General features: G+C 62.9%; 1 protein-coding gene across 3 annotated transcripts; it reads right to left on the bottom strand.

Annotated features, from left to right (window-relative positions):
- Window positions 1-22,144: 22,144 nt before the first annotated feature.
- CTBP1 (C-terminal binding protein 1) lies at window positions 22,145-48,620 on the bottom strand. Of its 3 annotated transcripts, none has more exons than XM_047094195.1 (10): window positions 48,521-48,620; window positions 39,165-39,360; window positions 37,573-37,727; window positions 29,857-30,001; window positions 28,516-28,722; window positions 26,609-26,823; window positions 24,842-24,972; window positions 24,081-24,208; window positions 23,437-23,554; window positions 22,145-23,072 (listed from the first exon to the last, which is right to left on the bottom strand). In XM_047094195.1, the coding sequence occupies exons 2-10, from the start codon at window positions 39,169-39,171 to the stop codon at window positions 22,886-22,888; spliced, it is 1,293 nt and encodes a 430-aa protein (XP_046950151.1). In that variant the 5' UTR covers window positions 39,172-39,360; window positions 48,521-48,620; the 3' UTR covers window positions 22,145-22,885. The 3 variants fall into 3 exon arrangements, with proteins under 3 accessions (XP_046950151.1, XP_046950154.1, XP_046950152.1); XM_047094198.1 differs by having other exon boundaries at window positions 22,145-23,069; XM_047094196.1 differs by lacking the exon at window positions 48,521-48,620 and adding an exon at window positions 39,508-39,716.
- Between the last annotated feature and the right edge of the window lie 14,026 nt (window positions 48,621-62,646).

Raw genomic sequence — 62,646 nt, 5'->3', positions numbered from 1 at the left:
CCCAACCTGAGAAACAGTGAAGAAAGCTGAACAGAGGCTCAGAGACCCAGCAAACATGCCCGCTGTGCACGACCCAAGTCCCGGGAGAGAAGGGAGACGCGGGCAGAAGCAGGACTAGAGGAAGTAACAGCCAGACTTCCCCACGCTGATGAAGACAGCGACGTGGGCAGCCAAGAAGCCGCTGACTCTGGGGGGAGGGGGGAAAGGCGCAGCCAAGAGCTCTCTGACTCGGGGGGGGGGTGCGTCCAAGAGCCCACTGACCCTGGGGGGGGTGTTGAGAGCTGCACACCCAGGTGCGTCCTAATCAAACCGCCGCCGTGAGCCAGAGACAGGGAACCTCGAAGGCAGCAAGAGAGAAGTGCGTTCCACCTAGGAGGGGTCCCCAGGCGGGTTCCCAGCTGACTCCTTTCCAAACAGCAACTGCAGAGATCAGAGGCAGCAGGATGGCCCGCTCAAGGTGCTGAAAGAAAACGGTGGCAACCAAGGGGTCTACGCGTGAAGACTGCATTTCAAACATCAAGGAGAGGGGCGCCTGGGCGGCTCAGTGGGTCAAGCGTCCGACCTCGGATCAGGTCATGATCTCCGTGGTCCGTGAGTTTGAGCCCCGCGTCGGGCTCCGTGCTGACGGCTCAGAGCCCGGAGCCTGCTTTGGATTCTGTGTCTCCCTCTCTCTCTGCCCCTCCCCTGCTCGTGCTCTGTCTCTCTCTGTCACTCAAAAATAAATAAATGTTAATTTTTTTTTTTAATGAGGGAGAAATGAAGACATTCCTGGGTAAACAAAACCAGAATTCGTCACCGGGAAACCTGGCCTACAGAAATACTAGAGGAGTCAGACCAAAACGAAAGGGGTGCGGACTGTGGCTCATACGCGCGCCTGGACGGACGGCGGCCGAGGGCAGGACAGAAGACGGTATAATTATAGTCTATAGGGCTTCCCTTCCTCCTATCTGATTTCGCGGACAACTGCAGAGGGCAACGGTTAAAACAGCTACATGCCTTGATGGGCAAATGATGTGTACGCGTGTGATTTATACGACGATGATAGCACTAAGGGAGGAGGGAACAGCGCCGTGTACAAGCACAGTTTCTGGTGCACTATTGAGATTAAAGTGGTCAGGAATGGGTTTGTTATAAATTAAGATATCCATGATAGTTCCTAGGGAAACCACTAAGAAAATAAATTTTAAAAACACAGTGAAAGAGGGGCGCCTGAGGTTCAGTCGGTTGAGCATCCGACTTTTGATATCAGCTCAGGTCACGACCTCGGGACGGTGGGGTCAAGCCCCACGTTGGGCTCAGCGCAGAGCATGGCACCCGCTTGGGGTTCTCTCTCTCCCTCTTCTCCGCCCCTCCCTCGCTCACGTGCACGCACTCTCTCTCAAATAAAAAAAAATGAAATAAAATAAAAACTCAGTAAAAGAAATGATGAACTAAAATGGGCCCCTAAAAGACACCTGTTTAGTACAAAAGAAGTCCATATGAAAGGACGGCGGAACAAAAAAGATCTCATACCTATAGAAAACGGGTAAAACGCAGAGCAAGTCCTACCCTATGAGTTAAAGATTCAATACAAACTGAGTGTCGACTAAACCCTCCGGTGGAAAGGCGGCCGGTGGCAGAGTGCACGAGAGTGAGGCGCGGTCTCCCCGCCCGCGGCCTGCGGGACACAGGCGTCAGGCGCAGAGACGAGAACGGGTTGAAGCGTGAGGGTGGAAGGCCCCGTGCGAACGGCAAACACAAGGGCTGCAGAGACCTTAGGACGAAACTGCGACTGGGGACAGGGGACATTTTGGAACGACGAAGGGCAAATCCAAAGGGAGATAGACCCCTCACGAGCACACAGACGCAGCACGGAAAATCCACATATGGTTCTGCACCCCCCTCCCCGCCGGAACTTAACGACCAACGGCCTGCCGTTGACATAACAGGCGAGAAGCACACGTTTTGCGTGTCGTTAAACGTGCTACGCGCTGTTTTCTTACAACGTGAGCTCGAGAAAACGGGTTACGAAGAAAACCACAAGGAGAAGAAAATACGCGGACAGTGCCGTCCCGTATTTGTAAAAAGAATCCACGTAGAAGTGGCCGTACAGCGTGCGAACCTGTGTTGCTCGAGGGTCAAACGTAGTCGGAGACTTTCTGTTTCAATAGCTCGTTTTAATAATGGGCAGGGTAGCAAGACAGGAAACAGAAGAAGGAGAACAGTCAGAAGGAAAGAGAATGCTGGAATGACGCTGCGAACCGGCAGGATCTCGCGGACGTCTGTGGAACACGCCACCCGCTCTTAGGGGCCCAGGGGAGGGACGTCGCCACGATGGACTGTGTGATAAAACTAGTCTAACAAATTTCAAGCGATGGAAACCACGCACGTAGGTCCTCCCAGCAAAGTGGAATGAATTTGAAATCAGTAACAGGAAGAAAGTTGGCCTGAGCCTCTGTCCCGGAGCTCCCTGGGACGCGGTGCGACCGGGGACGTGGGTGCCGGAAGGAGCCCCAGCCGCCAGCCGGCAGGCAGCACCCGGGACCCCGTGTGGATTCCACTGCGGTTACCTTTCGGCACCTGACCCGGCACCCGAGACCCGGTGCCTCGGAAGCCAGAGAAGCCGCGCCAGGGGCAGGCCCGGGAGGCAGCCGGTCCCCGGTCCCCCCCCGGTGCCGCTGGGTGGCTGGCAGGCTGTGCCCAGAGTCACCGGAGGCCCCTTCACTCAGTGCCAGGGGTTCGCGCGGGGCGGGGCCCCTGCGCGTGGCCTGCACTTGCTCCCGGCGTGGCGGCGGGTCCCCCGGGCCGCACCCAGAGGGCGAGCCAGTGAGGCTGCCTGGTTGTTCCTGACCTGCCTCGCCAGTCACGGGGCCGCCCAGGTTCCCGGGAAGGTGACCAGACCCCACCTGCTCAGGGGAGTGGCGTGGCTCCACAGGACGTGGGGCCGGACGGCGGGGGGGGGGGTACCCTCGGGCCTTCGCAGCAGCTCACGGGGCAGGTGTGGGTGCCGAGCTCACACCCTGGGGCCGGGCGAGCCACGCCGGTGCCCCACAGGAGCCCCCGGGTCCCCGCAGGGACGTGCCGGCCCCGGGGGCTGCTGCGCCCACACCCAGGGGCTCAAGCGCCCCCGTTTGTTCACAGCCCCCGGTCCCCACGCAAGCCACCGATCAGCTGGGCTTCAAGTGACCTTGCCTTGTAACTAGCTGACGGGGCCCATGTTCGCCTGCTTCTGGGGAAACCGCTCCAGATTCGCCCCGGGTTGGGGGGCTGAGAGAGCAAGTGAAGGTTTGTCGGCAAGTTTTCCCAGAGGGCTGGGGCTGCCCCTCCGTGTCGGGTCCCCGTGCACGTGTGCCCCCCACAGCCCCGGCCTGGCTATGGGCGCAGGCCGCGCTGAGGGGTCTCCTCGCCGAAAGATCCCGCACTGGGGGCGGGGGGGGGTGTCCTGGGCCCTCGCCTGACACCCACCCAGGGCGCCTCTTCCCAGGGGCACACGGGCCACCTCTCCCACACTCGGCGGGACCCTGTCCCACACGCTGGGCTTCGGGGACTGGCTCTGAAATCCTCAGGGAAGGCCCGGAGGGTGGCAGGATGTCCCGTCCCGCCGGCCGAGGCCAAGCAGGGTGAGAGGCGTGTGCTGTGTGAGCTGCCCAGAGGGGCTGCCGAGGCCCCGTGCGCCCACCTGCCCAGCTCACATTCCCAGTGGAGGTTAGGAGGGTGCAGGGGCCCCCGAGACAGCGGCCCCTTCCCTCTGGGCCCATGGGCCTCGCACCGCACGGTCCCCTTTCCAGGTTTCCTGGGCTCCGATGGGGCAGCGGGAGCCCGGCACCAGGGAGGAGGCCCGGGGCCGTGGTGGGTGGGCAGGGGAGGAGGCACAGGGTGCGCAGGGTGGCGGGGGGCGGGGGGAGGCGGGCAGGCGGGCTGAGGAAGCCTGGAGCCGGAGTCTGGGCAAAGCTGTTTACCGGGCCCTCCCGTGGCTCCCCGTGTCCTGACCCCGTGCGGGCCACACCTCCTTGGGGCCTCAGTTTCTCCCTCTGCAGGGTGTGGGATGGGACCAGGCTCACCAGATGGCCCTCCGGCCCCCACATGCCTTAGCACTGAGGTCACCCCTCTCCTCATGACCCCACAGGCCAGCCAAGCCGCGGTGCTGCGAACGCAGCCCTGTCCAAGCTCTGAGTCAGGCCTCGCCGGTGGCCAGGCTGGCTGTGGACCTGGGGAGTGGGTTCGGACTCGGGGACGTCTGCCTTAGCCTTCAGTTTTCTTCCTCCCAGGGGGTTTGTGTTCTCTCTTCACAGCGCTGGGGACGCCGTTCGCTGACCCCGGACGGGAGGCCACACTCTGATAGGCTACAAGGCGAGGATCCACTTCCTCAGGAAAAGCACCTTCCAAGGACGCCCCTGGGGTCACTCAGCAGACGGTGCACAGCAAAAGGGGTGTCCAACAAAGGGGTGCACCCAGGCAAAGCAAGAGGCCCCGTGAGGTCCCGCACCCCTGGAGCAGAGAGAGTGCCCTCACCTGGCCCTTTCCCCAGGACCCCCCCGGTCCCTGTGGCCCCATCTCGGGTCTGGTGAGCGAGCGGGACCGCGAGGCCCTGGTGGCCCAGCCGCGGTTCTGGGCCCTCACCTGCCACGGTGCTGAGCACCACAGGGGGTCTAGCACAGCCTCCCGAGCGGGGCTCTAGGGGCCAAAGAGTCGGGGCTCCAGGCAGCCTGGGCTTTGAGCATGGGGGGCAGGGCCCACGGAAGGACAAGGCCCGTCCCAAGTCCTGCCCCTCTCGCCTGCCTCCGCCGTCCCCCCAAGACAGGGACTGGCTCTTTCTGGGGTCTGTGGTGTTGTGTCCGGTTAGGAAGGTGGTGCAGCTTTGCCCCCGCCAGGGTGGTAGGGAGTGAAGGGGTCCCAGGGAGGGGGCCCCTTACAGAGGCAAAGCCAGCCCCCGTGGGAAGGGGCTGTGTCACCCAGTCCGGCAGCTCTGTCTCTGTCCCCTGCCCAGGCTGTCCCCCGCCCTGGGAGCGTGGGAGGTGCAGGCCGAGGGTCAGACTCCTCGACAGAGCCGGTGAACCAGGGCTCTGCCCGCCCCCCAGCCCGGTGAGGCCAGCAGTCCCCACGGACCAGGGGAAGGCCTTCCTCTCCGTCTTCCAGGCCTGGAAATTCTGAGCAGGCGCTGGCGGCCCTGAGCCCTGCGGCTGGCCGCCCCGGCTCCAGCCTCGCTGGTGGCCTACTTTCCGCCCGGGCTCAGTGGAAATGTGGGTCAGCGTTTGCTCAGCTGGCCTGGGACCAGGACCAATGGAAGGAAATCACAGACTGGGGGCTGCTTGGCAGGGCCAGCCCCATAGCCACCGCCCCCCCCCCCGGCGGCACCCCTACCCCCTCACCACCTTCATGCTGCTCGGCAGGCGGGGGCGGAGGGGGCCGGGCCGTCCAGCCCCTCATCCGCACGCCTTCACTCCTGGGTCGGACCGGCGTGTGGGAGTTGGATGGCCTGTCAGGAAAGGAAGACCCTGCACTGTCCTGGGTCTGCTTCTCCCCCAGAGGCAGCTGGACTGAGCCCACCCCCTGGCGGACGCCCCTATAGACTGCACCCAGCGAGCTGACCTACAGGCCCCCCTCCCCCCCCCCCCCCCCCCCCCGCCCACCAGTGTCCGGAGCCTGGCGCCTTCACCCCGCCCCCGCTGTCCGTACCACCTCCCAGAGTCTGCAGCACCCCGGAGCTGCCCGTGGGTGGCCCTGATACTCCACAACACTCCAGGGGCCCTGCTCGCGAGGGGCCAGGTACCCCCAATTCAGGGGGGCACCCTGCAGTTGTGCCTGCCGCAGCCCCCACGTCAGGACCCTCCCTCCTGCGCAGACCATGGACAGCGCACCTGGCGGTGGGCCGGGCGACGTGCAGAGGTGGAGGCGTGCAGGGGTGGGCCGGGAGGTGTGCAGGGGAGAGCCCAGGATCCCCCGTGGTTACTGGGCGCTGCATTCCGCGAGCTGCCTGCCTCCCTGCCTCCTGGGATTCCCAAAGATCTTAAACCCCTAGAAAACCCCGGAGCCCCTGATCTCAACTACTCAAAGAAAGGATCAGCCCTCCCTTTCCCCCCGACCACCTGAAAGTGGGAGGGAGAGCAGGGGCGGGTGCGGTTGGAGGGCACTGCTCCGTGTACGGTGCCCCACGTGGTGCCCCACGTGTGGGTGTGTCTGCTGACCCTCTTCCCGGGGCTGATCTGGGCGGGAATCCCGCAGGAGGAGGGTGTGTGTCCTCAGGGTCACGTCAGGGGTCGTGCGTGTTGACCGTACATCGAGCCCCGGGCCACGAGTCCCCCGAGCCAGCCACCTGCAGGAGACGCCCAGCGGGGCACAGGCCCCTCGGGGGCAAGCCCTGGTCACCGTCTGAAATGAGGGAGGCCACGGCCTCGCTTCCGTGGCTTCTCGGCCGGCAACCCGGTCCTGCCTCCCTTCTCCCGTCTCTGGGCCCTTCCCGCCTCCAAGAGGAGGCGCTGGCCATCAGAACACCTGAGGCCCCAGATGTCGTGACCCCAGCCACCGGTCAGGGCCCATGGGTCTGGGAGCGTGACAGGTGGTGAGTGTTCCAGCTCAGCCCCTGAGTCAGGTGTCCAAGGGGGCAGCCCACCCTGGGGAAGCAGTGCCCGGACGGGAATACCCACCCTTGGGTTCAGCAGGGCCGGGCACCGTGTGGGTCCTCGGGAGGCTGGAGGGCCCCCAGCTAACCCACTCCCCTCCACCCAGACGGGCCCTCCGCCTTCTCCTCCCTGGTACCAGCAATGGAAGGAGGCCAGTGCTCTGGGCTCCGAGGGGCCGGGGGGATTCCAGCTCCTTTTCCCGCCTGCTGAGTGACCTCAGGGAGGTCCTTTGGCCTCGTGGGGCCTGGTAGCACAGGGTCTGCCGGTCTGTAAAGCGGCGTGGGGGGTCCGGCTTACCTCTCACCTCTGCTGTTACACCGGGGAAGTGTGCATGGCTGTGTTCTAGTAAAACGCTCCTGACCAAGACCTCAGGAGTGCGTGGGGAGCACACCAGGGGGGTCTAAGGCCTCCGGTCACCCACGCAGTCCGCCGAGGCCCCTGCCCATCCTTACCCCTCACCCTCACAAACCCGTGAGGCCCTGAAACCTTGTGGGCGGATGGGACAGGCGGGGTGGGGAGAGTTGCATGTTTACTGACACGAAGAACATGTTACTTCAAGAGAGAAAATATTAACAAGGCCTGGTGTTCTCATCTGCGATGTTGGAAGCAGAGGACAGTGAAATGTCATCCATGGGTCACGGAGAGAGAAGGACTCCACCCCCGGCCTCTCATACTAGCCCAGAAGCAGTCACTGTGAGCGTGAAAGTGTCAGTGCGTATGTCGTCCATATACCCTATTCAAGGAGAACACCAGGAAAAGACCAGAAAACTGACCTCGACTGAGAACAGAGGATACAAGACTGATGTCAAGACAGAGCTAAGAGGACAAGATCCTGAGTGCAAACGCTGGCACACGGTGACATATGCATTAAGTAAGCGAGCACGTATCAGGAAGGATCGAAGTTCAAGTCATCAACTGTGTGTGCCAACCGATAGGATCTAAACCCCTAAAGCCGAACCGAAGGGTGAAAGGAGGATCGAGGGTGCAGACACAGCAACTCTCCCTGGCTCCCTTCATCATCACATTTAGTAACGGCTGAAAGATGCAAACAGAGGTGGACGTGGGTAATGATCTCCTCCTTCCTCGGAGGGAAAACATAGTAAGTACTTGCCATGACACTATGTCCTCACACACACAGAAAACCCTGATGAATGAAAAAGTAGACCAATGAAAACGATCTTATGATAATCTAACAAAATTTAAAGTGAATAACAAAAAGTCACGTACGTACTCCCAATTTCAACCACGCAGAAACCAAGAAACACATTCCCAGGGAACCCTCAGATAAAACAGGAAATCGAATCTGAACATGCAACGTCTCGGGAAAGCTATGAAAATGTAAACACATCTCAGCAGAGCCCAGAGGCCCAGCGGACACATCACTCAGATGCTCAGAGGAAAGAATACAAGTGAGGGATCTTGTGCCCATTTTAGGAAATCACAATGAAAACAACAAAGTACATCTTAAAAAGTCAAAAGAGGCAATTACGGGGAGAAAAACAAATTAATTAAGTAGAACACAAATCAGTAAAAAGGAGAGATGATAAAGTGCTTTTTCTTCCCCCAATAGAAAATAAGCTAGAACCCGCTAGTGCTGCCTAAAAGCCTGATTGAGGATGACAGTCTCTGTCTAGAATATTCGTGTACGTTGAGATGTAGAAACCCACGTGCAACTGGGAGTGGGAAGGAGAGCCGGGGAGGGAGGCGGGAAGGACGGTGGAGGGGCGCGGCTAGAGCAAACAGGTGATTTTCTAGTGAATACCAATTATCAAAATAACTTAGAATAGGGGGAAACACGGATAGACGAATGTAAGACAGTGGAGAGGTGGTTTAAAAATGAAGAATGAAGGAAAGCACCCGGGACAGACGTTCACGGCTGAGTATGCGCTAACCGTAAGTCAGAGGAAAAGTCATTCCAGTGTTATTTTAACTTTTCCAAGACACATAAAAGGATGGAAAACTCTGTAATTCATCTCATAAAACCAGTATAATTTAATACAAAAACCTGATGTTAAAAAAAAAAGAAAACTACAGACACATATCACTTATAAATGATGAGAAAAAAAATCTAAATAAGAGAATAACAAAAAGAATCCAATAAATTATCTGCTGAATTATATACTGTAACTTAGCAGATCTAGGCCAGGCTTCTAAGGGTGGCTCAATGATTGAGTTAAATAATTTTACTGACAAAATAGCACAGAAAATTCACAGAACCAGATCGATAAGTACTGAAAGGAAATATGACAAAATTCAGCAATCATTAATACTATAGGGTATCAATCTATATAATAATCTATCATGATACTATTTAGAAACAAATTTTTTAATGTTTATTTACTTTTGAGGGAGAGACAGAGACAGAGAGAGTGTGAGCAGGGGAGGGGCAGAGAGAGAGGGAGACAGAATCCGAAACAGGCTCCAGGCTCCGAGGTGTCAGCACAGAGCCCGACGTGGGGCTCAAACTCACAGACCACAAGATTATGACCAGAGCCAAAGTCAGATGCTTAACTGACTGAGCCCCCCAGGTGCCCTATCATGATATTATTAAATCTGTATAATTCACTATAATATCATGATAATAATAATTATTATTCATAATAGAAAATAGAAAAAGACTTTGGGGGCACCTGGGGGGCTCAGTCGGTTAAGCGTCCAACTTCGGCTCAGGTCACGCTCTCACGGTTTGTGAGTTCGAGCCCCGCGTGGGGCTCTGTGCTGACTGGTCAGAGCCTGGAGCCTGCTTCGGATTCTGTGTCTCCCCCTCTGCCCCTGCCCTACTCACGCTCTGTCTCTCTCTCTCAAAATAAAGAAAAAACATTAAAAAAGAGAACGAAAAAGCCTTTGCACACGATAGTGGCTGAGATCAATCTGCATGGAAAACACAAAACTTTGAACAAATGCAGGTATGAACAGTGACTCTTGCCCCTGCCGTCACTATTCAACATTTTCTCGGAGGTTCTAGCAACTGCAGTGAGATAAGAAAATCAAATAAATGATGTAAGCATCAGAAAAAAATAGATGAGATACGACTGAGGGACGGCCCCTATGGTACCGTAGTTCAAAAACTTAAAAATCAATAAGAAAATCTGATACGAGATAAACATACGAAAGCAAGTGACTTCTCGCTTCTCGGCAATGAGCACCTAAGAACGGAAGCACGGGGACACTTGGTCCCAGCAGGAACTGTGGCCGAGGTGAAGGGCTGGAGCGATGCCTGCGTTGGGCGGTGGGCCACCCGCGGCTTCCACCTCCAGGCCGGGCGGCCCGGGCCCGCAGAGGCAGGGAGCGTGGGCCTGCGGCCGCCACCTTTCACAAGGCAGCATCTTGGGAGCCACCCACGTCTCCCCGCGTGCACGCTCGTGGTCCCCGCGTGGCGGGCTGTGGCCCAGGCACAGCAGGGAGGCGCTCTCGCCGCACCGGGGGGGGGGGGGGGCACCCTGTCGCACACAGGGCCAGCCTGGTGGGCAGCGGCGATCTGGGCCCGACGGAAAGTGTCCAGGAGCTGACGGGAGCAGAACCGCGCACGCTCAGTGCGGAGCGAGCCGTGAGCGGCGGGGTAGACGCGGCGAACCCCAGCGGCTCCGGGCTAACAGCCGGACACACGTGGGACGAAGCCACCTTGAAGTTTCCCCGGGAGGGTATGCGCGTGGGCCGAAAGAAGGACCCTGGTCCCCATCCTGGCTCTGCCTGTTGCCAGCCCTGTGGTTTCGGTGGTGACTTAGCCCCCGCCGTGCCTCGGGTTCCACATCCGTTACTTGAGAGTTGTTATGGCGAGGGATTTGACGTGTGGCAAGTGTCTGCTCAGCTGAGTGGCATTTGCAGGTATCAGAACATCCCCGAAAACCACCAAAACCCAACCTGTGTGCTATCGACACGGACAGTAAATCATCCGTGCCCCCAAACAGAGCCCAGAACTGGATTCCGGAGCACGTGAGGAGGTCCCGAGTGACAGAGCGGGCTTAACGTCACTGGGGACTGGGGACAACGGCGGCGTAAGTCATCAAGGAACGATGCCGGGAGCAGCAGGGCGAGGAGCGGCCTCCGGGACCCGGGGTGGGGCTCCTGGGGGCGGAGAGGGGGGTCCCAGGAGGGCCGGGGCCACGAGCCGCGGGACCCCGCCCGGGAGGAGGGGCCGGGCCTGAGAGGAAGCGGCCGGGCCACGCAGGCCGGGACCCCCGGGCCCGAACGGGAGGTTCTGGGCGGCCAGCTGGCCCCGCACCAGCATCCGTCCGGCTCCCATGACATATCACCCGCCTGCCGAGAATGTAAACCATGAGCTAACGGCTTGGGGAATGTGGTTTCCGCTGGCGGCCCCGCAGCTGACAGCTGTTCCCCATCAGGGCAGCGCCGGCCGCCTGGCGCTCGCTGCCCTTGTTTTCCAGCGGGAAGCCCGAGGCCGCCCAACTGCAGGCCAGGTGCGGACACCCCCTGTTGCCACCGCGCCACCCCTGCTTGAGACGGGCTCCGGCTCCAGACCCGCGGGGAAGGCGGGCAGGGCCGGGGCTGGGAGGGGGCCTTCTACCTGCGTGGACGTCACACCCCCGGGCCCGGGCTGGCACCTGCTGTGGAGGGGTGTGGGGACCCGCCCACTGGGGACCCTCGGCACCCCCCCCCCCGGGCAGGATGCAGCTCGAGTCCTTACCACTGACCGGGCCCCCCGGGGTGCTGCTTCACCCCCGGCCCAAGCATCCCAGCTCCCTGGTGGGTTGCAGCAGCCCATCTACAGGCCAGAACATTCTGGATGATTCAGAGGTTCCTGTGTGGCCCGGCCCCTCCCTGGTTCTCCATTTCCTTCTGTGCAAGCCCGGGGCTGAGCCCCCACCCCCGAGAGATCTGCCCCGGGAGGCTTCGTGGCTGCACCCTGCCCAGGGCCCCCCTGCCTCCCGTCCAGCTGGGACCCAGTCCCCGCTGGTGATTCCCCCGTTCCCCCAGCCCCCCCTTCACTTGGGGTGCGGTCTAGGCGCAAAGGGTGGGGCTCCCGCCGGGTGAGGGGCAGCACCGACTCAAGCCGGGGTGAGCAGGGGTCCCTGACTACCCCGCTGGACGTCCTGGCTTGGCCCTCTCCAGCCCAAAGCGGCCCCTCCACGGGCCCCAGCGAAGGCCCGGGCGGGGCTGTGTTCTTCCAACGGTGCTCAGCAGTCCAGGGGGCGTGCAGGGACAGGGCGTTTTGGGGGTCAGCCCTGCAAAGCCGCATGGGAGCTCGCGTCCCTTATAGGAGAGGTCGGAGGAAGGGCAGACCTCGTATTCCCAGGGGAGCTGCCCTGCCCTGTGACACCAGGGGAGGGTCTGCCACACGTGAGACCCACACATCTTCCATTCTGCCGGTGCTGCCCTCTCCATACAGGCCCCCACGGATGGAGCAAGGACATTTCTTGAAAAAAGGCCTTATCGAGATACAATTCACGTGACATGAAATTCACCTTTTCGAGTGTATAATTCGGTGGTTTTTAGTTTATTCACGAGGTTGTGCAACCATCACGTCTACTTCCAGAACATTCCACCACTCCCAAAGAGGTCCTGCCCCCGTTAGCGGCCCCTCCTGTCCCACGTGTCCCCCTCCCAGCCCCTGGCCACCACTCGGCCGCCTCCTGTGCCTGGGACTCTCCGGTTCCAGACGCGTCACGTAGACAGAGTCACGTGCTAGGTGGCCTGTGGTTCTGTCCTTTTACTTCACGTGTTTTCAAGCTTCATCCACGTTCACGAACATGCCGGTGCCGAGTTCCTTCCACGGCGGGACGGGAGCCCGTCGCACGAGCGGACGCCGTGTGTTTATCGGTCGTCGGGTGACGCCATCCGGGCCGTTGTGGGAGTAGCGGCCACGCCACATGGCTATGGTGGCCCGGTGGCCAGGAGGCGCCCCTCGCTGGGGTTTACACCTCCCCGAGTGCTCGTGATGTTGGCGCACGTCACGGGCCCGTTGCCCTTTGTGTGAATTATTCGGAAAAGCGTCTGTTCAGCTGCTTTGCTCGTTCTTCAACTCAGCCGTGGTTTTTTGTGGAACCGTTCTCGCTCTCGCGCGTGCCACCGCCCGGCCCTGCTCCTGCCCCTGGCCAGCCCCATCTCGTGCCCTGCCTCCCGCTGACCGAGACGTGGCCACGGCCATGAACTCCGGTTAGCTTCGGGAACACGTGGCTTCCTTGGTGCTCTTTTACTCCGGAACTTTCTTAGTTGTTTGTCCACGTTTGTTCAATAGTAACCTTATAATCAACTGACCTGGTTGCAGAGAAATTCTCAGGTGCTTTCCCGGGACTGTCTCGCTCAGATTAGCTCAGGACGAGGTGACATCACTGTGAGGCTCACTCCTCTTCCGGAAAGTGCCTTTCTGGAAGGTGCTAGAAGATGTCCCTCAGGAGCTTCTCAGGATGGTTCCAGGTACACAGGAAGTAGGCGAAGTTTGTGCCTAGATAATTTATAACTTTTACTTCTGTTATAAACACTGCCTTCTCTTTATCATCTCTTCTTGGAAACGGCTTGAATTTGAAAGATGTTGGTTTCTGAACGTAAATTTTGTGCACAGCTGTCTCCCTGCACTCACCTGTGGCTTCTGACTCTTTCTTTCTTTCTTTTAAAAATATATTTTTATGTTTGTTCATTTTTGAGAGAGAGAGAGAGAGCAAGCGAGCGTGAGCCCAAGCTGGGGAGGGGCAGAGAGAGAGGGAGACACAGAACCCGAAGTGTCTGAGTCGTCAGCACAGAGCCCGACGCGGGCCCCGAACCCACAAACCGCGAGATCGTGATCCGGGCCGAAGTCGGACGCTCAACCGACGGAGCCCCCCAGGCGCCCCCCTTTCTGGCTGTTTCTAGGCACAAAGTCACAGCTCAGCATGTGTCCTGGGCTCTCTCTGGGGCTCCTGGCCGGGTGAGGCCTGGCCCGATCCTGTGGCCGAGGCGGGTCCCCTGTCCCTGAGGAGACGCGGCCGGGCGCCCCCGTGCCCTCCGGTGCTGCCAGGCCGGGCTCTGGGCCTGGTCCCGGGGGGACACACAGACACGCCTCCGTACGTGGGGGACTGGGGCACCAAGCGCAGCTGTGGCCACAGGAGGCCTGGGGCCTGTGCTGGCATCACCTGGGAGGTGCCCCCAAATTGGCCCTCCTCGGAGCCGCACCCCAGGGCGCACCTCCCTGTCTTTACGAAATGTGCCCACGGGTGGGGAGGCTCCGGGCTCGGTGGCCAGCAGGGATTGGGGGTCTCCTAGGTTCCAGGCCCCAGGGGCCAGGACCTGGTCCGCGACCTCCTACCTTGAGCTCTCCCGGGGACACCCCAGCCAAGGAAGGTCTGGGAGCAAAGACAGTGGGGGCCGGGGCCAGGCCCTGCCCTGCTGACCAGCCCAGGCCCCCGGCATGCGGTTCTCGTTTGGGTGTGGTGGTTCTTCCTCCTGGATCCCCTGAGCCGGGGGTCAGCAGGGTGACCCTGGCCTGCCCACGGCCATCACAGGGCCCTGAGGACGCCTCACTCCCACGTCCCCGTGCCCCTCCACGTGAGCTGGGCAGCAGCCCAGCCTCGGCCGCCTCGCAGGGTGTGTTGGGCTGGGGGCTGGTCTGGCCAGGCCTTTGGAGCCAGAAAGAGCCCAGCCCGGGCGGGGACCAGCACTGGCCACCCACTTTCCCGTGGAGGGTCCCGGCTGCAGACCCCCCAGCGTATCCACGCCACCCAGGCCCTTGCACCCCTGGTCGGACCACCAGCCCCGTGCAGGGCTGCCACTTGGCCGGTGTGTGGCCCGTGGGTCAGGTGGCCGCCCCCGCCCCCACCGACTGCCGGCCACACTCACCCACCCATTCACTTTCGCCACCAAGAGTGACCACAGCAGTGACCACAGAGACCCGAGTGCCACCCCCGCCGACCCCGACACGGGGACCACAGCCGCTGTGCAGGGAGGTGGGTGGGGTGACAGAGCACAGGGGCTGACCCATAGCAGACACCCCAGCCCCGGGGTAGCCTCCACACCCCTCTGCACAGGGCGCTGGGCTCAGCCAGGACATGGGGACCCAGCGAGCCTCCTCGGGGAGAGGGTACCCTGGTGCCAGCAGGGCAGCAGGCCCCCCGAGCAGGAAGGGTCTTGCCCCTCCGGACCCCCAGTAGTGGCAATGAGGCCAGCACGCATTCACGGCGCCCTCGGAATAGGAGCCCCTCGGGGCTCGGCGCTTGGCCCAGCTCTGGGAGAGACGAGGGGGACGGGTCCTCTGGGGGGAGTGGGCCTGCCTAGGGGGTCTCCGTCAGGGGGCAGGAGAGCCCCCCCCCCCCGCATCCTGCCAAGCCCGACCTCGGGTACGTGTGTATGAGGGGCTGGAATCACTGCTGGGCGGGGGAGGGCAGGTGAAGTTGAAGGGTGCCAGGAGAGGCCAGGTGAGGGGCAGAGAGGTGCCTGGCGGGCAGCGAGGATGACGGCAGAGGCTGCCGTGGCCTGAGTGGCCACAGAGCTGGGGTGGGTGGGCCCTGAGCCGTAAGCACATCGGAGAGTGGACCAGACCTGCTACCTCGGGCTCTCCTAACGAGGCCCGTGGGGCCAGCGACGTGAGCGGCACCCGCGGCCTCGGGGCATGGCCCCGCCCCACCCCCACCAGCCCTGGTGGGGCCGGGGGCCAGGGACTGCAGCTTCCAGGACCAGCATTCCACTCCAAAGAAAGCCAGTGCCCACAAAGTGGCCTCGGCCAGGGGCCTGGCCACCTCTCTCCCCGCCGAGGCCACCAGGGCCTGCCCCCCTTCGCTGGTGAGCCGAGGGAGCTGAGGGCTACTTCCCCCTCGCTGGTCTTCCTGGCCAAGCCTGGCTGGGCCCAAGGACTATTTTTTCCTTAGCAATTTCCAGAATCTCCCATCTGTTAAAAACACTCCACTTTTATTGGAAAGCTGGCCCCCGGTCCAGAGCGTGGGCTGCTGCTGACGCCCCCGCAACCGGTTACCAGGCCCCCAGGGCAGCGACAGGGGCTGGTGCACGGAGCAGACGGCAGTGGCCCTGGGGGCAATGACTGCTCTCTTCCTTGATGGGGACACCAAGGCTGGAAACTTGCAGAAGGCAGGGATAGATGCTTCGGGGTCTAGCTCCCGGAACCCTTGAGTCCCACCAACAGGATGGAGTCTCTCCCTCCTCAAGGGCTGAGCCCGGCCCCCACCACGGGACCCCCTCTGCTTGCCCCCTGCCCACCCAGCCCCGGCCTTCCTGTGCCTGGGCGGGAGGGCGGGAGGGGGCAGGACCAGCTCCTGTTCTGGCTCCCACTGAGCTGTGGCACTGGGTGCGTGGTCAGCCCCGCGCCAGAGGCAGGTGAGGAGGAGGAGTGGGGAGGGACCACCTCCTGGGACAGGGCCATGAGGAGACAAGCGACAGGGGGCGGGGGTGGGGGGGGGTAGTTCCTTTCACATGGGGACACCGCGTTTATGTGGGTTTGGGGAGGACACCCTGGGACAGCCGGGTAGTACTGTCCACCTGGGGGAGGGGGCACTGGCTGGACAGGAGCCCAGAGTTGACCTGGCTGCCATGGAACTGCCTATGCCCTGGAGACACAGAATTAGCTGAGAGCCCAGGGCAGGCTCCTGGGTGAAGGAGACCCTGCGCTGGGGCAATTGGACATTCCTTGCCCTCCTGGCGGCTGTCCATCTAGTGGCAAAGAAAGATCATAAATGTGCATGTGAACAATTAAATAAACAATAAATGAGGAAACTGTATTTACAACTCGTGTTATAGATAAAAGTCTAATTTCCTCAATATATAAAGAGCTCTTGCAAATCGATAAGAAAAAGACCAGTTGTAACTTTCCAAATGGAAAATAGAGTTTGAACAGATAATTCATAGGACGTGCAGACACGAGCAGTGTGCAATCTCACGAGTACTAGGAGAAAAGCAAATACAATTGCACAAAGGCATGATATCTCACTTGCCGTGGATTATGAAGTGTAAGAACTCATAGTGCCTGGGTAGCTTTGGGGAAACAGCACTTTGTTAAGTGTTTATTTATTTTGAGAGAGAGAGAGAGAGAATGAGTGTGTGTGCAGGTGGGGGAGGGACAGGAAGAGAGGGAGAGAGAGAATCCTAAGCAGGCTCCAGGCTGTCAGCACAGAGCCCAACATGGGCTCAAACCCACGAACCATGAGATCATGACCCAAGCCGAAGTGAGACACTTAACCAAGCGGCTGAGGTGCCCCTTATCAGTTTTAACGTCTATTTATTTTTGAGAGAGAGAGAGAGAGAGACAGAGAGAGAGACAGAGCACAAGAAGAGAGAGAGGGAGACCCAGAATCGGAAGCAGGTTCCAGCCTGCTGAGCTGTCAGCATAGAGCCCAAAGTAGGGCTCGAACTCATGAACCGAGAGACCATGACCTGAGCCAAAGCTGGACGCTCAACCAACTGAGCCACCCGGGCACCCCGAAACAGGCATTCTTATACACTGTGGGGAGCTGGTTAATCTGTACAGCATGCAATTTGGGACCGTCTCCCCCGATTACACATGTTCACATCTTGACTTAGCAGTTCCACTCCCGGGAATCCACTTGAGAAAGAATCTGCTCCCCCAAGACCCCCGCCCAAGGACAGGCCACAGGCTGGGCCGCGGAAGGGGCGAGGAGGGCCTGGGTGAATGAGCAGTGACTGGTCCCCATAGTGGGATCCTGCACAGACCCCCCAGTGCTGCCCTTGGGGGCGGGGAGGGTGCCGGAAGCCCAGGCTCCTGTGCGTAAGAGCACGTGGAGAGGAGACCAGGGGCCATCGGCTGCTGGCGGCGGCTGCCCGGGGGTCTCGAGACGTCACCCCTGCGGCATTTCCGTGCCGAGGTGGGGGTGACTGTCAGAGACGTCTCAGTTGGGCGCACGAAGCCCCTCGGCTGCCCCCGGACGGCGGACCGTAGTGGCAGCGGGTGGGCAAGCTGGCCGGGCCGGAGTGGGCCTGCCGGGGCTGCCCCGTGGGGTGGCAGGGACTCCATGCCCGCGGCCCAGGCTTGTCTGCACGCTCTGTGCCGCGGGGAGTCTGCAGGGGCACGGGCATGGGGCGCCGGTCACGGCGACCCCGGGTCCTCCTCCGGGTGTTTGGCACGAGCCCTGGCCCCGAGGGCCACATGCCTCTCCTCATGCAGAGAGCACCGGCCGCCAGGGCACAGAGCCCGGAACAGCCCCGCAGCTGGCCCCAGTCTCAGCTTTTCTCCTTCATGTTGTTTTTTGCTAAAAAATCAATTCTGCAAACCCAGCTGGCGCTGGCCGGGAGCAGCTGGGGGCAGCGCGGCCGACACCGCGGCAGATGTGGACCCGGCCCTCCCCTTCCTGCCTCCTCTGGGCCTGAAGCGAGGGGAGGCAGGGGCAGGGGTGGGCGGCCCGCGTGAGGCCTGAGATCACCCCCTGCCCTGGCCCTGGCGCAGGCCACCCCCAGGACGACGTGCCCCCACGTCCTGCCAGAGGCCCAGCCGGCATCCACAGACCCCTCGCGGGGTGCCCACCCACCGTCTTGAGCCCCCAGGGCAGCACCCCAGCCCTCCCCTTCCAGCCGCACCAGACGGCAGCTGTGGCCGGCGGTCTGGATGGAGCCGACGACGTGTGGTCTGACCCCTCCCCCGCCGTCCCCCCACCCCACCTCCCCCACCCCGCCGGCCACCTCTACCCTCTGGCGGCAGAGCTCACCTCTAGCGGGGTGTGCCCTGTCCCTCAGCCCTTCCTAGACGGGAGCCCGTCCCGGGGTCCGGAAATCTGGGTTTTCTGCTGCTGGTTTGTCCTCAGCGGTCCTAACGGAGACGCCGCTCTCCGCGCCCTGGCCACGGGGAGCTGCCCTTCTGCCCCGGCAGCCGCGCCGTTTCACCCGCTACAGGTCCGTCCTTCTGCACGGACTTGGGCCCCCGGATCACATCTCGAGTGTGCACGCCCACGTGTGTGCACACAGCCGCCACACCCGCTCTGGGCTCTCTCTTCCTTGCAGACCCATCCGAGGTCACGGCAGCTCGCGCTCTGCTGTCACAGCGTCCCCGAGAAGACCCCTGTACGCTGAGGCCACACAGAGTGAGGCGCGTCCCCCACTCTCCGAAAGTTCCCGTTGTGCCACTTTACAAAAGGCCTCGTCAGCGCCTGTTCTCGCTAGCAGAAAGAAATGCAGAGAGAGCTCTCCGTGTTTACGAAAAAGGCCTTCACTGGATTAAGAGAGTTTTCCCAAAAGAAATGGTGGACACGAACTTTTGGAAGGCGGTGTTACAATCCCAAACCCCAGATCACTGCTGTCCCACAGACGTTTGGGGATAAGGTGGTTAAATTTGTCAAAAATAAACAGGAGGAGGGGCACCCGGGTGGCTCAGTCGGTTGAACATCTGGCTCTTGATTTTGGCTCAGGTCAGGGCCCCAGGGTCGTGGGTTTGAGCCCCGTGTCAGGCTCTGTGCTGAGTGCGGAGCTTGCCTGGGATTCGCTCTCTCCCTCTCCCTCTGCCCCGCCCCTGCTGGCACCCACTTTCTCCCTAAACAACAAAACAAGTAGGTGGAATTTTGGCCGGAACCGTAATGAACTTCTGCGCTAATTTGGAGAAGGCCTACTTTATGCTGTTAATCTCCCCCCACCCCCACGACACGATCTGTGGTGGTTCGGGGTTTCGGGGTTCGCCGGGGAGGCCGGTGTGCCTGTGCTTCAGGCTTGTGGCCGGCGAGCGCAGCAGGCGTCCTGGTTCTGGTCGGGGCAGGCCACGTGCTGCACCTCACGGAAACGGAACGGAAGGGCCCGGAACTGACCATCCGAGGCACGTGCCCTCTGCCTCCCGCCCCCAGGCCAGGCCCTGCCCCAGGGCCGCCGTGCCCGCCCCAGGCCCGTGCCCTCTGCAGCCCCCGCAGAACCCCTCCTCGGGCCTGCACCCCAGACCCTGCCAGGGAGTCATCCTCACTGCCCCTCCGCCCACACGCACAGCCCGGCACCAGCTAACTGGCAGCTGTTTCCTCCAAACGCATCCAGAAGGCCCCCCCACCTTCCCGCTGAGGGCTGGGCCACCTGTGCGCCCGCGGGACCAAGGCTCCTCTGGCGGCTGAGGGGGGGGGGGGGCCCGAGCGGATGCCGTGGGCTCGGGCAAGGGATCTACAGGACCTGGTGGGGGTGTGGGGAACGTGGGGTCTGGGGACCTTGGGCTCCTGGTCTGGGCCCTGGAGCCAATGAGGGGGGGGACAGCTAGGTAAGGCAGCAGTGTGCCTCTTCCGAGGTGGCCCGAGGAGGCCTCACAGGACGGGCCCTTGGGACAGAGATGGGCTGGGCGAGGCCAGGGGCAGTGGACCCAAGCACAGCGAGGCAGGGACCACCCACAGGGTTGGCCCTGAGAGCCTGGGCCACTGGCCACACCTCCAGTGACCTGTGCAGAGGTGGGGTGCTGTCCTCAGGGGCTGGCACCTACACCCTCCTGTGACCAGGGACAGGGCTAGAGGCAAGGAGATGGGGACAGGGGGCTCACTTTAAAGGCCGGTGACTAGACCCCTCGTCCGGATGCAAACACCACAGAGCGGTCTTGCCCACGTGCGCTCCGCATGAGGGCACCGTGAGCACACACGCCGCGGCTGGCCCCTCCTTGTGCTGTTGGGGGCTCGTATTCTGGTCCCTTCCATTGCTGCGGCGTGTTTCGTTGTGAAAGAGCGTCCGAGGAGAGGACGTCTCCAGTCTCTGGTCGTCACGATCCCGACGGAAGCCACTGCACACGCTCCTGCTCACGTCGTCGGTCACCGCACATCCGCGTCTGCGCTGGGGACGCCCCCGGGGCAGGAACGCTGGCTCAGCGTCCGACTCGGCCTTCCTGGGAAACGGGCGTTTCCGCACAGCGGGCCCACGGGCGCTCAGAGCTGGCACAGACCTTCAAAACTGTCTCCTGGAGCTAAAAGGTCAGATCTTTGTACCACGACGTCAGCGGGGAAGCTTCCCTGGGACAGTCCGCTCTCCAGGGCCGGGGACAACGCCCAGAGAGTACCCGGCTCGAGCCCTGAGCAGACATTACTTCTGCGGCTGGGGAATGGCGGCCGGGCCTCGGAGCAGACACAGCCGCGCCCCGGTCCCAGGGGGACGCGGTCCCGGGGGGACGACACCGCACGCCGCCCTGCTGAGCAAGTTCACCCCAGTGGGGAGCACTCTTCGGGGCGATTCCAGACGGGGTCTTTGGAGTGAGAGCCAACCTCATCAACTGCGTTGGGAGGGGCGTCCCCAACGTCCTGGCAAGTCTGTGCGAGAGCAGTTACTTCTCGACGCTAACAAAGGAAGCCATCTACCTAGATTTGTAACTTTCTTCGAAGAAGTACCTACGATGCAATTTCTTCAAGGTCACAGAGCTATCCGGACCGTTCACATCCCGTGTCGGCTTTGGCAAGTGGCTTTTCATCTCTTCTGCGTTTTCAGCGTGAAGCTGCTCGTCGGATCCTGTCGTGAGTGACCCTGGGGGCTGCGCGCCTACACTCACACGCAGCCTCACCGCCTTCGTCTGGCAGACTGGTCGATTCTATTCAGTTTCTCAAAGGACCAGCTGTTAAATTTGTCGGTGCTCTTGCACGTGATGATTCCTGTCTTGAGCTTCTTCCTGCTCCTCTATGACTTTAAACTTTTCCTCACCATTCTTCTTCTAGTTGCTTGGGACGCACACATGTTAATGTTACTTTTGGCCGTGACTCTTTCTAACGTGTCCTTAAGTCTGTGCTTTCTTCTCGGTCCATCGCTCTGCACGGGTTTTCACTGCCACTCGGGATCCCTGAAGGAGAAACCGAATAAAGGCAGGCACCTGAAGACAGAAAGGCCGAGAACGTCCCAGAACCGACTGAAGATGTAAATGCACCAGTTTGGGAAGCGTGATGAGCTCTGGTTGGGCAGATCACGCCCCACTGTGGAGGGGCCCGGCTAGGACACCAGCTGTCCAGGCCGGAGGCCAGAAGACCACGGAAGGGCGTGTGTGCAGGCGGGGTCGCGCAGCTCCCAACCCGGAATCCTGTCGCAGCCAGCACCTCATCAAGTGTGGGCAAAGCCAAAGCGTTTCCCCAGAAGTTCCTCACAGGCACCCGCAGACTGTGTCCCCTCCGAAGATCCACGCTGGAAAGACCGCTGAAGGATGAGCTCCAGGAGGCACAAAACCGAATCGTGACGTGACCCTGGGTGCTGCCGTGGTGGCTCGGGTCGGGAGGGGGATGCCAGGCTGGGGGAGGCCCCATTCCCGCTCCCGGGGCCCCCATCTAGCAGACCGGCGGCCGGTGCAAGGCAGGGGTGTGGGGGGCCGAGGGTGCCCGCAAGCTCCCAGGGGAGCCGGCGAGAGCCCGCGGCTGCGACGTGGATGACCCTGTTTGCCCCGAGCTACGGCCAGGAAAGCGCCGCTCTGCACGTTTCCGAGAGAGCACGGAACCACAGGTCCCTGCCACGCCCGTGCAATTTGTGTCTGCAGAGGTCACGGCGTCTGCCCTTGTCCCAGGTCACAGGCCGGCCCGGGGGAGGGGCACGCGGGAGGGAGGGGGCCTTGTCCGCCTGCACCCCCGGCCCCCCCAACAAGGACCACCGCCCCCCCCCCCACCCCGGGGCTCCCCAGGGCCGAGAGCCGCCAGTGTCCCCGCGAGGCAAAGCCACCAAAACAGACGCTGGGCCTGCCGGCTCTTTCTGGGGTTTTTATTTCTTTAAAATAATTCATACAAATGGTTACAGTCACAAACATGATTTTAACCAAAATATTGCTAGCCTACCACGTCAGCAGGACGGCACCCGCGCAGGCCAGGGCGCTGCGCCCTCACGTCCCGGGACCGGTGCCGACGGCCGGAGCGCGCTGTGCGCCACACCCTCCTCTTCTCTCCGAGCCACTTACAACGCCATCTTCGTTTGGAACAAGGGGGTTCATGCCAAAATGAGGAAAAACAGCCTCTGTTTTGTTTCTCTAAATTATTCTAAAAATAAGACAAGCAGGTAGAAAAAACAATGCACTGTGTGGCGTAGAAAGAAAAACGGGAAGGAGTCGTTGTCCTGAGAAGTTTGCCCAACTGCCTGGTCGCGGGTGTGTTCGGGCCGCAGCCTCAGCCCGGCCTGCGGAGCACGGCCCCTCGGGCTCTCTCCCGTAGACAGCTAAGCAAACCGATCCTTTGTGATGTTCTAAAGACTGTACACGGACAAGAACATTCATGATAGAATTAACTACTAAACTTCTTTTGCTTAACGAGGACGCAAAGAACACAGGACAGCGGCTGGCCCTCGGGGAAGGACGACTACGGCTGACGCGGGGAGTGCGGAGCGGCCTCTCGCCCGCGCGGCGCCCGGACAGTCTCTGGAGCGCTGTGGCCTCGCAGACGCCGCCTCCGCCACCACCCGTCCGAGGGCGCCAAGGCTGCAGAGCTCCGCCCGGGCTACAACTGGTCACTCGCGTGGTCTCTATCTGCCTCGGGCTTGACGGTTTGGCCGGGAGAAGGGGCGTGGGGCGGGTGGGACACGGGGGGCAGGCCGTGGGACAGGGACATGGCGCTGGGGACGATGCCTTCGACGGCGGTTGGGATGCCGCTGGGGGCCACGCCCACCACGCCCGGCGGGTACCTGCTGGGGGGGAGGACCGCAGGTGAAGCTCGCAGCAGGGATGGGGGGCGGGGCCTGGGCGAGGTCCCTCCCTCGGCTGCAGATCCCACAGCGCAGGGCCAGCGAAGCGGGGGCGGCTCCCAAAGGCCCCGCCTAGCAGGACCCCTCCCCGCCCCGACTCCTCCCCTCGCTCCCGATTCCAGGGTGGCCTCTGCCCACGTGTCTGGCGCCTCCAGGCCAGAAAGGCCATCCAGCTCGGTCTCCCGCGCCCTGCCCTTCTGCTCCACTGGGGCCCAGGCCAGCATGCACGTCCAGGCCTGGGGGCCCCCCACGCCCCTGCCCCACCCGCAGTCATCACGGAAGTGTTGTGTCCCCGCCCCCCGCTCACCTGTAGGCGGCCCCGTTGAGCTCGGGGTGCACCACAGCCGGGTCCATGCTGGCCCAGTGGGTGGCCGCTGTCAGGTGATCCTTATTGACACAGTTCTTCAGGCTGTCGGGGATCCGGCCTGGGAAATGCGGCGGGGGGAGGAAGGGCAGTGCGTGTGCGGCGGCTGCAGCGAGGACCCAGGGGCTCGGGGTCCCTCCCTCCCCTCAGGCCCAGCAGGCGCCGGTCCTGGGTAGGGTCACCTCGCAGCTCAGGGAGCCCCCCGCACCGAGCGGTGCCCTTAGCTCTCTGCCGGGGCTAGGGATTTTGGAGGGCAGCAAAGGCCCAGCCCAGGTTCACAAGCACAGCCAGACTTTTAAACGCGGGGTGAGGGAGGACACGCGTGCCGAATTCCCACACGGGCGACAGAGACCGGGCATCGTCAACGTGCTGTGCGAGGAGGACCCGAGGGCTGTGTGGGGAGCACCGTGTGGAAGCCGAGTGCCGACTTCTGCACTTGGGGGCCTGTGCGGAAGGGTGTGGACCCGCCCTGGCGCAGGTCCGTCTCAGCTCCGCGGCCCCGAGTGGCGGGGAGCAGAGGTCCCTCTGGCGGCCCAGCGGTTCAGGCCTCCGAAGGGGCCGCACCAGGGTCTGCCCGCAGCCCTCACCTGTGATGGCTCTCCGGATCTCCCGGGCCGCCTCCTCCCGCATCTCGATGGAGGCCTGTTCGCTGTACCAGGCCGCGTGGGGGGTGCAGATCAGGTTAGGCGCATCCTTCAGGGGGCCCTGGCTAAAGCTACGAATGGCACAGAGCAGGTCAGGGTAGTGTGGGGGGTGCCTGACCCTGCCTGGACCCACACTTCACCCCTGTGTCAGACCAGGGGACCCGAAGATGGTCAAACCTGCCCACGGGCCCCTGACAGCAGCGGGGACGCTGCCCCCGCCCTCCCTGCAGGCGAGGGCGCTGGTCCCCAGAGCCGCAGGGCCTCCAGGCCCTCCCGGCAAAGCTGACAAACCAGGGGCTAGCTGCCGACCCAGAACGGCTTCTCGGTGCGGGGCCTCTACAGACGCGGCCACACGAGGGTCAGCTGCCTCGTGCACCTGGGCAAACCCACTGACGTGGCACCCCGAAGCGCTCGGCATGGAGCACGGGTCCGAGCCCTCCCCTTCCCCACCTACAGCACCAGTCACACGCCCACTGAGACCCGGCCGGGCCCCAGGGGCAAGCCCGCCTGGAGCAGTAGCTCAGGCTGGACACCAAGCCCAAGGACGCCGTGTCCTTGGACCCTCGGCTGGGGCCTGGAGACTACGCGTGGTGGCAGGCCCAGCACCACTCCGGCCAGCGGCCAGCGTGGGGCGTGAGGCTGGGTGGGGACCCGGTTGGGAGACGTGCTGTCCAAGGACCACCCAGGGTGTCGCCAGGAGGCACCTGAACGGCTCCGACTCGTGCACGTCCAGGGCTGCGCCCCGGATCCGCCCCTCCTTCAGGGCCTGGGCCAGCGCCTTCTCGTCGACCAGCCCGCCCCGGGCTGTGTTCACCAGGAAGGCGCCTTGTCGCATCTGGGGGACACAAAGGACAGCAGGAGCAAATCGACATGATCAACACGGAGGCCTCTCCACTTGCCTTGCCCCGCCCACCCAGGGGAAGGGCCTCAAGGACCAGGGGGCACAGAGGGGCCGGCTCTGGGACCTCGCACTTGGCCTCTTCCCACCCAGCCCAGCAGGAGCTCTCTCGGGCCGGCAGAGGGCTTGGGGTCTGTGTGGGCCCTGCCCCAGCCCCCCGGCTGCATGTGGTGCCTGGCAAGGACCTGATGCATCCAGGACACGGTGTGGCCCGAGCTCCTAGCCCTGCACACACCTGGAAGATGGGGTTTCAGGACCTTGTGGTGCCCTGAAGACGCCCCCCTCCACTGCTCCAAGGTGAGGGGCTCCACCCTGCTCTGAGGTGAAGGGTTCCCACGACCCTGAGTTCACACCAACTAAACCAGCCCCGCCAAGCTCGCACGGCCAGCCGTCAGGTCAGGGGGGCTCTGGCCCGGTTTCTCACCTGGTTCTCAGGGACGTACCCCAGGGCCATGCCTGTGCCCCCTCCCTCCCCCCTCCAAACCCACCAGCTGGAGACAGAGAGGAGCCCCAGGTGCCCGGCCTTCCCCACAGGACTGCAGGGCCTGGGGAAGGCAGCAGGGGTGAACCCCCCCCCAAAAAATACATGCACACACTTGCAAGGCGGACAGAGCAGTGGACACAGAAAATCCCACACACAGGCACGTGCGCGTAGGCACGCACACACAGGCACATGCCTAAGCACTCTAAAGGCCTGGCCCGGGAGAGGCAGCCACTAGCTCGAGCGCCGGCCTGACCCAGGGCAGTTCTGAAACCCTGGTGACACCGTGTGCCTCATGGCCACTGTCCGGGCACCCCCGGCCCCCAGGGACGCTTCGCCCTGCAGACACGGTACTGAGGCATGTGGCACAGGCAGACGGCGCGGGAGAACGCAAAACCCCTGGGCTTGGCGTCTGCCCTACACGTGGGGATGACAGGACCAGGGACTCAGAAGACAGGCCTGCCTGTGTGGATGACTCCCTAGCAAGTGAGTCTCCCGCCAGGAATCCACCCACCGGGAACCCAGGCCCCGACGCTCGCCCTCCCCCAGGCCCCCGGCACCCAGGCCCCGACCCTCACCCTCCCCCAGGATCCCAGGCCCCGACCATCGCCCTTCCCCAGGATCCTGGGAACACGGGCCCCGACCCTCACCCTCCCCCGGGCCCCCGGCACCCAGGCCCCGACGCTCGCCCTCCCCCAGGACCCCAGGCCCCGACCCTTGCCCTTCCCCAGGACCCTGGGAACACGGGCCCCGACCTTCGCCCTCCCCCGGGCCCCCGGCACCCAGGCCCTACCCTCGCCCTCCCCCAGGACCCCAGGCCCCGACCATCACCCTTCCCCAGGATCCTGGGAACACGGGCCCTGACCCTCACCCTCCCCCAGGCCCCTGGCACCCAGGCCCCGATCCTTGCCCTCCCCCAGGACCCCAGGACCCCGGGCCCCAACACTTGCCCTTCCTCAGGACCCTGGAAACATGGGCTCCGACCCTCGCCCTACCCCTGGCACCCAGGCCCGACCCTCGCCCTCCCCCGGGCCCCGACCCTCGCTCTCCCCTTCCCCCAGGAGCACGGGCACGAGGGTGGCGGGCGCCCACCTGCTTGACGGTGAAGTCGTTGATGAGGTGGTGGTTGTGCTCGTTGAGGCCGCAGTGCAGGCTGACGCAGTCGCTGTGGAACAGCAGGTCCTGTAGGGTGCTCACCCGCTGCAGCCCCAGCGCCCGCTCCGTGCCGTCTGACAGGTAGGGGTCGTAGAACAGCACGTTGAAGCCGAAGGCCTTGGCCCGAAGTGCCACCGCCTGCCCCACGCGACCTGGCAGGGCGAGACTCGGCGTCACCGGGGCCGCAGGCTGAGCGACCCCCCACACCGCCTCAGTCTCCCCTGTGCCCGGGGCCGCTCGCTGTGGGGAGCACGGCCCTGTCCGCCCCCAGGCATCTGCTCCCAGACGCTAAAGACGGGGCGTTCAGGGAGGAGGGCAGGGGCTGGAGGGGGTCCCTGGGGAAGGCACAGGGTGAGGGCCGCAGCACCAGAGGGGTGGCCCCTGCATCTGGAGGAGGGAGACCAGAGGGGCTCGGAGCCACTAACTCCGGGACCCCAGGAGGGAGCCCTGACCTGGCCACAGTGGGGCCACCGGGCAGCCAGGCCCAGGATAGCCCGGCCACGGTCCCAACGTCTCAGGGAGCGGTGCCGCAGGCCAGGGGACACCCCGCACGGCACCGCAGGGCCCCTCTGGAGTCCCCGGCCGGCCCAGGGCAGGGGGACGCCCATGAGGAAAGCGAGTAGGGGAGAAACAGCCCACACTCCCTGAGGCCACCGTGGTGGGGGCGGGGTCCCGCACCTGCCTGCTGAAGGGTGACTGCCCGAGGGACGGGACCCCCAGGACCCCAGGTGAGACCAGGGCAGAACAGTCCTGCCGGCCGCACCCAAACAGCTGCCCACGGTGCCACGAGGCCAGGTAACTCAGCCACAGGGCACCCGCTGCCTGGTAGGTGGGGCTGGACACACGCCCAGACACCCGGAGAGCCATTCAGACAGTCCCCCGAGTGGGGGCCGGGGCAAGGGCCGCTCGGGTCACCTCTGCCAAGTCAGACTCGGCCCACCCGGCCCCACCAGGTCACAGTCTCTCGACAGCACTGCCGAACGAGATCATGCAGCCCCCAAATCGACCTGGCCAGGCACACTGGCTGCCCATCCATCCTCCTTCAACAAACCCCACGCCTGGGGCCCCAGGTGAAGGGTGCCGTCCCTGCCTTCACAACAGTGGGGGCAGCAGGGGGGAGACACTCATGGGGACCGGTCCTGGTGTCCACATGCCCATCTCAGCAGGACGGCGATTTGTGCCGGAGGAGACAGGCCTGTGTCTCACGGACGACCCTGACCTGCCCTGACACAGGTGCGTCCTCACGATCGACAATACCCAGACGTCCCTGTGGCACTGCCCCACACTGCACACAGCGCTGCCTCTGTGGGGCGGGGAGGCCATGCGGGCCAACCAGAGGAAGCTCAGGAGGCAGCATGACAAGGGGGTCCCGTCCATGCTGGCCTCCCAGGTGGGTGGAGCCCGAGTTTGGGTAGGGAAATGGGTCGCAAACAAGAAAGAGAAGAGGGACATCACGGACCCCGGACAGCTGCCTGCGTGGCAGGTAAACCACCTCCCTCCACCCACAGCAGGGTTAAGGGCCACCTGGCCCTCACCTGAAGGCCACGTCCACTTAGCCGTGGTCGGAGCGGGGACAGGGTGAGCGTGTCTGAGTGTGGTGGGCGTGCGTTTGTGTGCGACCCCATGGGCAACCATGTTGGCGTACGTGTGACCCACACCTGCTGTTCCTGGGAGGATCAGCCCCACGCTGTCTCCAGCCTGGAAACCGCCCTGCATGGGGAAAGTCGCCCTCAGGTCGGGGGGACCGTCCAGCGTTGGGGGGGGGACCGGCCGGCAGCACAGCCAAGCCCCGGCCTCGTGGTCAGCCGGGCCAACACAAGGAGCAAGGACGCAGACTAACTCACCTAGTCCTATGATGCCCAAGGTCTCCCCACGGATCCTGGCCGCTCCGGAAGCCACTTCCCGGATCTGCTCAACGCTCTGGACCCGTGTGCCTTCCCGCAGCGCCTGGTGCAGCCAGGTGGTCCTGCGGTACAGGTTGAGGATGTGGCACAGGGTGGAGTCGGCCGTCTCCTCGACAGACGCCGCCGGCACGTTGCAGACCGCGATGCCTGGGAACAGATACGCACGCGCGGTCACCGAAGCCAGTCGTGGCCCTTCCCTCACGCGAGGCCAGAGGAGCGTCCCCGGGCCATCCTGGGAGGCTAGGAGGCAGACCCTGGTTACGTGCCACGTGGAGAAGCTGCCTGTAGGTCCAGCGGCAGACGGGACGGGACACGGCAGGCATCTACCTCGCCCAGATTGCTGGCCACCTGACCTTCTAGAGGCGCCTGGTGAACGGATGAGCAGCTCCTCGAGCTCCCCCAAATGCCAGGATGATGCCAAACACACCGGCAGGGCTGCAGGACGGGCCCAGGGTGGATTCCAGAAACAACTCAGCCCACCATGAAATGCGAGAGCTGGTGGGGGACAGGGGGGCCCAAGCCACAGTGTCCCCTAGACCTGGGACCAAAACTGCTGCCTGGGAGAGCAGACCAGGTCCTGGGACTTCCGAGTGCCCACCTGCCAGGCTTTGAAAGGTAAGCACAGGGCTCGGCTCTGACTGTCCCTGGCGGGGGAACAGAGTGAGGCCAGACTCCGTGCACAGGGACAGAGCCTCCAAGGAGCCCCCAGGCCACGGTGCGACGCTCCTGGGCATGCATGCTGCTTGGGGGCAGGTGACAACAGGGCGGGAGGGCTCGGCCAGGTGAGCCGGTGGTGGGCATGAGCGTGCCCACAGGAGCACAGTAAACTCCAGGACGCGTGACGCAAACCCCACCACGACTCTGCGGCAGGCAGAGATGCCGGAACGTTCTGACAAGTTCCTTCAGCTGCATCCCGGAGGAAAGGACAGGCACAACCAGGCACCGGGGGCACTGCCTCTGACCGCAGGCCCTGGCCAGGCACGACCTGGCTGGATGAGGCCACGAGGCCGGTGCAGACACACGGGGAGGCAAGATCAGAACGCACACTGGCCACGAGCCAGAGGACACGTGCTCTCGCGTGGCTTTCTGAGGAAGCTGCTTTGACCAGTGGCCGGGGCTCTGCACCCCAAAAGCAGGCTCATGAGTCACCTCCAGCCAAACAGGCAGCTGCAGGGGACTCTTGGTGTAAAGCAAAACCCACAGACAAAACCAGATGTGACGAAATCCAGCCCAGGGAAGGACACACGAAAGCTGCAAAGGAAGAGCCCGGAAGCGCCCTACCTAAGTCCCCAGCTGACTTGATGTCGATGTTGTCGAAACCACTGCCGATCCGAACAATGATACGAAGAGCTTTGAACTTCTCCAGGTCCTCCCTGGTCAGCGTGATGGTGTGGTACATCAGCGCCCCCACCGCCTCATTCAGCACCTGCCGAGAGGGAGGGCGTCCGCCAGTCACATGCCGGCCCCACCTGGGCCCCCGGTCTGCCTGCTGCCCCCAAACCAGCCCAGACACCCTGGGTGGGGGGAGGGGAACACCCCACCCCCAGCCTGGCCCCAGGCTGGGACAGTCCAAGGGGCTTCCCGCTGTTCTCTCCTCTGTGCACTGCGGCCTTCTCAGGCCAGAAGCCGCTGAGGTGACATTTGAGGTCACCACAGTGTGGCCCTGCTAACTCTGCTCAGTCTCACCTGGGAGTCCAGGGCCCGCCCCGCCCCATGAACTGCAGGCCCAGGAGAACGCAGTGTACGGGGAGCGGGCTGACCTTACCTGTGGGCACCAGACAGTAAAACAGACAGAGGAAGCTGGGCGTTGGGAGGACACAGAGCATCCGAAACCCCCAGACCCTGCGGAGGTGGGTGGGGGGTGGCGGAAAGCTGCAGGGCCGCCGTGACAAATTGCTACCAGGACCGGAGCGACCCCACGAGGAAGCTACAAATCATCGTGGCAGAGGCGCACGTGGGGCCCCACGACCATAAACAACTGCGGGTAAAGGACGTTTCCCCCGCGTAGGGAGGACGGCTGTGCGGAAGGCTGGGCCGGCGGGGCTGCGACGTGCCCCTCGGATGGCGTCCGCTGCCGGGCCAGCACGGGACGCTGGGGGCCGCGCCCTCACCCTGCACGCAGGCAGCACGGGCCCCGCCTCTCCAGGTACTCAGGTGGGCGAGGTCTGCCCCTGTACCTGCAGCTCCCGCTGGCCGGCAAGCGGCCCAGGGCATTCAGGGCAGCCGCAGCCAGCACGGGCCTCCCGGGGAGATGGCCATGGCTCTCCGGGACAGCCCTGGACGCCTGCCCTGGCGGGGTCCTCCTGTGTGTGGCCTGGGCTGCCTTGCGTGAGGCCCCAGGTGCATATCGGTGTCCTCCCTCCCCAGAGTTTAGATGACACGGGCTGATGCCCCACTCCGCTTGCAAAACCGCCCAAAGGGGGCGGCCCTCCCCAAAGTTAGGGCTCCACCCACGGCCCCGCCCACAGGGCCCGCGCAAGCGTGGAGCTCTCCACGGTGGGGATAAGCCCTGAAGACAGCGCTCAGAGCCGCTGCGCAGGCCACGCCCACACCCGAGGGGCCTGGTCCCTGCCGACCAAGCCCCGCCTCACTCGGCGGCGCCCGTGCAGACCACGCCCACACCCCACGAGGGGGCAGGCCCGCGCGGACCACGCCCACACCCCACGCGGGGCCCATTCCCTGCGGACCAAGCCCCGCCTCACTCAGCGGCGCCTGTGCAGACCACACCCCATGCCGCTGTAGCGTTGCCCCCAGCGTGCACGGCACCCCGCTTGGAAGCCCCCAGGGTGCCCAGCAGCCACACAGGAGGCTGGGACGCCTGGTTTCTGGGGGGCTTGGCCCAGGTCCAGGAGGGCAGCAGGACCGCGCCCCAGGGCCGCGAGCACGGCCTTAAAGGGCTGTGGTGGCAAGAGCCGGACGTCAGCGGAAGAGCCGCAAGGTCCCATCTCTGGGCCGGCGATGCTCCAGACACGCGGTGTAATCCAGGGCATGTCATAGTTCAGGGACCCTAACAGGGTATAGCCGTGAGCTTTATAATCAAGACACCTCCAATTCAAAAAAATGCGCTGGCTACTGGGGACTTCCAGCACCATGCCACCCTGTCCTCCCCCAGACTGAGCTTCCTGTGCTGACTCTGGGTCTCCTGCATGGGGAGGGAGGCCAACCACAGGCTCTGCTGACCTGGAGTCCCCAGGACGAGTGAGGCCAGCAGTGGGCTGTGCACAGGCTGCTGGACGGCCAGGCACCAGGCATGAGCTGAGGGGGACCGCACCCAGGACGGCCTAGACTCCGGGCTGATGTGGGCAGTGGAGTAGAACAGGTGTCCCGTGTGGGGTGCGGGGCACAGTGAAGCTGCTGACCGCCCTGTCTCAGTCCCTTCCTCCACTGGACAGATGGCAACCCAAAATACAGACAACTCCCTCAGGCTGGCATGGCCTCCCTTCTCCTGCCGGCTGAGGTGGCCAGGGGGACATGGCCGTAGGGGACCACACCAAAAGGGCCAAGGGAGAGATGACGGAGAGGCAGGACAGAGGCGGCCTGGGTCCCTGGTCCTGTGAGCTCTGGCTGGCCCGGACTTGAGGGTGCTGTGGGCCCCTGCTCCTGCTCCTTGCACCGAAGATCCTAGGAATTTCAGCTCCTAGAGGCAAGGATGTGCCAGGCTGACGTGTGAACAAATGGGATGGGTCACTGCCCACATCCTGACTCCTGCCCCTGGACTCCTGGAAGGAGGTCCAGGCTGCACAGGCACAGACTTCTGGCACCTCGACTGGCCCTGGTGTGAGAGGGAAGCGAGGACCCATGTGTGACAGGGGAGCAGCAGCGAGTGCTTAGGGGACACAGGGTTAACTAGGAGCGCATGAGGAGGGTGGCTGGGAAGTGGACGCGGGGCTGTGGGGCGGAGGCAAGAGGGCAGACCTTGGCCAACGAGACCCTGGGAAGAGTCCTCTGGCTGCTGTGCCGCACCGACCGGAGATGTGGATGGCCATGGCAGCAGGGGTGGGGGCGAGGGGACAGATCTGCCGGTGCCCACTGTGGGCAGACACGGGCGTGCAGCGGAACTGGGGATCCAGGTGCGTGCAAGCCAGCGCCAGGAGGAGCAGCCCTGCTGGGCTCAGGGACACACGGACTGTGGACGGGAGCTCCCGAGGGAGACGGGGTCTCCGGCCGGGGCAGCTGGACACATGCGGGCCTCTTGCAGAGAAGAGCAAGGCTCAGCTGCGGACAGGTGGAGAGGCTTGCGTGCGTGCAGGCGGCGGGCTTTCTATCTTGAGCATTTAGCCACGGCAGGCAAGTCTTCAAATCGTGACCTTCACTGTCCTGAGCTACATCCCAACACCGACGATCCAGGATCTGACGTTCCCTACTGTTGGGGCATCTGGGTTACGACCACTGTTGGCTGCAGTAAAACCCACGACTGCCTTGAGAGAAGTCGCTAGCAGTGCAAACCAGTGGGTCCGCTGGAGAGGCCACTTCCGGGCTCCGGGCGCCGCTCCGGCCGCACCTGGCGGTTACGACCCCCGCACCGGCACCGAGCCCGCAGCGCCGGGCAGTCCGGGGTGTAAAATGCTACGTGGGAGGGACACCCGTCGTTTCAGTCCTAATTTGCACTTCTCGGCGTGACCTGCCCACATAGGTTTCTTGGTAAATTTTTTCACGTCTTAATCCTTTCTCCACTGAGCCTATTTTAACCACGCAGTACCAGGTGAAGTTCTCAGAACAGGAAGCTGCAGTCCTCAGCGGCCACCCGCCCCTGGCCCTGCCAGGGAGGCCCCGCCCAGCCGCGGGGGGAGAGCCCGCTGCCGCGGCAGCTCCGTGCAGACGGGCACAGGCCAGGACCACCGCACCGCTCCACCCGGCCCCCAGGCCCACGCGCCCTGGAGGTCCCTCGCATTCCCTCTCGTGACCGCGAAGGGGCTGGGATACCCCCAGGTGCCACACCGACCTCCCAGAGGGGACGTCTGTCTCCGTAAGTCGGACACCGGCAACTCACATCCCCCTCCACCAGCCGTGTGGCCAGGCTACTGCCTGAACCGTGTTTTTAGCCCCCGAACGGGTACGTGGGGCCCGCCTTGCAGGATGAACTCAGCCCAGGGGCCCCGGGGTGCTCACAGCAGCAGCAGGGTCTGAGGGGCACTCGCTGGGCACCACGCAGAAGGGGAGCGGCAAACGGCTGGCTGGGAAGATGTGTGCTGGGAGGCACTGGCGGGGTCCACGACGCCCCCTCCCTGCATCCCGGAGGGGAGGCCTCGCTCGCTTCCTTTACACACACACACACACACACACACACGTGCACCATGCGCAAGCTTCCCGGGACTTCAGGTTTACTTACTTTCTGCGTCCACACAAAGGTGTGACTCATTTTGTGAGGCTGGGGCTCAGAAAAGCAGGCCAGTGACACGGTGCCCCCAGCACACTTTGATATGGTTGTCACGGGATGTTTCCCTGTGACAAAGGGCCACGTGCAGGCCCAGAGGGGACAGGTTTTCACAGAACTGCCAAGGCACCACCAAAGCCGGCCGTGGCCACGGCCACCGCTGAGCAGGCGTGGCGCCTCACCCCTCCTGATGCTTCCTGGGTGCAGCCAGGGCCGGGCTAACGTGGGGCGGGGACAGTGTCACCTGCTTCCCGGCGCTGTCTTTGCCCAAACGCACCCTCCGCCGCCCCCCATCCGCCGGGACTTGTCTTGTCCCTGTCGCTTGGAGGAGGGCAGCGTGAGCCGTCTCGGGTCCAGCAGACACCCACCCATTTGTCACTCTTGTCTTTTCTTCCGCCACATGACTGCAGCGACCTTTTCTGTTGCACGGCCCCGTTTTCCACAGAACTCAGCATGGCCACTTCTGTGCTGACCTCAGGACGGGAAGGTCAGCCCCTCCAGAAGCCCCCCTACTTTTGTCAGGACACGTGCACACGCGTGGCCGTTCACCTGGGAGGCTGCCCCGGGGGTACCTGGGCTCACTTCCCGAATGCTCCCCGCTTCCCCGGGGCCTCTCAGCGGGCACCAACACAGCCCTACTGTCTGCTCAGAGTCGCTGGGACACTCCCGCCCGAAAGCCACCTCCCGCCACGCACTACTCGCTGCATAGACCGCCTCGGCATTTGCCTGGACATCCCCCTCACTTCTCGCGCGGCCCCGGTACCTCCCTCCGGGGACCAGGAGCCTCGCTTTTGACCAGGGCTCTCGAAACACTTTTCCTGTGCCCTTGCCGTCTTCCTTGACACGTCCCCACGCTGCCTACAGGTGCCCCACTTTCCCAGAAATGCCCCTCAGGGACTTCCTGCTCCAGGCCGGCTGATGGCACCTTCCCACCTGCCGTGCCCCCCCCCACCCCGTCCCCCCCGGACTGCCCCTCTACTTTGCAGGTGCCGCTCTTTAAGGAGCTTCCAAGAGTAACTGAGAAACGCCCCTGCCTCTGCGGTCTGACAACGTGCAACCCTGGGTTGGAAACTGGTTTTCCCAGAAGCGTTAAGGTGCCCAAAGTTGGGCTGGTGGCGGGATCTGCCACTTGAACAGCAAAGCATCCCGCGGGCCCCCAACACTTGTCCTGGGTTCGCGGCAGGAGAGCCAGAGTCTCCAGTTAGCTCTGGAAGGTTTCTTCATCACATCCGGTGACGCGTTCAGTCTCTCCTCCGTAACCCTCAGGTAACATCCGACATCCAGCTGGTTACAAGCAGGTACAACTAACTCCCTGATCCACGGTGATGTGGAAGAGAAGCCGTTTCCCTCCCAAGCCAAAGCCCTCAGATAGGTGGTCCCGGGGCCCTGTGTCAGCTCCACAGCCATCAGGGTCCAGGGCTCCCGTCTGGTGGCTCTGCCACTCCCAGGTGGCTGCCCAGGCCCCAGCCATCACACGTGGTTTCCGGCCCACAGAGAGGGAAGGCGGCTCTGCACACAAGGCCTGTCACCTCTTCCTGGTTGGACTTAGTCCCCGGGCTATGCCCGGCAGCAAAGCCTGGGGAAGGAGGTGTGTTTCCGCCGGGTAGTGGGAGGCTCCCGAGGGTGGCAGCTAGGCGGGCGCGCCCGGCCGAGAGCCCTTGGGTCTGCAAGGCTCTCCTCTGGCCTCGCCTCTTCCACCTCTCCTTCAGGCTCCCCTTGGCTGTGTCTTCCAAGCTTTCTATTAAAATTTTTCCACTCGTGTGTTTGATTTCCAAGCGCGCATTCGAGTTCTCGGGTGCCGCCTTCCCGCCGGGAGCCGCCGGCTGCACAAGCAGGTGCCCCGTAGGTCTCGCTGAGGCTCTGACTGGCCGGGTCCCAACGCTCTCTTCTACCCAAAGCGTGAATCACAGGCCGTTTTTCTCTGCGAGTACCCGTCGTCCTGTCTTCCCGAGCCGTCTGGCAACGTCTGTCTGTCTGCTGGGCGTGGGGCGGAATGGAGCTGAGGCCCCTCACTGCCCCTCCCCGGGTGTCTGACTTGCTTATCTGGGTTTTACGTTAACTTATCAAGATAGTTTTGATAAATTACAATTTTAAAAGAAAACACGTTTTGGGTTAGTGTTCAAATTTATTGGTAGAACTTGCTTTTACTATCGCTTATGGTTTTTAAACATTTCTATCTGTAGGTCTCTTTCATGCCCTATACGGGTGGTAGTTTTCAGCGAAATGCTTTGGGGGCGCCTGGGTGGCTCAGTCAGTTAAGCGTCCGGCTCTCGACTCGGCTCAGGCCTTGACCTCAGGGTTGTGTGTTTGAGCCCCACGTCGGGCTCTGTGTTTACAGCATGGAGCCTGCTTGGGATTCTCCCTCCCTCCCTCTCTCTCTGTCTCTCTCTGCCCCTCCCCGCCTGCATGTGCACACTCTCTCTAAAATAAAACTGAAAAAAAATTTCTTAAGTAAAAAAATGAACTAAAAGTTTTAGTCTGGAACAGCAAAAGGTTCACAATCGCCCTCCCAGCTCCATCGTTCCACACGCACGGGTGTGCGCGGCCACATGGTTCCGCCCGGTGGTGACTGAAGTGGCCAGCACCTGGGCGGGCCACAGGCCAGACCGTCACGTGGGCAGAGCCCCGCTCGGCCCCGTGTTCCTCGCCTGGGCACCCGAGCCCCCATGCGCCTTGCCCCGGCGCTGCCGAACTCGCCGACCGTCGGGACGGGAGGGTCTCTCCTCTGGCATAAACACCGGGGGGGGGGGGGTCACTGTGGGGGTGTCGCAGCATGTGCCTCCTCCAGAGGGGCTGCTCCGCGAGCGCCCCACAGCGGGCGGCACTCCGCCAGCCCTGGACGGTGGCGGGCCGTCACTTGGTCACGGCGCTCCTGCCCCCCCCCACCGGCCCACCAGGTTCCTGAGGTTTCTATCAGCAGCGCACACGCTCAGCCCCACCCTCGGCGTCCTGGCCCCTGTGGGTTTTCTTCCACAGCCATGGGTTCTCTCTCTGTGTGGGCGGGGGCTGTCTGCCCGGGCCCTCGAGTTCTGTGACGGACACGCAGCAGAAAACGGCTGCTGGGAGGGACGTGGCTTGGCCGACAGGGCCATCACCTACAGGGGACTGTCCGTTGCCTCTGCCGGGCCCCCAAGGCGCAGCGGCGTGGGGTCGCCGGCAGCCCAGATCAAGGCTTGACACGGACGCGTGGGGCAATGTGGGGGTGGCGGGCGGCGTGAGGACGGCGGCTTCGTCCCGTCCATCCTGTCACCAGGGCCCCAACCCAGACCCGGGGCTGGGCTGCCCGCAGCAGGCCCTCCAGGAGCCACGTCCAGAAGCAGACACCCCAGGCCTAAATGCTTGGCCGCCAGCCCGGGACGCCCCAGGTGACCAATGTGGGACCAGGATGACGCAGCTCACCGGCCCCCAGTCCTGTCTGCCATGTCCGCGGCCCCCGGATCTGCTTTCTGGGAACATCTGGTCGCAATGGCAACGGCTCGAGATGCCAAGCAGTAGCCGTCTCCGCCTCCGACAGGGTGGGGTGACGATGGCCGCACGTGTCTTGGTGGCCCGGGAGCCGCTGAGGCTCACGCCTGAGGGACCCTCCTGCCCTCCTCGCTCCCCCGAGCACCCCGCGCCGTTACCTTCTCGTGGATCTCCTGCGTGGACTGTGCGTCACAGAAGGCCACCGTGGCCACGTCCTTCAGGATGGGCATCTCCACCGTGCAGTCCCGGCCGTCGAGCAGCGCTACCAGGGGCCGGGGGTGCATGGGCCCGTTCATGATCGGGGGTCGGACGCCTGCGGAGACAGGAGTGGACGCTCAGCACAGCGGCGGCCCCGGCTGAGACCTCGAGCCCCCTGCCACCCGCCACCATCCGCAGCCCGGCGCTGGCCCCGAGAGGTCCCACGTGTGCTCGTCTGGACTTTGCCAAACCAGGGTTATGAGCCACCGGGAGAAGCAAACCAGTGTCTGCTACAGCTCACTGACGCCCGAGTGAGCAGGGACCCCGCCGACGGTCACCACCCCACGGGGCTCAGGGCTGCAGACACACGAGGAGGCGCCGGGGCAGCCGCGGTCTTCACCACTGTGACCCCGGGACACGCAGACGCAGCGCCACAGGCCTCGTGATGGCATCCGTTCTTTTCCGCCTCTGGCGGCAGCGTGGCTACCCAGAAGCCCTGAAGGGACCGCTTCCGCTGGCAGATTTGAAGAGCAGGGACCGTGCGGGGCGGGGGAGGGGTGAAACCTCCGCGATGCGGTCAGAGCCCCCACCTTGCCCGGCGGGGGACTCAGAATCGCCAGACGCTCCTTCCACACAGGAGGGGACTACGCCTCATCCAGGAGGGCCTCCCAGGCGACGGGACCAGCCCCGCGCACCCCACGGCCTCACGAAGACTCGCCCCGGGGAAGGCCCACGGCCCCAGTGCGCCGCCTACGCGAGCCGCCTGGACGCGGCGGCCCCAGCGGGTGGCTCAGAGCGGGGTCTGCAGGGCCAGAACCCCATTTCTGCTGCCTCCCTCCCTGCCCCGCGAGCGGTGCGATTCCCGCCCCCGGGGGGCCCGGCACAGGCGCGGTTTCCAGACGGCCCGGAGCTGCGCGCACCGACGGCGCTCACGTCTCCAGCCGTGCTGGGACGGTGATCTCACTTAGAAGACTGACTTTACCAGCGGAGGCTTATCGCCGCCGTTCTCGAGTGACCTGGAAGACGCCCGCCGTCAGAGTCCCTCAGCTCTAACTCCTGACGAGCACGGACCGGCGTCACCCCCGCGAGCTGAGCTCTGAGGCTGTAAGGCCCCCCTGCGGGCCCGGACACCGCCGATGCCAGGGCGCCGCCCGCTGGAGAGCAGGCCCAGTCCGCAGGGCTGCCCAGACGCAGCGTCGGGACCCCCGACCGGACGACGCCCCCTCACCCAGGGAGGCCCCGGCCTCCCGACCACGCAGCCAGCACCGGAACAGGCCTTGGGTTTCTGCGGCAACTCCCCAACCCGGGACCGAGCTCGCGGGCGGACGACCAGAACAAACCCAGCATCGACCTGTGGCCTGGCCCACCTGCCCTGGGGAGGCGTGGCGGGGGGGGGGGGGGGCTGGGCCCCCCGAGGAACCCCCTCGCTCCACCGCACGCGGGGCCTCACTGAGGCTGTCCTGACCCGCCGCACGTGCCGAACGGACAGGGTGACCGCGGTCGCAGAGGGCCTGGTTTCCAGCTGCTTCACACTCCGGGAGCCCCGACCAACCTGACATTTCTTAATATGGGCTCAGCTTCCACGACCATGAATTCGACTTTTCAAAGCGTTTTATCTTCAGAATCCCCCGGCAGAACCGCGTCCTGTCACCGGATCCTCATCCCACGTCTTTAATTGTCTCGAACCAAAGCTCTTAGGCTCCTGATTCTTGGCCACCACTGAAGCCTGCGCCGGGGTCAAAGTCTGACTAAAAATTAAACACAAGAGACACGTTAAAATACCGTCGAGAGCCAACTAGGACTCCCAGACGCCGGAAATTCCACACTGCATCCTTGATCCTGTGCCCGCGGCTGCCAGGCCGGGACCGCCCAGAGCCAGGAGCCGCGCTGCTTACCCTGAAGGTCCTCCTGGCACGTGGGAACCCCGCCCCAGGCGCTACCAGTGTCCGCGAGGTGCGAGGCCGGGGCCCTGGGGGCTGGTCTGCCGCCAGTCCTGCAAACCTCTGTCTCGTGCTCCCAACGGCCTCCTGGGCCTCTGTGACTGTGCAGGGAGAGTGGACTTCTGAGGGGGCCACCGAGAGGGGGACCGCAGGATGCAGACCGGGACACAGACACCTCTGTCCTGCACCACACAGGACCCAGGCGGGGGCTGTCCCCCAGGCCCCCTCTGCCAGTCCCCACAGGCCACATCCCGGGCACCGGCATCGACTCAGGCACGGCCCCCCCACCCCCCGACAGGACACTGAGGACACACTCCTGGTCACACACCTGTACGGTCGGGCTGAGGACGTGCCAAGAGCTGGGACTGAGCACGGATGCTCAGGACCCCTGCTCTCAGCATGGGGACAGTGTGCCAGGGTGGCCCCGAGGCCTGGCCGGGAGCCATGGTGGCCGGGACCCGCGACACCACCGGTGTCAACCTTGGGATCAGATGGCACCTCGGGAGGCCAGCACGGAGCAGGGACCGGATGCACTCGTCCCCCGCCCGATGCCGGCCACAGGGATATCGGGCAGACCGGCCACAGCAGGGACGTACCTGCGGCTCATGGGACCCATGTGGCTCTCACCCTTGCCAGACTCCGGCTGTGACCGCCACTTCTGCACCAAGGCAGGTGCCCTGTGGTCCTGACCCGCGAGCCTAGGCTGTGCCAGAAGGCCACGCTCGACCACAGCACCTCCCGGGTCTGCTCACCTTTAGTCTGTGCAGGTGTGACCTCTGACCCATATCCTCTGTCCCCGCCCCCGAGCGAGGATGTGCCTTACAACCCGAACCTTTGCCGACTGGGCTCGACCGGGCAGGACCCAGCCTGCAGCAACCCTGGGACACGTGGTGGCAGGGGAGCGGGGGCGGCCCTGTGTGTGCGGGAGTCTAGGGCTGGTGCAGGAGGTAGCAGCAAGGCCAGACCCAGGCCAGCCCCGCCCCGCCCCGCCTCCCCGGGAGGCAAGCCTCACCCTCGACCTTGACCTTCAGAAGGCGAGCAGGGGGCCAGCAGGGGGCCAGCAGCGGGCCTGAGGTGTCTGGGCCAGGGGCGGCAAGCTGGCTGCCAAGGACACAGGTGTCCACCAAGGACAGCTGAATCAGAGCCCTCGAGTCTGGCTGGCCTGGCCTCCCCAGGACTTCTGCGCCTCCCTGGTGGTGAGTGCCCCGACTGGCCCCAGAAGAAGCGCCACTTCCCAGGCCTCACGGGATCCCCACGTTCCCTGGCCAAGTGGGGTCGCCCTGTCTGCCCTGCCTCGCCCCGCACAGTCAGCGAGTGCAGGGGAAGGGGGGCTGGAACAGGCCACAGCCAACCGTGCAGTCACTAGGCTTTCTTCAGTCTTCCCCCTAAATCCTGAAAGCATCCAGGGTGTCTCCGGCCGGATCCTCCCTGGTCGGCGTGGCCCTCGGCAGACGGTGTTTCCGCACGCCTGCACGTCCTCCGAGGGGCCCAGGGCCACACGCCCTGTACGCACGGGTCCGGAGTGCCCTTGCACCCCTGGGGAGCTGAGCCAGACGCCTCAGGCACTCTGGCGTCACGCCCTGGATTCTCCCGTGCCCACTGCTAACCTCTGCTGTGAAAATGATTTCAGAGGGAAGCGTGGCTTTGCCAAACCTGACCTGGGTTCAGAAACCCTCGAGCAGCCTCAAGGGGTCGGGGTGTGTTTCCGGGCCACCTCACTACGGGCAGAGGTGTGAGCCCCACCCAGGGAAGCACCAGCCGGCGTGGGGCTCAAAGGCCAGCCCGAGTCAGGCCCCACGTGCAGATGGGTGGTGACTTCAGGCTCGGGCCACACACCCATGAAGGCCAACCTGGCTCCCGCCTGCCCCGGTGCCCCACGGGTCTCAGTGCCTGGTGCCTGGGGCCGGGGAGGGTGACCCAAGTCCAGCAGCAGAAGAAGCCAAGTCCAGTGCGGGAGAGAATAACAAGGCCGTACGACTACAGGAAGCTTCTAGGCTGGTGCCGGGGGGCATTCGAGTTGTGAAAATACCATCTCCACCTGGTTTCTAGAAAATGCCAGAGAGAAGCCCCCCTAAGTGATCTCACTGCTCAGAACAACTACAGAGAGCCACAAGGACACAGAGGTGGGAGAGAGGGTGCAGCAAAGGACTGGGGAGGACACACGGTGGGGAGAGGTTCCTTGCGGGCCGGCAGTAAGGACAGGGCCAGGGTCACTGGGGTCCCGAACTGTGTCTGCTCTCCTCGCTGAAGTACCTTTTCTCGAGCAGTTTTGCCGTGTAATCAATTGTCTAGAATTCAGTTTTGCCATAAATGATAAAATCACAAAAACTAAAAAATGCTCATTAAAAAAGACAAAATGCGGGGAGCCTGGACGGCTCAGTCGGTTCAGCACCAACTCTTGATTTCGGCTCAGGTCATGATCTCACAGTTTGGGAGTTCGAGCTCAGCACTGGCCTCTGGGCTGCAGCACGGACCCTGCCTGGGATTCTCTCTGCCTCTCTCCCTGCCCCTCCCCCATGCACACAAGCTCTCTGTCTCTCAAAACAAGTAAATAAACTTGAAAAAAAAAAAAGACAAAATAAAACGCGAAAAATGAACAACGAAATTAGGAAGACCTTACCGTAAAACGGAAAAACATTAGCACGCGTGCGCACTGGCACGTGCGGGTTCGCCTGGTGCTGGTGCCACAGGCGCTCGACCCCAAGAGTGGCCCGCGCGCCGGGAAGGGGCGCCAGCTGGCACGCACCGGCACGTCCCCGCCGCCGCTAATTCCAGGCGCCCCGCCACACGCCCACCACACGCCCCCCGTGGCTCAGACCCCGCGGGGCTGGGAGACCATCAGGAGGGCTGAGCTTTCGTAACAGCGAAAGGGGCGTTCCCCCTCAACAGGGAAATGAAACCAAACGTCCACCAGTCAAGGAAACCTCTGGACGGTCCACGGTTATCGTTCGCTCTTCCGCAGCAAAACCGCCTTCCGGCCAGTTAGTTACGTGGCGGACCACCTCGCGCTGCCCCAAGCTCCCCAAACACGCGTGTCCGGCACCTACACGCGGCAGCCCCAGGCCAGGCCTCCTGCCCCCGTGGGCGAGGGACAGCTGGAGAGAGTACGGCCAGCAGGGTGGACCCCAGGGTCCCCGTGGGTGCCCTGCCCGTGTCCCTCCGCCCCACCCCCTTCCTCCCGGTGCCCATCCCACGATGACCCACAGGAGGCTCCTGAGAGTCCCCTGCTCCAAGACGGCAGCAACAGCTCTTGTACCGAGAGCCCCTCGCCAGGGGACGGGGCCTGACTACCGGGGGTGGGGCCCAGAGACCCGACGGGGGTCTGGGAGCGTGGGACACAGGGCTTCCGCGCCCGCCCGACCCCGTACTCGACACTGCCGGGCTCCCTTCTGTCCCCGCCCGGCCCCGACGTCCCACTCCCGACGACATGCGGGCTGGCTTACAGGGTCAGCAGGAGAGGGGCATCTGCGGGCACCCACCTCGGCACCTAACGGGCGCCAGGCGGGCGGTGAGCCCACGGGGAGGGAGTGGATTCCGGCGCCCGCCCGACACACACGTCCGCTTTACTCTGCACGTGACGAGCTACGCTCTCCGAGGCGGTGGCTCTGGGGGGCTGGGTGCCCGCAGTGGGAGGTGACGGCACCCACACCGGGCCCCACGATCGCAGGTGCGCATCTGCATCCCTGCAACTCAGCAAGGCGGTGGAGGAAACGCAGCGGTCGGCACGGCTAGTGACTCAGGAAGCCCTGGCCGGAGTGGGGGGCACAGGGGGGCGGAGGGCCCGCTGAGCTGCGGCGGATGCCTCTGCTGGCCGCCACACGGCACAGGCCCCGCGGAGAGGCACGCGTGAGCACCAGCACAGGTGCCGCGACGCTCGTCGGCACACGGTTCTAGGCTGGCCGGCCGGTTGCCAGTAAGCAAGGCCGCAGCACAAAGCATGGTTGGGGGGGGGGGGGGGCGGGCAGGACTCCAGCTGTGACACCAGCACCTCGGCGGGAACACCCCCAACCGGCACGGGGCAGCTGCGTGCAGGGGTGCACACGCTCCCTGTCCTGTCCTCGTACTCGCCCTGAAGTCTGAAGCTGGTCTCAAAGCTCATCTGAAAGAAAACGGGGCAGGAGAAGGGACCACAGGTCCCAGGGGCCCCTTCCACAGGTGTCTGCGTGGAGCTCCAGGAGCCTGTCACCCCCCACCCCAGACCCCCTCCCACGGGTGTCTGCGTGGAGCTCTGGGGGCCTGTCTCCCCGCCTCCCCCCCCCCCCCCCCGCAGTCACTCCTGCTCTCCCCACCCCCAGCCCCGCTGTGCTTGATTTGACCTGGCCTCCTTGGCCCGGCTCTCCACTGGGGGTCACTCTCGGGAGATCGGGGGTCTGGGGACACCCGAGGTGTCCAGCCCTCTCCAGACGAGCCACAGCAGCTTCTGGAGAACCTAGCCCAGTCTGGGCGCAGCACACCTGAGCTGGGACCCCGGGCCCTCCCCATCCTCCCCGCCAACTCTGACAAGCACTTCCTGCTCTACACCCACAACACACTCCCAGGACTCCAGCTGCTTCTCCAGCCTCAGAGACTAAGCCGTCTTCCCATACCCCCCCCCCCCCCGCTCAGGCCCCAGGTCTCCCCACTGCCACAGCCGGGCCCCTGGTCCCAGATGCTGCCTCCGAGACACTGCGCCCCTGACCCAGACCCCCGAGACCCTCCGGTGCTGCCTAGGCCCCGCCAGCCCTTCCTTCCTCCTCCACAGAGCCGGACCCTCAGCCACAGCAGGCTGCCCGCGGCCAGCGAACAGCCCCCTCCGGACGGCAGCCTCCTCGGGCTGTCCTGGTCCAGAGGCCCCAGGCCTGGCCACGCTGCCCGGGGCAGGGCTGCGGGCTGAGTGGAGGGCGGCTCCCACAGCGGGACTGTGTCTGGCCTGGCAGGACCCGAGCCCGCGCAGACCAGGCCGGGGTGCTCCCTCGGGCGACGCGGGGCCGTGGGGCAGAGTGGCCTCGCAGACCTCAGCGGCCAGACTCTCTGTCAGCTGCACACGCTGTGCCACCCCCTTAACTTACCGTAACCCACGAGGGCACTGACCACCACCCAAGTGCGGACTAAAACCGTGGCAGAGGCACGCTCCTGTCCCCAAGAGCCTCGGTCCCACATACTCCTCTCTCGTGCTTTTATGCGGCTTTGTGACGCTTCAGGATCCCACAAACGAGAACCTGGTCGCCGTCGCAGAGAGGGTGCTGGCTGGCAGTGGAGGGAAGGTGGCCTTCCCTCCCCTCCACACGTGGCATCCGACAACTGCTTTGGGGACACCCCACGCGGTGCCACCACCTTCAAGACCCGGCCAAGCTGCAGGGCACGGACGTCACAGACACAGGAAGACGGAAGTCGATGGCACCGCAGCCTCCGTACAGGCCAGAATCCACGCCTGGGGAGGGTCCAGAAAGCGCCGCCTCGGCCCCCCACCCCGGCCCCCCGCCCGCCAGACCTGCTGGGATTTCCTCTCAACCGTCCCAGCTCCCAGTCCTACCACGCTGTCACCACCCCCACCCCGCCCCCGACCTCGCCGAGCACAGTGCTCTTGTACCACGGCGGCCGTCCAGCCCGTCTACGGCCGGGCTCCAGGGCTGACAGGGACATAAGGGACCCCTTCCCCCAGGGCGCCACGCCAGTGCCGGCCCGTGACCCGTCCGCAGCTGAGCTTCCGGGGACGGCAGTGACAGGAGATGTGAAGTCCCGTCTGGGGACCAGAGGCGAGTGAGGTGTGGACACCCCCCACCCCACAGACGGCGGTGCCGGGGCCAGACGCCTCCCCCCCCCCCCCGTCCCCCGGAGCCTCGCACGGGTCCTTCTTCACGCCACCAACGGAGGGAAACCAGGAGACGCGCTAGCCTTTGACCGGGTCCTCCACACCCAGGAGCCCCGGGCGGCGGCCACAAGCTGTGCTCTGGCTACTGGACCGGCAACGCCCCGAGGGCACGGGCACGGGCAGTTCTGCTGGCCCAAAGGAAGCCCCGCCCATCTTCAGCTTCCACCGGGTTAGGGGGCAGCCAAGGCCAGACCCGCCTCCGGACCCGAGGACCCTCCTCCTGCAGACAGTCGTTCATCTCTGCCCTGAGGTTCCAGACAGGGGTGGCTCCAGCTCCCCAGAACACGGGGCCCTCGGGCCGAGCGCCAAGAACCGGGCCCTGCCCCAGGACAGTCAGCGGGACCTCAGCAGGGCAGGCGACACCAGCCCCAGGCCCAGCTCCGTGCCCCCAGCCCCCCACCCCCAAGTGTCCTCGAGCTGAAGAAAAGAGGCAGGAAGGAAACCCCAAATGCAGTCAGGGGAGAGGACGGACAGGGGCGGAGACGGGTCACCCCTGCCACACGTCCATTTCTCAGAAACGGAGAGAACAGAGAGCAACCCGCCACAGCTGGACAGGCTGGAGGTGCACCAACACCCCGAGACAGGCTGAACAGGACACACGTGCGTGGGGCGGGAAACATGCAGCCCCAAGCGCGCGTCCCTCAAGAGGCCTCGCAGAGACACCCAAACCAAACCCCGCGCTCAGCGGTGGTGACAAAACCCGACAGAGAAGAACCCTGGAGCGACCGTGGAACACAACGGCCGGCCCCTGCAGGAAGTGGAGCTCCAGGGCCGGCACACACAGCGGGCACCAGTGGGAGCCGCAGGGAGGGGAGCAGACCAAAGCCGGGGTCCAGCAGGCCCCCCACGGCCCCCTTTGGCACAGTCCAGAAGCTCTAGGGTGGACAGGTGAACCCCAGAGCACACACATCGCCAGGCTGACATCCAGGGACAGCAGGGCGGGCACACAGCACAAGGCGGCACTGCCCCAGGACCCTGCTCTGTCCCCAGGCCTGTCCTGCCCCGCCCCTCACCCTGGCCCTGGCCCCATCCTGTCTCCTAGACCCGTCCCCAACACTTAACAGGTGCTCACTCACGATCCCACGTGGCCTCACACCGCCATCCCCACCTGACAGACGCACACGAGCAGAGCACACGACAAGCTCAAGACCACACACCCGGCAGGAGCTCGGCCGGAATGCCCCCAGGGCTAGGTCTGTGCCCTGGTCCTCTCTGGTCACTCCCCTAAGAACCTCGGGGATGCCACCCCACACCAAGAGTGGATGGCCTGCACTGACCCACAGGGCGCGTGTGCAACGCTCCCTGTGCCTCAAATGTCGGCCATGCTGGAGGCCAGCAGCTACAGAGCACTCTTTGGTGTACATTTTTATACAAATGAAGTCACTGCTCTTGAAGGAGAGGGCAGATCCTGGCAAAGGGGAAACCAGGTAGGAAAAGGGGATGTGGCCATCCCCCCATTTGCGACCTAATTCTCCAGCCACCCCCAGAAGTGGGAGCTGGGTGAGGATTTCACCTCTGACTGCTCGATTCAGACTAACCAGAGAAAGCCAATCTTGTTCCACTTCTGGGTGACAAGTGGTCCCCCCTCCCCCAACCAGAGGTTAATCTGTCCTAAACAAAGCACGGGGAAAATGATCACCATAAAGGGGTCTGGCCGCTGGCCAGGTTCCCGGCTTAAGCCGCTGCCAGCTTCAAGGCTGTCCTTCCGGGCATGCCCAGAGGTGGTGCCCTCATTTCTCCGCACACAGGCAGAGGGCCGGGCAGGGCACCCAGCCACAGAAAGATCTAGCCTCCAACTCCTGGCTCAGGTGTGGTTGTAGTCTCCCTCCCACAGGCCTCAGGGAGCCAGTGCCCCCAAGGTTCCAACGGCAGAGGGAAGGAGGAGGGGCAGCTCCCTGGCCCACCCAGCCTGGCCCCTCCCCTGCTGGACCCACTCCAGAGAAGGCCCCAGGCCCCGGCGGCTGAAGGCTGGAGTTGACCGGGAACTGCAAGATGGCCCCCTACACTTGGGTTCAACAGGGGGCACCAGGCACTGAGACGGCGACCAAACCAGCACCCACCCAGGAGTGTCCCCAAGCTGCCCTGCTCCCCTACAGCCCCAGACCCAGGGTCCCCAGTGGCAAAAATGGGGTGCAAGGCCCTGCTGGGTTGTCTAGAGCACCTGCTACGATCCTGGTTTCTGACACCTTTGTAAGTGCAAAGGGGAAAAGAGGTGCCTATGACAAACTGAATGGGGTCCACACCTCTTGACGTACTACGGTGGAACAGACTGGCACAGAGGAGTGAGTGCAGCGCGCAGGCTGCTCGGTTGGGGAAGCCCGCGCCCCAGGCTGCTGGCTGAGGGCCACCCAGGGAAGGAAGAGCCGCCCTCCCCACCAGCTGGGCGCTCTAATTTTATTCCCGTTTAGAAAACGAGTAAACAACTTCAAAGGGCAGCACGAAGCGTGCCATAAAGCTAAGCGCCCCCAAAACCGCCTGAATGAGCAGCAGCGAGGGAGGAGCCCGGCATCCGCGGCAGCACGCGGCCAGCAAACGCGCCCGGGGCGCAGGGCCGGAGCCCGGCGCCCGCAGACACGCAGACACGCAGCCCCGCGCCGCAGTCCGCGCCCGGCCTCGCCCCGGGAGCCCACCCACGGCGGCTCCACACGCCGGCGCGTCCAGGTCGGGGAACGGGGACAACGGCCAGGCCACGGGGGGCCCAGAGGGGACAAGGCCACGCGACCGCCAGGAGGCCGGCCCGGTCCCGGCAGGACGGACGCGGGCCGGGACGCAGCGGCCCGGCCCGCGAGGGGCCGTGAGTCCGCCGGGTCTAGACGCCAGGGCGCACCACCGGCGCTGTAGGGCCGGGACTGGGGGTCAGGGGCCGGGCGCGGCGCCCCTTTGTGTCACCTGCGCGGGCGGCGGCGGGCGGGGGCTGGCGTGACGGCGGCGCCGGCGCACGCGCACTCGCACGCAGCCGCTCGCGCACGCGCACGACCCTCCGCGGCCCCGCCCCCGGCGGCGCGCGGGATACCGGCACGCACGCGCACTCGCACACAAAGCCGGGGCCCGCGCGCGCCCGCCCGCCCCGCCCGCCGCCCCGCCCCCGCGGCCGGAAATGCGCGCGCGCGGCCTTACCGAGCGGCAGGCCCTTGTTGAGCAAGTGCGAGCTGCCCATTGAAAGGCGCGGGCGGCCGCGGGCCCCGACGAGTCCGGCGCGCTCCGCCGCGAGCCCGGCGCGTGGGGCGGCCTGGGCGCCGTCCGCTGCTCCGCCCGCTCGCCTGCGCCCGGGCGCCGCCGTGCCGAGCCGCGCCGCGCCGCGCCAGCAGCCGCTCCACCGGGCGGGGACAGGCGGCGCGCGCGCGGGCGGGGCTTCCGGCCCAGCAGTCTCCTGTTTCCAGGCGCGAGCGCCGCGCAGCAAGACGCGGGCGGCTGCAGGCCGCGCCCGCCCGCCCCGCCCTCCCCGCCCCGGCAGCGAGGCTCTCCCGCCGGCCGCGCCTGGCCGCACCTACCGGCATCCGCGCACCCTCCTACCCCGCACCCGGCAACCCCCTCCCCCGCCGCCCCGTATCCGCGCGCACACACACGCACCTGCCCCGCACCCACCAGGCCTCCACCTGCCGCGCGCGCGCGCGCGCGCACACACACACACACACACACACACACACACACACACACACACACATCTCTGCCCCGCACCCATACGTGCACCTGCTAGGCCTCCACCAGGCCCCCACCTGCCCTGCACCCGCGCGCGCACACATACACACACCTGTCCCGCACAGGCACGTGACTCGCACCGGCACACCCGCACGAACACCCATCTACACACTTTCTCCGCACACACGTTCGCCGTGTGCCATCTGCTCCACACCCACTGGACCTTTACTGGCAGGCCGCACCTGCTCAGCACCCAACCGAGTGCCAGGCCGCATCTGCCCTGCACCAGCACCCTGGGAGCAGTGTGTGACCTGCACCTACCCCACACCACGAGCGCTCCTAAGCCGGGATCGTTTAAATATTCTCGGGCCACTGCAAGGAGGCACCGCGGGTGCGCAGTGGCTCCGGGTGGCTAAAGGGTCGCAGGAGGCTGTGGCAGGGATCCCCGAGGATTTCTCTGGGCAAACTCGGTCTTACGTTTGGGTTCCTGGGACCAAGGAGGAGGTGCACCCATGGTGGGGTGAAGCATGGGTGGGAGGCACCCGGGGAATAGTTTCCTGATCCTGCAGAGAAGCAGCAACCGGAAGTCAGCATCGAGAAGCCTAAGCAGGCACTTCCCTAAGCCTGGTGGTCCCTGGGAGGTGGCCACACGTGGCTGAAGCAGGGTCCCCAGCCCCTGACGGAGCAACCTATGCTTAGTTCCAGAGAGGCACTGGTGGGAGGGTCACCAGGGCTCCCCTGGGGTGGGCTTGGCCAGGCCCCATGGGTGAGGTGATCAGGTGATGGGAAAGGACCTGGGAGCCCCTGGGAGCCCCTGGTCCCGGGAGCTGGAACGTTCTCAGGTGGCAGTGAGGATAGGCAACATGACTGTCCTCTTAGGTACAAAACAGTAACACGACAGCTACAGAGCTAGCACTGAGCTCTTGGTACAGCTCACTGGGCCGTGGTGGGCAATCCTGAAATCCTGTTACGAATCCTGTTGTTTTCAAAATTCACAAACTGGTGAGAAAGTGTGGGTGGGTTCAATAAAGAGTAATAGGGAACTGGGTATCTATTTGCAAAACAAATGCTTTTAAGCCCTCACTTAGTACCCACCTATGAAAATACCTCCCAAATTGGATTAGATTGTGCAGGGGAAATGAAAGAGCAGGATATAAGGGCACATTTAGCAAACGTCTCAGAGAACTTTTTCTAAACGCAGATGCAAATTGAGTCACAAGGCAAAGATAAGAACTGCAGACCTGGGTGCATGTCTCACCCCCACGCCTCTCCCCCTCGCACGCAGTGCTTACTCATGTAACATGTACTCAGGTACTCTTGACGGCCCACCCCTCCACCTCACAATCGCCCCAAACGGGGTCACAGGCATGACTTCTTCCCTGAGAGTGACCGTAGCATGTAAATCAGATGCTGTCGTCCCCCTACTTAAGTCTCTTTGTGGCTTCTCGTTGCACCGACAGGAGGTGCAAGCTGCTCTCCACAGTCAGAGAGCCTGAGGCCTGGGCCACCTAACCTTCCTCTAACCTCCCTTCTATCCTCCGGCCAGGAGTCCCTCCCTGCCTACCGTGTTCCAGCCACATGTCTTCCCATTGGCCACAGGACCTTTGCATGTGCTATTTCTGCTGCCTTCCCCTGCTCTTCTGTCTTTATCCTCATGCCTATTATAGAAGTTGCCTTTCTGTCTGGGCTTTCTCCCTGGGGACAGGGTTTCTGCTCACCTCCTCCCACGTATTCGAGGTGGGAACCTGCTCAATGGAGATGCGGGAAAAACTGATGCACTCTTCTGAACCTGCCTACACCATGCGTGCCTCCCCCATCTTCAGGACCGGCCAGAGGCACCAAGGCCGCAGGTTCCCGCCTCTGGGAGCCCACCGCGCTGGTGCCCTCCACTCCCCCTCACCATCCCCTCCCCACCTTTGCACGTGGCCCTGAAGGCCCCGAACTGGCCTGCAGACAAGGGCCTGGGGTGGGCAGGCGAGATGGCCCCACAGAAGCTCATTCCCACCCTGGGTGTGTCCACCACGGCCCACAGGGTGGGCCCTGACATTTAGGACAGTGCCGCCCACCCTGCCTTGCCCAGCTCAACTGTCCCCTCCAGGTGAAGCTGCCCCTCCCGGGAAAACTCACCACCTGGAAGGACAAGATAGGAGGGGCCCCGCCTCTTTGCTCTTCAGAGCTGGGTTGGCACCCAAAGTGACCTGGTAAGTCAGTTCTGCTTTTGTGGAAGCCAACCCAGACTTGGCCAACTGCGGAAGACGGCCGTGAGCCCAGGAAGACCGGAGATGTTCCTCCTTCGGGAAAGGGGGCACACCCGCCTGGCCGGGTCACTGGAGATAATAGCCTTGCGGCCCGGGCTTCTTTCCCTAGGAATTCGAGAACGTTCCTAATGGCAGAAGTTCCTATCTTGCTTTTGTCTCGATGCACAATAGAAGACCCTTTGTCTTTTAGTTGTTCTGGGTCCTCTGAGACACTGCGCAGACACCTGCCTGCATGATTTACACAACAGCGCGGACGTGAAGCAGGTCTGCGACTCCCACCCCCTGCCCTGGGACGCTCACTCGGCATTTACTCGGTGGTTCTTGAGGACACATCGCAGGCCACCCGGGAAAGAGCAGCCTCTCCCGAGGGCGTTGAGAAGAGGCCTTAGGACGCACCTTCCAGTGACTCTGACGGCTCTCAAGGCACGAAGGTGTGCCTGCCGGCTTCCTGTTTCCACGGCCGGCCGGCAAGGCTGGAGGCCCTGTAGGCGGCACATGGGTGGAGTCGTGGAGGGGAGAGGGGTGGAGCCCTGGTGGGGAAAGAGGCAGTCCTACGGAGATCTGGGCGAAGGATAGTCCAGAAAGGGGGCAACGAATGCGAAGTCCTGACGTGGGGGGAGGGTTGGGGCCTTGGGTTCTATTCCTGATGGTGGAAGGGGTGACGCGGGTGGGGGCGGGAACCTGACGAACTTGAGGCTGGGCTGAGGGTCTGGGCCAGAAGCGGTCCTGACCACCCCGTCCTGCGCAGCGGGAGTCGGCCGACCTCTACGGGGACGGGGACGGGGACGGCGAGGGCAGGCGGGGTCGCCAGGGAGCCAACCACGGCCCTGGGTCGGACTCGCCGAATGCGATAGGGCTGAGAAACTCGGGAGCTGGACCGTGGACCCCGGCAGTGGGCTACCGAAAGCCAGCGGGTCTCGGGCCGGAATTACGGCGTCCGTCTAGGGTCTGTTTCACCCCCACCTTCGTTTTATAGCTGGAGCAGAAAGTCAGGGAGTTTCACAGCTGCAGCTGAAAGTGAGGGCTGCCCAGAGCTCCAGTATCTGCCCTGGCACCCCTCCATGGTCGCCCCGCGGAGGCCTTCTCGGTGCCTTATCCTGGCTCCTCTGTGGCCCCAACCCCCGACCCACCGGCCCTGAGCCTCCTGTCACCGTTACTAGATCCACGGGGGCCCGCCCGCCTCTCTTCCCTCCGCCTCCACCCCACCTTCCGGCCGGAGCCTTGGGGCCTGCTTGCCTGCTCGTGTGCCCGGGGCCCGTCCTGGGCCTGCACGTGGCAGGCACTCAGTGCCCACTGCTCTGCAAAGGACCCAAGTGTCCCCGGAGCTCCTGGGTCCCAGGCTCTGGGCGTGACAGTGCCAGCCCCAGACCCCATGGGAGGGCCCGCTACCGGGGGAAACCACGTCCACGAAGCACCGCTAACATTTAAATGAGTAACTGCTGCTTCGTGAGGCTCCGTGTTCACGGCCTTGAGTTCCACTTAAACACCCGCGACAGCCTCTCGTGGCAGCCACGTGCGGAAGCAAAACCCCACTTCAGGCGTCCACACCTGCCGTGACCGGGAAGGCCGGGGCGTCCGCTGCTCCCGCTGGCATCCGCGACCCCGGCGTGGAGGCCGAGGGGCAGCCACGCCTCCCCCAGGGCCCGTGTGCTCGCCGATAACACCGGAGCACCGCGTTCTGGTCTACAGACACCTGGCAAAGTTGGAACGAAGCGGGGCCGGGCCGCTGGCCAGTGCGCACGGGTCAGGCGGTGGGTAAAGAAATCGCCAGCGGGTGAAACCTGCAGCACCCGCCACCCAGACACCGCAGCCGCCACGCGAGTCACGGCACTTCTGAGAGACTTGGGTTTTCAGCCGCAAGACGGGGGGACGCGAGTGTCCGCCTGCAGCGGGTTAAGGAGGGCGAGAGGCACTGGGGGCTCGCCTGTCCACCCTGCTGCTCTACCACTCGGGTCCCAGCCTCCTCCGTCGGCAAGTGGGAACGAAGGGTCACCTGTCTGGCAGGCTCGCGAGGACCTGGCGAGACAAGTCACGGTAACTGAAGGCTGCCTCCTTGCCCGGTGTGCCGGACCGAGGAAGGCACGGAGGTCCTGGCCACAGAAAGCCCCCTGCACCCGGCTCCCCCCACCAGTTAGCACAGGGTGTGGCCTCAGATGTTCAGGGAGAAAGTGTCCCAGCCGGTCCAGAGCCCCTCCTGAGACAGGTCACACCTTATGAGTCATTCACTGAGTTTTAGGGAAGAGAGGATGTCAATGGGCTAAATTGGGTCCCCCTCAAACGCATTCATTGGAGGCCTAACCCCCAGGATCTCGGAACATGACCTCATTTAGAAACAGGGTCTTTGCAGATGTCGAGTTAAAATGAGGTCATTTGGGTGGCCTACTTCAACGACTGGTGTCCTTCTAAGAAGGACAGAGGCCCTGAGACAGAAACGTAGACAGTGTCACCTGCAGACGGACGTATCTACAAGCCAAAGGACACCAAAGATTGTCAGCAAAGCCCCGTGTGCGAGGGGAGAGGCAGGAACAGATCCTTAGAGGCTCCAAAAGGAAACACCTTGCCAGCAGATTGATCTCGGACTTCTGGCATCGCGAACCAGGAGGCGATAGGTTTCTGTTTTAATAAAGCCACCGGTTTGTGGGGCGTCCTCACGGGAGCCACGGAAGACCGATGCAGGGGGAAGAGCAGATATTCGGAAGCAGACTTCCACCTCTGGCATAACCCAAGACGCCCCCCCTGCCCCCCCAGAACTTGCAAGTACGAGATGGAAACAGCAGCCTTGCGGCGCCTGGTGGCTCAGTCGGTGGAGCGTCCGACTTCGGCTCAGGTCGTGATCTCGTAATTCGTGGGTCCGAGCCCCGTGTCGGGCTCTGTGCCGACAGCTCACAGCCTGGAGCCTGTTTCAGATTCTGTGTCTCCCTCTCTCTCTGTCCCTCCCCCACTCACCGTGTCTCTCTTTCAAAAATAAATAAACGTTAAAAAAAAATAAAGAACGAAACAGCAGCCTTTTCCTGTGGAGCTGAGCTCACAAGAAGGTTGGGAGTGTTACGGGGACAGAGCACAGCAAGGCGCTGAAGGGCGGAGGCCCGGGAGGGGTTCAACACCCACCCAGGGGAGGAGAGGGAGGCCTCCCGGGCCCATCCAAGGCCAGGGATGCACAGCACACTCCCCCTCTTGGGAGGGACGTGAACAAGGAGAACTTGCTCGCAGGGACAGGGCACTAAGGAGGCCTGCGGGCCCGGGCAGCTGTGACACAGCCAGGGCCCAGAGCCTCACGCAGTGTAGATCCTGCCCTGTGGAGCTGTCGCAGTCCAGGCCCCGTCACCCCCGCAGCGGATGAAGGGACATGAAACCTGGACTGGGGCCAGTGATGCCCACGGGGACCAGGGCAGAAGAAATGCACGATCGCCACGGGGGACAAGCTCTTGACCCAGCCCCACGTGGTTCCTGCCGGTAAAAGACGAGTTCACCTTCGGGAGTGCGAATCACAGCAAGAAGGAGCCACCACGGGGGCATCAGATACACAAACAGCAGGCCGCCCGGCAAAGAATGACCCAGAGTGAGTCCGACAAGCGGGCATCGGCTACCACGGTTAACACGGTGAACGGGCCGATGGAGTGAGAGGACAGGGGAATGACGGCAGGCGGGATTCCAGGAGAGGGGACCGACATTCGGAGGAGAAAGCAGTGGTCACGAGAACGACTCGAGTCCTCAGATTCAGGAATACTATGAGTGTTAAGCCGGAAAAAACCCAAATCTACATGTCTACATTTGAGGGTGAAACCATAGAATACACAAGACATAAAACTTAAGAGGAAAAAAGAGCCCCGAATCACCTCGAAAGCAGTTATGACGACAGCTGACTTGTCGGTGACGGTGGTAAAAGTCAAACGATAGTGGTAGCTCTGCTTTTTTTCGAAGTCTCAAGATAAAATAACTATTACCTTAGGACGTTATTATCTGTTTTGGTGTAAAAAGTTACCCCAAGACTCAGCAGTTCGAAACAAAACACTGACCAAAGCGTGAGGACCAACTCACAGCTTCTGCGGGTCAGGACCCAGGCGTGGCTCAGCCGGGCCCTCTGCCCCACCGTCTGTCACACGGCTGCAGTCACGGCGCCGGGTCTGCGTCCTCATCCGAAGGCTCGCCCGGGGGGTCTCGGTTTTCCCGACCGCGAGGCGGAGGTCCCGTGCTCCGGTGCCTCGTGGGCCTCTCCCAGGCGGCAAATGGCCTCATCAGAGGACACGAGCCAGAAAGGCTACAGGGAATCTTCTAGCAAGACGGGAGGCGTGGTCGGGGAAGTGGCGGGTGTAGGTCCCGCTCCCGGGCAGGCACCGGGGGCTCACACGAGGAGGGAGGGTCGGGCATCCGCCCGACCCCACACACTGTCACTCCCCAGTGGGGGCCGTAACAAAGCCACCTTCGAACACACGAGACTAAACGTCATCAGCATCACGTCCGCGTTGAAGTCTCTCCTTGAGGAAGCGCTTCAGGAGGAAATAAGGGGCTGAGGGAGAAGGTGCGAGCAAGAAGCAACGAAGAGGACTGCCCGTGTTAAATAGTAACAGTGACACAGGCGGTCGAGGAACAAAGCCAGTGGAGCCGCGGTAGCGGGCAGACGAGGCGGCAGGAAGGCAGAGTGGTGCGGGGCCTTGCACTACTCGGCGGAGGCCAGCGGTGCCGGGTACATCCCTGCCCTTAAGTACGTGCGTTTAAAAAAAATCTGTTGACGTTTTATTCATTTTTGAGAGACAGAGAGTGTGAGCGGGGGAGGGCAGAGGAGAGGGAGACACAGAATCGGAAGCAGGCTCCAGGCCCTGAGGTGTGAGCACAGAGCCCGATTGGGGCCTTGAACCCACGAGCTGTGAGATCACGATCTCCGAGCTGAAGTTGGAGGCTCAACCGACTGAGCCCCCCAGGCGCCCCCAGATATGTGTGTTCGAAGAGTGAAGTCAGCCACTAAAATGATACTGAGAGCTTCCAAGTCCGTGGTGGGGGGCAAGGAAAACACTGATCGGTCTCATAGGAGTCGGGAAGAGAGAAAAAAGGCAAGGATGAAGTATGGTAAAGAGAAAAACTAAAATGGGGCAAAGCTCAAACCGTAACCATCGTCCCAGTAAAGTTCCACGGATTTGAACTGGCCAGTTTTTAACGATCGCTTATCAGACTGGGTGAAGAAACAAAATGCAGCTGTGTCCTCATTCCAAGGGCAGAGTCAAAGCAGTAAGGAGGGAAACGTGTCCCCACGTGTGAACCACGAGAAAACCGTTACCACGTTGTCGGCGCAGCTGGAATCCACCCGAAGACCGCGTCATGCGCGGAGAGCACGCCGGGAACGCTGCAGCGGGTCGCTGGGGAGGCTGAATGACTCCGAACTCGCAGGCAGCACACACGCGGCTTGAGAATACGCAAGGCGGACATCGGCAGGGCCCCAGAACGATCGGCTCTGCGGTCAGAAGGGACGGCGACGACAGACCAGGCCTAGAATTAACCCGCTCACAAACACTCGGGGGACACGGTCACCAGCAAGACGCGCCACCATAAGATCCCTTACCTTCAAGCGCACGTGGCATGTTTGCCAGCAAGGGACGCGCCGCAGGGCCACAAAACCAAATCTCAACAGAACACCCACGGGGACGCAACGACAATAGCACAGAGAAGCAATCGCCAAACATTTGGAAACGTAACACCGTAAAATAACATGTGACTGATGGCTCGGGAACGAATCAGAGTGGGGCCTTAAGACAGGGAGAACCCCGCCACGAAGCAAGACCACGTGCAAGCCTTTTTAGGGCGCAGCTCCCCTCGACCTCGGAGGCAGTCCCTACCCGGAAGGCGTGGGCACGAGGAAGCCAAGGCGGAGAGGGCTAGAGGGAGACCCGGGGAGCACGGCGAGCGATAAAGCAGTGACCTGTGGGACTGAGAACCGGAAACAAGAGCGGACGTGAGGCGGATCGAACAGAGTCCCAGCTGGCTCCCTGCAATGACCGTGCGGCAGGAAGCGTCCAACCCCGCCTGCGGGCGCCCGCTCGCCAGGACGGCCCTTCCAGAGCCAGCGCGGGGCTGGGCGGCCCTTCCAAAGAACAAGACACAGCAGAAGTGACGGGACGCCCCTGCCGAGAGTGGGCGACAAGAAGGTCACTGTGGCTTCTGCGTCCCCCCTGCTCTGGGGACACCGGCTGGCACGCGGTAAGCTGCCCCGTGCAGAAGCCCGCGTGGCTGAACCGGGGCGGGGGGGGGGGGGGGCGGCTGGCCGTGTGAATGAGCTTGGAGGCGGACCCCGCCCCGGCCGGCCCGACGCCGCATCCCAGCCACCGCTGCACGGCCTCGAAGACCCAAGAAAGGGACACCGGATCAGGCTGCGCAGAAAGGGCCAGCTAACACGTGTTCGCCGTTCGGGCCGCTGGGCTGTGATGTCCTGTGCTGCACGGCAGCAGGTAATCGTCACAAACAAACTAGAAGGGTCACGACGTCCAAGACTGAAGGAGACACGGGGGAAGAACTCGCCACTGAACAGTATCGGTGACACGACCACAGATAGAACAGAGATTTTATTTTATTTTTTTCAACGTTTATTTTATTTTTGGGACAGAGAGAGACAGAGCATGAACGGGGGAGGGGCAGAGAGAGAGGGAGACACAGAATCGGAAACCAGGCTCCAGGCTCCGAGCCATCAGCCCAGAGCCCGACGCGGGGCTCGAACTCACGGACCGCGAGATCGTGACCTGGCTGAAGTCGGACGCTTAACCGACTGCGCCACCCAGGCGCCCCAGAACAGAGATTTTAAATTAAAAAAAAGAGATTATAACAATTTTTGTCAATAAATTCAAAGCTTAAGTAAAATAAGCAATATTATATTAAAAATTAAACTTATCGGGGCGCCTGGGTGGCTCCATCGGTGAAGTGTCGGACTTCGGCTCCGGTCATGACCTCGCGGTTTGTGAGTTCGAGCCCCGCATCGGGCTCTGTGCTGACAGCTCGGAGCCTGGAGCCTGCTTCGGATTCTGTGTCTCCCTCTCTCTCTGCTCCTCCCCTGCTTGTGCTCTCTCTCTCTCTCTCTCTCTCTCTCTCCCTCTCTCTCAAAAATAAACATTAAAAAGAATTTTTAGAAATTAAACTTACCAAATCACTCAAGAAAAAAATAGAATACCCAAACAGCTCGATAACCACGAAGAAAATGAATCAGTAGTTTACAGAAGTCCCCTACCCCCAAAACGGATGCAGATGGTTTAAAGAAAAGTTCCACCAACTATTTAAAGAACAGGAAATCCAAATCTAATAAAAAGTGTTTTATATGAGTAAGAAGTAGGAAAGCTACCTAGGTAATCTTGAGAGATCAAACCCAGAGAATGCCAAAATGAAATTTAAAAAATGTATAGCCTAGGGGCGCCTGGGTGGCTCAGTCGGTTAAGCGGCCGACTTCGGCTCAGGGCATGATCTTACGGTCTGTGAGTTCGAGCCCCGCGTCGGGCTCTGTGCCGACAGCTCCGAGCCTGGAGCCTGTTTCAGATTCTGTGTCTCCCTCTCTCTGAGCCTCCCCCATTCATGCTCTGTCTCTCTCTGTCTCAAAAATAAGTAAACATTAAAAAAAATTTTTTTAATGTATAGCCTAATACATTTAGAAACAGAAATACAAAGTTATAAAATATGAGCAACGGAATCCATCAACATGCACAAAAATAGTAATTATGCCAAATTAGGTTTATTCCAGGAATCATCAGAAAACCCATGATTCGGGGCACCTGGGGGGCTCAGCCGGTTGAGCGTCTGATTTTAGCTCAGGTTATGATCGCACGGTTCGTGAGTTCAAGCCCCGTGGTGGGCTCACTGCTGTCCACACAGAGCCTGCTTCAGATCGTCCTCCTCTCTCTCTGCCCCTTTCTGCTCATGCTCTCTCTCTCTCTCTCTCAAGAATAATAAACATTTAAAAAAAGAAAAAAGGAAGACAAATGAGCATTTAACACATTATCGGCGGAACTTGTCCACAGAATCATCACCACATATACAAGAAACATTACTTGATAAAATCTAGTGCACACTATTTTTTTTATTTTAAATTAGGGTTATACATGTATTTATTTACTAAGGCCACTGCAAACAAAGTACCACAGACTAGATGGCTCGAAGCAACAGAATGGGTCCTCACTCGTTTGGAGGCTAGAAGTCTAAATGAAGGTATGTGCGGGGCTATGGTCTCCCCTCCTCTTCTTGCTGGAAATTCTCACTTTTCCTTGGCACGCTGTTTTTTCATTGAGGTAAAATGGACATAACATCAAATTTAACCATTTTAAAGCGTACAATTCGGTGGCTTCCAGTATACAGATACAGATACAGATACAGATACAGATAGTTATCCAGATGTAGATGTAGGCAATATAGATACAAACATAGGCACAGAATCAGATATAGACGTGGACGTACATATCCACTGTGTCGTGCAGCCGTCACCACTAGGTAATTCTAGACCATCTCCATCACCCCCAGAAGAAACCCCATCCTATATGGCAGCCCCTCCCCTTTTCCCCTCCCCTCAGACCCTGACAACCACAAATTTGCTTTCCATCGCATGGAGGATGACGCTTCCCCAAACTCCTTGTGTCCGGGCCGGCCCGAGAGAGGAGTCCTGGCCGAAGAGCTGGACGCGGGTGACACGTCGCTTCGGAGGCACAACACAGAGCTGCCCGCGCAGCTGCCCCAGCGCCCTCTTCCACCGAGGCGGTCCCGGGGCCACTCGCTGTGGCGGTGCCAGACCGGGGCTGCCACACCGCACGCCCCCCTCCCTGAGCACGAGGGGGAGCTTGCGATGTGCGTGAACCAGCAGAACACGCAAACTCGATGGGATGCCATTTCCACAATTATCATAATGAGATTTTAATGCCCACCTAGCGAAGCGACTCTCCCCCCCTGCATGTGGCCGGTCGCTAAGGGTGGCCTCCAGACGACGGCCAGCAAGAGACAGGCCCTCGCTCTAGCCGGGGCAGGATGCTGTCACGACCACCAGGTGGGCTTGGAAGTGGGTCCTTTCCAGTCTGTCCTCCGAGGAGGACGCGGCCGGGCCACTCCTGACCCACAGAAACCGTCAGAATCACGTGCCAAAATAGGTGTTGTTTCAGGTCCCTGAGTCTGTGGCAATACTGTCACACGCTGTAAGTACGTACGTACAGTGGTGACAGACAGGACGCTGGCCCACGGGGCACGGTGGTGAGGGCATACGGCCATAACAGCAAGACGCCCGGCCTGTGGTTTTGAGCCGTGGCCGCCGGGGCTTTGGTGACCACAACGTAACCTGGCCTAACTATTATCACTGATCACTTTCCAATGATAAATGACCTTCAACGCACAGCTTACAGGGCCGGCGATGGGGGGGGGGGGGGGGCGGTGCCCATGGCTGGAGGGACGGCTGCCTGGACAGAGAGAGGCTCAGGCCTTTGTCGGAGGATGAGAACCAGCCACCCAAGGTGACCCAGCGGGACCCAGCAGCAAGGGCAGGGCACTGGATGCCTTCGCCTCGCCCGGTGCCTGTGGGGGTCCTCTGGGTCCAGCTCCCCCAGGGTCCCCCGGGGCCCCGGGCAACGTGGGGGAGGGGAGCACGGGGGACCTCTGGCGGCACCCTTCAGTCATTGCGCATCGAATCTTGACCCACGAAGGGTCACTGGAGTCCAGGACAGACAGCCCAGCAAGAAATGGATGGAGGACAGAGCCAAGCCCCCAGGGTCACCGCTCCCCCGCCCCCGGCCCGTCCCCCACCCCTTCCTCCTCTTCCTCCTCCCCCCACTGCCCCGTGGCAGGAGTTTCAGAGGTAAGAGCTCCCCAGCACGGTCTCTGGAAACACAATTTGGCGGGCACCCGCAGGGTGGGGGTCAAAGTGTGGCAGACCCCCGGGGGGCAGACAGACTGTGACCGTGAACCGTGAACCACGACAACGATTTGCTGTCTCCCCCAGCAGGACAAATCGAAACAGCTCAGCGGAGATGTCTGGGGCAGTCTACACAAGGAAAACCGCACACAGGACATCGGGCCACGGCAGCCCGAGGTGGGGAGGACCTCTTCCCAGAGCCAGGCGAGTTTCTGGTGCTCTGCCTTTCAAAGTGCACCCCCCCCAGTCCCCGCCCCACCACAAGCACCCAAGGGTCCCCTCAGACCCCGCTGGAGGCAGAGTGCCCCCCGGGCCCGGATCTGAGGCCCAGGGCCGGGCCTCCTGCGTCTCACCTTCTCATAAGGACACCAGCCACGCTGGGTCACGGCCCTCCCTGTACCAGCGGGACCCTACCTTAACTAATTACAGCTGCGATGACCCTGTCTCCCATAAGGTCGCTGAGACCCCGGGAGTTATAATGTCCACAGACTGCGGGACAGAGTCCAGTCCCGCACCCTCGGCTTGAGGTGAGACGTGCCAGGCGCTTCTAGTTTCCACAGCTCACCCGTCTCCCCCCAGAGCTCCCGTCAGGGCTGGCGGACAGGCCGCAGGCCCCCGGCCTGCGAACAGGGGTGTGGAGAGGTCTAGGGGGCACGCTGGTGGGCACCCCGACCTCCGGGCACCTCGCCACCGCAGGGGTCAAGAAAGGGCTCCGCCGCCGTCGGGCCCCTTCTGTGTGGGATCCCTCAGGATAGTGGTTAAACCAAAATCGTGACCGTTAAAGTTGTAGATGGCTGTTGGAAACCTTACTTTCAAAACCCTCCAAGTCACCCACGTGCCCTAAACTCGACCGCAAACTTCAGTGACTTCTCTGCTCACCACGGCTTCGTGGGCCCGGGTTCGGTTTCCTTCTGTCCGACCGCCCCTTTCTCGACCTTTCAGAGAGCATGTGGATAATCTGCCAGAATCCGTGCGTGCGGGGACCAGGTGTCCCCTGGATGGCCACGTGGCCGGCCACAGCGGTCCGGCCCCCAGCACGTGGGAACACCGCTCTCACGCCGCGGCCAGCGTCGGTCGGAAGCCTGTGGTCGGCGGGATCGGCGTTCCTTTGCGGGCCGTGAAACTCCGGTCTCTAGCAGCTTCTTAGGCTGAACGTGAAGCGACAATTCATTCATTAGAAATTACTTTTTGGCCTCCATCGTATGGACGGCTCCAGGCGCTGAGCACGTAGCCGTGAACAGGGCGGGCAAAGCCCTGCTCCCCGACCTGACCAGCCAGGGGCACAGACAAAGGAGCCAAACCGACTACCGAGCAGCGCCAGGCGGTGACCGCCACCCGGAGACACAAGGGAAGGTGCTGGAAGGGACGCAGCGACAGGGGAAGGGCCCCGGATCACAGGAACACGGGGCCTGGCACCAGCGGAGGAAGAGGAAGGCCGGGGCTGTGGCACCGTGTGGGTGGGACCTGTGCCCACCCCCTTTCTTCAGGCA

The sequence above is a fragment of the Lynx rufus genome, unplaced genomic scaffold (assembly GCF_022079265.1).
Source record: "Lynx rufus isolate CCGP_SWC_20201006 ecotype Redwood Valley unplaced genomic scaffold, mLynRuf1.p SCAF_38, whole genome shotgun sequence".
Taxonomy (NCBI): Eukaryota; Metazoa; Chordata; class Mammalia; order Carnivora; family Felidae; genus Lynx; species Lynx rufus.
The sequence above is the reverse complement of the archived record's forward strand: the minus strand, read 5'-3'. Positions and strand labels throughout refer to the sequence as shown.

Bases quoted from the DNA above. Each gene is read 5' to 3' on its own strand.
- CTBP1 (XM_047094195.1), bottom strand. The intron at 28,723-29,856 runs GTAGGGCGCTTC...ATCTGTTCCCAG, and splicing joins CAAGTCAGCTGGGGACTTAG to GCATCGCGGTCTGCAACGTG. The intron at 23,555-24,080 runs GTGAGGGCTGCG...CGCATTTCCCAG, and splicing joins GATCCGGAGAGCCATCACAG to GCCGGATCCCCGACAGCCTG.